At 39.8% G+C, this 72,089-nt stretch overlaps 3 protein-coding genes and 1 long non-coding RNA gene across 4 annotated transcripts; 1 reads left to right on the top strand and 3 right to left on the bottom strand.

Annotated features, from left to right (window-relative positions):
* The first annotated feature begins 28,054 nt into the window (after nt 1-28,054).
* Nucleotides 28,055-59,815, top strand: LOC128092462 (coiled-coil domain-containing protein 186-like). The gene is made up of 6 exons (XM_052706307.1): nt 28,055-28,334; nt 28,402-28,533; nt 28,584-28,726; nt 28,780-29,200; nt 41,373-41,516; nt 59,504-59,815. The coding sequence occupies exons 1-6, from the start codon at nt 28,242-28,244 to the stop codon at nt 59,660-59,662; spliced, it is 1,092 nt and encodes a 363-aa protein (XP_052562267.1). The 5' UTR covers nt 28,055-28,241; the 3' UTR covers nt 59,663-59,815.
* LOC120430620 (uncharacterized) lies at nt 44,185-46,259 on the bottom strand. The gene is made up of 2 exons (XM_052706308.1): nt 44,418-46,259; nt 44,185-44,358 (listed from the first exon to the last, which is right to left on the bottom strand). The coding sequence occupies exon 1, from the start codon at nt 46,049-46,051 to the stop codon at nt 45,374-45,376; it is 678 nt and encodes a 225-aa protein (XP_052562268.1). The 5' UTR covers nt 46,052-46,259; the 3' UTR covers nt 44,185-44,358; nt 44,418-45,373.
* On the bottom strand, nt 50,316-52,655 carry LOC120430614 (uncharacterized). The gene is made up of 9 exons (XM_039595711.2): nt 52,071-52,655; nt 51,973-52,011; nt 51,796-51,899; nt 51,539-51,655; nt 51,388-51,476; nt 51,207-51,326; nt 50,897-51,137; nt 50,726-50,800; nt 50,316-50,639 (listed from the first exon to the last, which is right to left on the bottom strand). The coding sequence occupies exons 1-6, from the start codon at nt 52,396-52,398 to the stop codon at nt 51,254-51,256; spliced, it is 750 nt and encodes a 249-aa protein (XP_039451645.1). The 5' UTR covers nt 52,399-52,655; the 3' UTR covers nt 50,316-50,639; nt 50,726-50,800; nt 50,897-51,137; nt 51,207-51,253.
* Nucleotides 59,816-60,149: 334 nt separating the features above from the next.
* On the bottom strand, nt 60,150-67,705 carry LOC120430613 (uncharacterized). Its single transcript, XR_005607690.2, has 6 exons — nt 66,961-67,705; nt 66,727-66,886; nt 66,533-66,672; nt 64,359-66,468; nt 61,072-64,029; nt 60,150-61,012 (listed from the first exon to the last, which is right to left on the bottom strand). It is a non-coding gene; the product is annotated as an uncharacterized LOC120430613 (long non-coding RNA).
* Between the last annotated feature and the right edge of the window lie 4,384 nt (nt 67,706-72,089).

The following is a 72,089-nucleotide window of genomic DNA, read 5'->3' as shown; positions in this document are numbered from 1 at the left end:
TTGAGCCCGATCCGAGCACTTTTGTTTTTTTCCATGCTGTTTTCGTGGGGAATTGCTGTATATATATATATATATATATATATATATATATATATATATATATATATATATATATATAATATATATATATATATATATATATATATATATATATATATATATACTCTGAGATACGATTTTTTGAAAATAAAAACTGGGGTTTTCGACGCGCCACGCGCAAAAATTGGATGTTATGGTACCAAAAGTTGCGTCTTTTAATTACGAAAATTTTAGTACCCTAACATGTATAGGTCATCGCTGAAATTTTAAAGTTATCGCAGTTTTAGTGAAAAAAGTCGATTTTTTCCCGTTTTCGTCATTTTCCATTTTTTGCGCGTGGCGCGTCGAAAAACCCAGTTTTTATTTTCAAAAAATCGTATCTCAGAGTATCGAAAACATAACTTCACCATTTTTTGATATGTTTTGTGAAATTTTCCGAGGAATCCGATAAAAATATTTTCAGACATAGGCTCTTTGGTCCCGAGACCTTCAAAACAGCATTTTAAGTTTTCATATGACCTTTTCAAATGTTAAGCTAGATTTTCGAAACTTCTTACTATTTTTCCCAAATAGCCAAACTAATCACCTTTCTTTTGCGTCTAGGACAGCTTAAATCGGATGAAATGGCGCGGAGATATGATTTTTTGAAAAAAGTGGTTTTTGCGAAAATCGACGAAAATTGCCATTTTTCGGACCACCCTAACACGGCGTAGGTCACCCTAATGGCCAAACCAAAAAATACGGGTCTAATTATTTCGGCCAAGGATCCCCCAGAAAAATTTTGAGCCCGATCGGAGAACTTTTTTTTCGAATCATGCTGTTTTCGTGGGGAATTGCTGTATATATATATATATATATATATATATATATATCTTTTTTGCTTCCTGATTTTTTTTGACTCTTTTTTTTAGATATTTTTCAATACTTTTAAATTTTCTGCAGCGATCTTTTTTTTTTGTATTCCCAATTTGCTTTTTGTAAAGTTGTACTTAATCATTGCATTTTTATGCCTACTCAGCTTATATTTTTTTTAGGCACTAAAAAAAAAAAAAAAAAAAATGGCTTCACGAACCGGGCGTTTTTTTTTTTCATGAAATTAATTTTTATTAGGTCCTTTTCGGTACTGGGACCTGGTTAGGACCGAGTCGGCTTTTGTAATTACATTTGACTTAATAATTACAGAGGATCTTGTGCACGAACCGGGCGTTGGGCAGGCTTGGTTTACACCGACGCGCTGTGACAGCCGTCGAGGAATTTACGGCGAGCAGGGACTGCAGCCGAGGTAATTGTTTTGATTGTGCCGGCATGCTGTGACAGCCACCGAAGTTTGTTTGAGAAGCATTTGATGTGTGTTTTGATGCATTTCCGATGTGCTTTGGCATCCGCATTGACATTGACATTGACTTCTGGAGTACTTCGACCTCTCGATTGTTTTGGTGGTCGAATGATCCGATTCTTTAAAGTGATTTTCCAGAATGACCGGAATTGTAACGATATTTGTTGTGATTGGAACCGCGTGTTTGAGAGACTTCTGTTTCCATAGGTTCGGCGAGTTGTGGCAACAGTCGGGTCTGTTTACTTTATTTTGACCCGTTTGGAAGGCCCTCGCGATCGCGATAGTTCTGGTGACCTGGTGCGTCAAGCAAGTATTTGTTGGCTTTGTCCAGGCAAGGACGGGAGTTGTTGTAATTGTTTGGATTGATCCACACGGGCGTGACAAGAGAATTTAGTGACAATTTGATATTAAAGCACACACTGCTCCTGGTAAGGATTCCTTACTAAGGAACCGGTCAATGAAAATTTCAAATGGGCAGCAGGTGCAGAGAAAGCAGCACCTTTTGCGTATGTTTGGATAAAATGATGATTGTTTAAAAAAAAAAAAAAAAAAAAAAAAAAAAAAAAAAAAAAAAAAAAAAAAAAAAAAAAAAAAAAAAAAAAAAAAAAAAAAAAAAAAAAAAAAAAAAAAAAAAAAAAAAAAAAACTAGCAAAGAAATCAAACGATAAAAATTATGGAAAGCTAGATGGCAGAATTCGATTGTCGGTAGTCTGTCTGTCTGGAGAGATAAGCGTACATGTAGTACATTTAAAAAAATATATATTTTTAATGTCATCACGGGACAGATTAAAATCAAACAGAGAAGCTACAAAAATAATGACCTGTGCAGTTCAGTCAACGCGCTCCGCTTCGGCGGATAAGAACATGCAAGATTGGGTGTTGCGAAGCGTTTGGAGCTGGACCGCTATGTCCAGTCCTCGAAGAACAGCTGGGCACTGCAATCTTGAGGTCAAAGCGTCGGAGATTGTTTAATTGTTTATTTACATTCATCTGACAATGTTTGTCTTAATGAATAAAAGTTTGAGTACGGTTGATTTTATCACGAAAACGGACAGACGATTCACCAAATTCAAACAAATCTTCTACTGCTGTGAAGGCTCGGATCATGCTGGAAACTGGTTCGTTGAAACCATAGGCTGTACGGTGGAATCTGCGGGCTAGTAGCGTTGAGTCACGAAGCGTTCTTTGCGGTGTGCGGAAGTTGATAAGAGAGAGCAGATTCGGAGAGTCAACTTCACCGTTCAACAACTTAGCAACAAAAGTTGCCTGCTGCGTTGTACGCCTGGACTGAAGGGGTTGGATGTTCAGCAGCCGACATCGAGCTGGATACGGAGGCAAATTAACTGGATCCCTCCAAGGCAAGCTTCTCAGGGCCCTCCGGATGAACCGCTTCTGCACACGTTCGATTCGCAAAATCCACGTTAGCTGGTAGGGCAACCACACAATGGCAGCGTACTCTAGGATGGGCCGAACGAGGGAGCAGTACAGTGATTTCAAGCAGTACGGATCTCGAAAATCCTTCGAAATTTTGGAAATGAATCCAAGCTGCCGATTGGCCTTGGAAATCACCGAAACTCGTTGGAGGTCAAATGTCAGCTTAGGATCCATCAAAACTCCAAGATCTCTCACTTGGTCAACCTTTTGCAGGACGACTCCATCGATGCTGTAGTCAAACGGGATCATCCGTTTGCTACGTGTGAATGACATGACCAAGCACTTGGAAATGTTTACGACGAGCTTGTTGCGCCGACACCAGGAGACGAACATGTCCAGAAGAGCTTGTAATCGACAGCAATCATCTGTTGTTTTGATCGGTAGGAATAGCTTTAGGTCATCAGCGTACACAAGGGCGCAACCAGGTCCTAGCAAAAACAGCACGTCGTTGAAAAACAGGATAAATAGAAGCGGTCCCAAATTGCTTCCTTGCGGTACTCCCGAATTGTTCACAAAAACAGCTGAAACACTCGTCCCTAGACGAACCCGAAGCGAACGACCCACCAAGTAAGACCGTAGCCAGTTTACCAGTTGTACAGACAAGCCGAGGCGAGAAAGCTTACGCAGCAGGACGTTGTGGTCGATGCGGTCAAATGCGGCCTTGAGATCGGTGTATATCACGTCGACTTGCGCTTTGTTCTCCAAGTGGCCGATGCATGTTGAGGTAAATTCCAAAAGATTCGTGGTCACCGAACGCTTCGGGATGAAACCATGCTGATCATCGGACAGGTAGCGCATAGCTTGACGCTGGATCACTTTGCTGACGATGATCTCGAACAATTTGGAGGCTGCGGACAGGTTCGTCACTCCTCGATAGTTTCTGACGTTTCTTTTGTCACCACTCTTGTGCACAGGCACGATGAATGACTGCTTCCAAGTTGACGGGAACGTTTGCTGGGAAAACGACTTGTTGAAAATGGCCAAAAGAGGAGCAACTAACGCATCAGCACACCGGCGGTAGACCACAGAAGGGATACCATCTGGCCCTGGGGAGAAAGACGACTTTAGCTTTGCTAGCGCTAGCTTTACCATATCAGCTGACACGTCGAATGTTGAAAGGTCAAGAAGGTTCTCGGGAACGTTGTTTGCAGCAACCGCAGCTTCCTCGTCAGTGGCGCAACCTGCAGCAAAAACACTTTTGAAATGCTGTGCAAACAGATCACAGGACAACTCTGGAGATCCAGACTCGTGTAGGTCAAGAAAAACACTGTCAGGGATGTCATTGCTCTTTCTTTTCGCGTTCACAAAGCTCCAAAACCCGCGGGGATTACGCCGAAGGTTCGTCTGGACACGCAACACGTACGACTTATACAGTGTAGAGTTGAGTTTCCTGTATGCATCGCTTGATCTCCTAAACTTCATCTTGTTGACAACAGAGCGACGACGGCGCAGCGCTCGCTGACATGCTTTCTTAAGTCGATCACGAGTGGACGACTGACGTCTCTTCGAACTGCTAAGGTGGCAAGGTTTATATCGGTTTTTCGTAGCTAGCAAACGAAATGGATTCCGCCAGGGGAGTCGACGGAGCGCGAACGGGATGAATCAATCAATCAATCCGCACCGCACTGTTCTTGTACTAGGAGCTTCATATGGAAGAACAGTACTCCAGCGTTGAACAGACCAAAGCGCAGTAGAGAGAGTCTTCAAGCAGTAGATATCCGTAAAACTTTTTGCTGCACGGAAGATAAAGCAGAGCTGTCGCGAAGCTTTGAAAACCATGAAGGAGATGTGCTGCTCGTATGTGAGTTCCATGTCAAGAGGCACGCTAAGGTTCTTGACACAGTTCTCCAAAGGGAAATGTGCCGCAGATCTGGGTTGCGTTTCTGGACAAAATAATGACAGAGCACTTGGTGGGGTTGACAACCATGCGGTTTGTTTTTCACTAATCCGCATAGATGTTCAATTCTTGTTGGAGGGCTTGAGCGTTGGCTGCATTTTTCACTTAACGGCGAATCCTCATGTCATCTGCGTAGGACAAACGCGGTAAAGAGAGGGAGTGGTTGTAGTATAGCAGGAAGACGAGTGGTCCGAGATGAGGTCACTGTGCGATACCCGAAAAGGCCCTGGCAGCTGACAAGCAGTCTCTAATCTTGACGTTGATTTCCCAGCCGGCCAGATAGGACTGGGACCTAGACTGGGACCAACAAAGAAGAGTCCCGCCGATTCCTATCTTTTCCAGTTTTTGCGATCGCAATGGAGTGGGTAGATCAAATGTGCGATATCATAGGGAACAATGAACTTCTTAATTCTTACATCCTAGACCCACCTTCACGGGTATATATATCCTCGTTATCAAATGTTGAGCAAATCTCTGTGTGTGAGTCTGTGCACTGAAAAGAAATGAACTCGATCACCTCCGGACTGGCTGGACCGATTTGAATCGTTCTGGTCTGATTCGATCCGTCTCGAAGTCCGAAAAGAACCTATTGAATAATATGAAGTTTAGTGAAGTAATTCAAAAGTCTTGATAAAACAACTTTGACTAAGTTCCGGAAGATTTGAAAAATGGTGGTTTTGTAAGAAAGCCCGTTTTGTTATATTTAGGTTCGATTGGTTTTATCGTTTTTAATAGCATGAGTTTTGTGGCATTGTTTTTGTCCTGTTTCAACCATGGTTGACCAGGAGAAATATCCGTTGACAGGCCGATAAGCAGCTGTGGCTGAATGGTTACGCTGTGTAAGCTGATGATCATGGATTCGACTCTCATCTGCTCCTGCCTTCCATCGGATGGGGAAGTAAAACGTCGGTCCCGGCTTTAGTTGTTATTAGGCCGTTAAGTCATTACAGGTGTACTGCCCACCATTGAAAAAACGGCTAAATTTCAATTTTTGGCAAAAACGAGATATTAGCACCAGGTGATAGAGGATGTTCCAACGCATCTTATGGAACTTGAATTGTACTGAAATAGTGTTTAGACTTGGCTGCCGATGAGAAAAACCAAACGGCTAATATGCCACTCTTACGGGAAATTGCCTTGACGGAGATTTTGTGACAAACACTAAAACGCGTTTTTCTCGGAATACTTGATTTGGCATTATAGCCGAATTGCCAATCATGGGCAGTGTTACTCTGTGGTGTAGGAGTCTGATATAAGTTCAAACAACACACCAAACCAAGCCTGCTTCGGTCGGAGTTTGGTCTCGCAATTCAAAGGTCGTCAGTTTGAATCCTAGAATGGTAGGTTCTTTCGAGTAAAAAGTGGATTAGGTACTCTATCCATTTTAGTTTTTCGGACTCCTAGGTTCGAGCAGAAACTTGCATTAGAGACCACAAAAGACCTGTGGGGGTTGAAAGTGGATGGTTTGTTATTGTTGTTTATGGCCGATAATTATCAACTATAAACAGTGGATCAACACTCTCGATTTTAGGATGGACTACAAAATTCAACTGGTGCTAAAGAATGAAAAAAAGTAGTTGCAAATCTTGAGCATCAAGATGCGGAATTATTGTTCAGTTGACTTAATAATTTATAATTGCCGGGCAGGTGGTGTCGGGGTAAGCGTGGTTTTCTCTCACCCAGTTGGCCTGGGTTCGATTCCAGAAGGTCCCGGTGGCATTTTTCGAGACGAGACTTGTCTGACGGGGAACGGAGAAGTAAAGGTTGGTCCCGGTTTAGAAGGAGATAAGTCAGTGGTTCGAACTAGAAACTATTGCTACGATATATGCGTCATTGCAAAATTTTACATTTTTTCTGTTGTGTCTGGAAGGTTTTGATGACAACCAGTCATGCATCGGCACTAAGAGCTCTTCTTAATGGCACTTAACTGGGCCTGAGGGAGAGGAGCTAATCAATCGAAATAGCAAATTTTGAGAAATGCATAATAGCACGGTCTTGGAAAATCTTGACAGACCTAAAACTGTGACTCAAAGAGTGACTCAAGTTTGATTGAATCTTCTTCTCACTCATAAGTTCCATTTTTTTGTGCGTTGCACAAGAATATACATAACCTCCACAGCTGTGAAAATTTTTTTTCTTTGTTTTTTTTCCCGAGGGAAGAAGGGAGATGTGGGGCACCGCATGGGCCTTCATGAATGCACCCTGAATAATCCCGCCTGTCAGTTGACGAACAGGCGGGTTTACACCAACTGTAGCCGAGAGCAATGACAGCTGTAAGGGAACACGAATGTGTGTGTCTACCGAGGTAGCTCGGCCTCTTTCGGTCGGCAGCCTTTGGACGAAACGGACGTAGGTAAGCGTTCGCTCTCTCGACGGCTCGGGGCAATTCCTGCTGACGGTGGCCAGTTTCCACACCGCCAGCCAAAACCATGGAAAGCAACTTCAGTTTTGTGACGAGTGAAGCTTAAAAATCACGATTATCGTAATATTTTCCATCGAACCGCCAGCCATGGAGAACAAAAATGGGTAAGTTGTAATATTTTACTATTTTTGTAATTAAATTGAAGTGGATAATTTTGTTCATGGGCATTATTATTTTTTTATTAAATGTTATTTTGAAAAGTGAAACTGTTAAATTCTTTCAACATGGAAAATTTAAAGAAACTAGATGCTTATTTTGCTACGGAAAGGAATTTTCTTTCCAATAATATTCCTAATGAACAGGAAGACATTGTTTTAAAAATGAAAGAAGCAAAAGTGGCAGTTAATTCTTACAAAGATAAATTGATTGAGTTACGAGAGAGTTCAATTCCCAAAGAATATGACAAGATTGTGAACAATTTTAATGAAACTGTCAAATCATTTCAGTTTACTCTTGAATGTTTCCAATGGATTCTGCGATTAAGTGTATTCCAGATTTTTATGGTACATCACAAGATTTAAATACTTTCCTTGATCAAATTAATTATTTTTATAATAAAATTCCAAAAGGAGTTTCTCTTACACCTTTGATTAATGTAATACAACTGAAATTAAAAGGTAAAGCTAAAACATTTACTAAAACTATTTTAAAACTTACTTGGGAAGAAATTGAAAAGAATTTGTTACATGAATTTGGTGATAAAAAGTCTTCTTTAAACATTTTCAAACGGATCGATAATCTTTCGCAGTACGAACATGAAACCTTTAAAGCATACAAGAATAGGGCACTAGAAATTCTATTCGATTTAGAAATCGATAAAAATGTTGATAACTTTGCAATGGAAAATCTAAGAATTCATTTCATTGCGGAACTGAAGAATACTTACTTGCAACAAACTGCAAGAAATTTAACAATACAAAACTTTAGAGATTTTTTGAGTATTCTTGAAGAAAAACGAATAAGTAATGAGGAATTCGAAAATTTGTACAAAGACAAACAAAGAATAAATTCACAAAACTTTAAAAATGAATATTCAAATAAAAACCAAGACGTGAATGATAAACGTAACTTTTCAACCCATCAAAATCGATTGAATAACTATCAAAATCAATATAACTACTCAAACAAAAGATATTATCAAAACCGATTCAGGAATAATTTTAAACAATTTTATACACAGCGAAAAAACTGAATGATAGGGTTTTCGATCATTTTGGCGTCCGAAACACCCGACAAAATGCGAATCAATATAACAGACGCTACTTGACCTGGCTGAAGTTATCCTGGACGGTTATCCTACGGCCGCTAACGGCGGCCATCTTTATGGCATCCAGGATAACTTCTGGTTATCCTACGGCCGATTATGACAAATAAAAATGATTAAAGGAAGTAAACATTATTTAAACAATTGCAAGGTTCAGTGTTAAAAAAATATAAAAATGAAAAACAAATAAAGATTAATGATGCAAAATTCAAATTTACAAAAAAAAAAATCTGAAAAACCTAAACGCTCCCAAAAAGAAAAATGAATGAATGAAAATAAAAATTCAAATCCTCGTTGGGCCAGCTATGAGAGGTTAATACAATTATTTTAATAATGCAGAACATTATTACCTAGTTCTACAAGCATGTTTTTTAATTCGGCATGCTGGCCAAGTAATTTTAAAAATGTTTTCTGAACATATTATAATAAAATTTGGAATAAATTCAAAGAAATTCTCAAAGAACCTCGTAGGGCCAGCTATGGGGAGTTGATAAAATTATTCTAAAAATGTAGAACATTATTTCCAAGTCCTACAAGCATGTTTTTCAATTCGGCATGCTTGCCAAGTAATTTTCAAAATGTTTTCAGAACATATTATAATAAAATTTGGAATAAATTCAAAGAAATTCTCAAAGAACCTCGTAGGGCCAGCTATGGGGAGTTGATAAAATTATTCTAAAAATGTAGAACATTATTTCCAAGTCCTACAAGCATGTTTTTCAATTCGGCATGCTTGTCAAGTAATTTTAAAAATGTTTCCTGAATATATTATAATAAAATTTGAAATAAATTCATAGAAATTCTCAAAGAACCTCGTAGGGCCAGCTATGGGGAGTTGATACAATTATTCTAAAAATGTAGAACATTATTTCCAAGTCCTACAAGCATGTTTTTCAATTCGGCATGCTTGCCAAGTAATTTTAAAAATGTTTTCAGAACATAATATAATAAAATTTGGAATAAATTCAAGCCTACAAGCACACCTAGTTCTACAAGCATGTTTTTTAATTCGGCATGCTGGCCAAGTAATTTTAAAAATGTTTTCTGAACATATTATAATAAAATTTGGAATAAATTCAAAGAAATTCTCAAAGAACCTCGTAGGGCCAGCTATGGGGAGTTGATAAAATTATTCTAAAAATGTAGAACATTATTTCCAAGTCCTACAAGCATGTTTTTCAATTCGGCATGCTTGCCAAGTAATTTTCAAAATGTTTTCAGAACATAATATAATAAAATTTGGAATAAATTCAAAGAAATTCTCAAAGAACCTCGTAAGGCCAGCTATGGGGAGTTGATAAAATTATTCTAAAAATGTAGAACATTATTTCCAAGTCCTACAAGCATGTTTTTCAATTCGGCATGCTTGCCAAGTAATTTTCAAAATGTTTTCTGAACATATTATAATAAAATTTGGAATAAATTCAAGCCTACAAGCACACCTAGTTCTACAAGCATGTTTTTTAATTCGGCATGCTGGCCAAGTAATTTTAAAAATGTTTTCTGAACATATTATAATAAAATTTGGAATAAATTCAAAGAAATTCTCAAAGAACCTCGTAGGGCCAGCTATGGGGAGTTGATAAAATTATTCTAAAAATGTAGAACATTATTTCCAAGTCCTACAAGCATGTTTTTCAATTCGGCATGCTTGTCAAGTAATTTTAAAAATGTTTCCTGAATATATTATAATAAAATTTGAAATAAATTCATAGAAATTCTCAAAGAACCTCGTAGGGCCAGCTATGGGGAGTTGATAAAATTATTCTAAAAATGTAGAACATGATTTCCAAGTCCTACAAGCATGTTTTTCAATTCGGCATGCTTGTCAAGTAATTTTAAAAATGTTTTCAGAACATAATATAATAAAATTTGGAATAAATTCAAGCCTACAAGCACACCTAGTTCTACAAGCATGTTTTTTAATTCGGCATGCTGGCCAAGTAATTTTAAAAATGTTTTCTGAACATATTATAATAAAATTTGGAATAAATTCAAAGAAATTCTCAAAGAACCTCGTAGGGCCAGCTATGGGGAGTTGATAAAATTATTCTAAAAATGTAGAACATTATTTCCAAGTCCTACAAGCATGTTTTTCAATTCGGCATGCTTGTCAAGTAATTTTAAAAATGTTTCCTGAATATATTATAATAAAATTTGAAATAAATTCATAGAAATTCTCAAAGAACCTCGTAGGGCCAGCTATGGGGAGTTGATAAAATTATTCTAAAAATGTAGAACATTATTTCCAAGTCCTACAAGAATGTTTTTCAATTCGGCATGCTTGCCAAGTAATTTTAAAAATGTTTTCAGAACATAATATAATAAAATTTGGAATAAATTCAAGCCTACAAGCACACCTAGTTCTACAAGCATGTTTTTTTAATTCGGCATGCTGGCCAAGTAATTTTAAAAATGTTTTCTGAACATATTATAATAAAATTTGGAATAAATTCAAAGAAATTCTCAAAGAACCTCGTAGGGCCAGCTATGGGGAGTTGATAAAATTATTCTAAAAATGTAGAACATTATTTCCAAGTCCTACAAGCATGTTTTTCAATTCGGCATGCTTGCCAAGTAATTTCAAAAATGTTTTCAGAACATAATATAATAAAATTTGGAATAAATTCAAGCCTACAAGCACACCTAGTTCTACAAGCATGTTTTTTAATTCGGCATGCTGGCCAAGTAATTTTAAAAATGTTTTCTGAAAATATTATAATAAAATTTGGAATAAATTCAAAGAAATTCTCAAAGAACCTCGTAGGGCCAGCTATGGGGAGTTGATAAAATTATTCTAAAAATGTAGAACATTATTTCCAAGTCCTACAAGCATGTTTTTCAATTCGGCATGCTTGTCAAGTAATTTTAAAAATGTTTCCTGAATATATTATAATAAAATTTGAAATAAATTCATAGAAATTCTCAAAGAACCTCGTAGGGCCAGCTATGGGGAGTTGATAAAATTATTCTAAAAATGTAGAACATTATTTCCAAGTCCTACAAGCATGTTTTTCAATTCGGCATGCTTGCCAAGTAATTTTAAAAATGTTTTCAGAACATAATATAATAAAATTTGGAATAAATTCAAGCCTACAAGCACACCTAGTTCTACAAGCATAATTTTTAATTCGGCATGCTGGCCAAGTAATTTTAAAAATGTTTTCTGAACATATTATAATAAAATTTGGAATAAATTCAAAGAAATTCTCAAAGAACCTCGTAGGGCCAGCTATGGGGAGTTGATAAAATTATTCTAAAAATGTAGAACATTATTTCCAAGTCCTACAAGCATGTTTTTCAATTCGGCATGCTTGCCAAGTAATTTTCAAAATGTTTTCAGAACATATTATAATAACATTTGGAATAAATTCAAAGAAATTCTCAAAGAACCTCGTAGGGCCAGCTATGGGGAGTTGATAAAATTATTCTAAAAATGTAGAACATTATTTCCAAGTCCTACAAGCATGTTTTTCAATTCGGCATGCTTGCCAAGTAATTTTAAAAATGTTTTCAGAACATAATATAATAAAATTTGGAATAAATTCAAGCCTACAAGCACACCTAGTTCTACAAGCATAATTTTTAATTCGGCATGCTGGCCAAGTAATTTTAAAAATGTTTTCTGAACATATTATAATAAAATTTGGAATAAATTCAAAGAAATTCTCAAAGAACCTCGTAGGGCCAGCTATGGGGAGTTGATAAAATGATTCTAAAAATGTAGAACATTATTTCCAAGTCCTACAAGCATGTTTTTCAATTCGGCATGCCTGCCAAGTAATTTTAAAAATGTTTTCAGAACATAATATAATAAAATTTGGAATAAATTCAAGCCTACAAGCACACCTAGTTCTACAAGCATGTTTTTTAATTCGGCATGCTGGCCAAGTAATTTTAAAAATGTTTTCTGAACATATTATAATAAAATTTGGAATAAATTCAAAGAAACTCTCAAAAAACCTCGTAGGGCCAGCAATAAGGAGTTGATAAAATTATTCTAAAAATGTAGAACATTATTTCCAAGTCCTACAAGCATGTTTTTCAATTCGGCATGCTTGCCAAGTAATTTTAAAAATGTTTTCAGAACATAATATAATAAAATTTGGAATAAATTCAAGCCTACAAGCACACCTAGTTCTACAAGCATGATTTTTAATTCGGCATGCTGGCCAAGTAATTTTAAAAATGTTTTCTGAACATATTATAATAAAATTTGGAATAAATTCAAAGAAACTCTCAAAAAACCTAGTAGCTGGCCCTACGAGGTTCTTTGAGAATTTCTTTGAATTTATTCCAAATTTTATTATATTATGTTCTGAAAACATTTTTAAAATTACTTGGCAAGCATGCCGAATTGAAAAACATGCTTGTAGGACTTGGAAATAATGTTCTACATTTTTAGAATAATTTTATCAACTCCCCATAGCTGGCCCTACGAGGTTCTTTGAGAATTTCTTTGAATTTATTCCAAATTTTATTATAATATGTTCTGAAAACATTTTTAAAATTACTTGGCAAGCATGCCGAATTGAAAAACATGCTTGTAGGACTTGGAAATAATGTTCTACATTTTTAGAATAATTTTATCAACTCCCCATAGCTGGCCCTACGAGGTTCTTTGAGAATTTCTTTGAATTTATTCCAAATTTTATTATATATAATATGTTCTGAAAACATTTTTAAAATTACTTGGCAAGCATGTCGAATTGAAAAACATGCTTGTAGGACTTGGAAATAATGTTCTACATTTTTAGAATAATTTTATCAACTCCCCATAGCTGGCCCTACGAGGTTCTTTGAGAATTTCTTTGAATTTATTCCAAATTTTATTATAATATGTTCTGAAAACATTTTTAAAATTACTTGGCAAGCATGTCAAATTGAAAAACATGCTTGTAGGACTTGGAAATAATGTTCTACATTTTTAGAATAATTTTATCAACTCCCCATAGCTGGCCCTACGAGGTTCTTTGAGAATTTCTTTGAATTTATTCCAAATTTTATTATAATATGTTCTGAAAACATTTTGAAAATTACTTGGCAAGCATGTCAAATTGAAAAACATGCTTGTAGGACTTGGAAATAATGTTCTACATTTTTAGAATAATTTTATCAACTCCCCATAGCTGGCCCTACGAGGTTCTTTGAGAATTTCTTTGAATTTATTCCAAATTTTATTATAATATGTTCTGAAAACATTTTTAAAATTACTTGGCAAGCATGTCAAATTGAAAAACATGCTTGTAGGACTTGGAAATAATGTTCTACATTTTTAGAATAATTTTATCAACTCCCCATAGCTGGCCCTACGAGGTTCTTTGAGAATTTCTTTGAATTTATTCCAAATTTTATTATAATATGTTCTGAAAACATTTTTAAAATTACTTGGCAAGCATGTCAAATTGAAAAACATGCTTGTAGGACTTGGAAATAATGTTCTACATTTTTAGAATAATTTTATCTACTCCCCATAGCTGGCCCTACGAGGTTCTTTGAGAATTTCTTTGAATTTATTCCAAATTTTATTATATTATGTTCTGAAAACATTTTTAAAATTACTTGGCAAGCATGCCGAATTGAAAAACATGCTTGTAGGACTTGGAAATAATGTTCTACATTTTTAGAATAATTTTATCAACTCCCCATAGCTGGCCCTACGAGGTTCTTTGAGAATTTCTTTGAATTTATTCCAAATTTTATTATAATATGTTCAGAAAACATTTTTAAAATTACTTGGCAAGCATGTCAAATTGAAAAACATGCTTGTAGGACTTGGAAATAATGTTCTACATTTTTAGAATAATTTTATCAACTCCCCATAGCTGGCCCTACGAGGTTCTTTGAGAATTTCTTTGAATTTATTCCAAATTTTATTATAATATGTTCTGAAAACATTTTCAAAATTACTTGGCAAGCATGTCAAATTGAAAAACATGCTTGTAGGACTTGGAAATAATGTTCTACATTTTTAAAATAATTTTATCTACTCCCCATAGCTGGCCCTACGAGGTTCTTTGAGAATTTCTTTGAATTTATTCCAAATTTTATTATATTATGTTCTGAAAACATTTTTAAAATTACTTGGCAAGCATGCCGAATTGAAAAACATGCTTGTAGGACTTGGAAATAATGTTCTACATTTTTAGAATAATTTTATCAACTCCCCATAGCTGGCCCTAAGAGGTTCTTTGAGAATTTCTTTGAATTTATTCCAAATTTTATTATAATATGTTCAGGAAACATTTTTAAAATTACTTGGCAAGCATGCCGAATTGAAAAACATGCTTGTAGGACTCGGAAATAATGTTCTACATTTTTAAAATAATTTTATCTACTCCTCATAGCTGGCCCTACGAGGTTCTTTGAGAATTTCTTTGAATTTATTCCAAATTTCATTATAATATGTTCTGAAAACATTTTTAAAATTACTTGGAAAGCATGCCGAATTGAAAAACATGCTTGTAGGACTTGGAAATAATGTTCTACATTTTTAGAATAATTTTATCAACTCCCCATAGCTGGCCCTACGAGGTTCTTTTGCCCTAGGAGGTTTTGACTGTTTAGTTACATCAGGGGTGACCAAAGTATGGCCCGCGGGCCAAACGTGGCCCGCGAGGTGATTTTTTGTGGCCCGCGGACCTTTTTTGAAAGATCATGTAAAATGGCCCTTTGACCCATCTGTTAGTCTATATATATATATATATATATATAAATTTTCGATGGTTTTGTTCGAACGCGAATCAATTCAATACGGAGCGTCGGATCGATGTGCTTTTTGTTGCGTTGGGTTCGTATAAGCGCAAGGAAGGTTCTTACGCCAAAAAGTGGCAACTTTGGCCACTCTGGAACCGATTCCGGAAAATCTGCAGATTGTATAGAAAAAGTTGCGTAAAATCTAATTTTGATCATAGGAGGCTGAACAAGGAAAAAGCTAAAAACGTCAACAAACGAAAAAGGGAAAAGACGAAGTTTTTCGGGTAAGGCTTGTTGATTTTATAATTCTTTAAAATTTAGTTTTAGTTTAAGCATTTCCATGCTTTTATCCGAAAGTTTGAATGTGATTGAAAATTGTTATTTCATCAAAATTTTCATTAAAGATTTTTGGAAATGAGTTATAAAACATTCAAATTTGACTAAAGTAGGAAACTGTAAAAATAGCAAAAACAGGTATTCCATAGTAATCTCTCAGGGGCTGGGTCAAAAACTTATTTTGCACTTAGAAAATTTTCACCTCGGGATACGAACTCATGAAATTAGGATTAATGGAAATGAAATGGACTAATTGATTAAAGTCTTATTCAGGCAGAAAATATTTATTTTTTATTGAAATCAGAGGAATACTTGTTGAAAAATCTTTTTGCAACGATTTATCATTATATTATACCTTGTTTAAAAATAAAATTATACATTTTATACAAACCCCTTCTTAAAATATTTTAATTCAGATTTCAATGTTTATTGAGGTACCGTCAGTGGGGGTGACATTGGGTCTGGGGGGTGAGATTGAGTTAAAGTGATTTTTACGGATTTTACCATTTCTAAGGTTATTCTCAATGAAACTGAATTCTGTTAAAGGGGTTGTGTGTCCCCTACACCCCCCTCTTAAGATGACTCCGCTGAAAAAATCTCGTTCCTAGAACAAATCCTGTTATTTTGGCAGATGTCTAAAGTTGGGGTACATTTTTGGCCAAAAATGACCTCTCGAAAAAATCATTTGTCTAATATTTTTGTTAGAATTGCTCGAAAACTACCCAAATGTTTGAAAATCTCCACTTCAAACATTGTAGCGTGTCAATGTTCTTCTCAGGGTGGCAGCCTTAGGTTTAAGTTCAGAGGTAGCAGCAACCGTATGAGTATAAAACGGTTGCTTCACGTGCTCTTCTAGCATGTGATCGATCTTGGGATATTCCTTTGCGCCTCTTCCCAAAATACTTTCCTCGTGTCGAAAACGAAACTATTGGCACTACGCCCCCCGGGGCATGGCCTTCCTCTAACGTGGGATTTCTGCTCCAGCGCCTCTGACGAGACAGGAGAAACCGGGACCGACGTTTTACTTCACCATCCGATAGAAGCTCAGTGGATAAGGCGGGAATCGAACCCGCGTCTCATAGCATCATCGGGATCGGCAGCCGAAGCCGCTACCCCTGCGCCACGAGACCCACGTTCCTCGTGTCTTCGCATGTAAATAATGCCCAGCCGATCGGTATTGCACTGCAGTCCAGTCGCATTGTCCAGATCAAAGCAAAGGGAACACCGCAAGAGTAGCACCGCAAAAAGACAATTGTCTTTACAAGACCCCGCGCGGCAAAATAATAGCTGCTGGGAAGAGCTTGAAAAATTACACGAAAAAATTGTCACCGCGGTTCTAGCGATACATAGCGCACAAGGCACAAGGAATGGAGTTTACAGCATCTGGATGAAACAGCACTTTTCCTCTCAATAGGAACTGTGTTATAGATCTGGAAATGCTTAACAACAGTAAAAATGGGTAACACGATACAATAGTCCTTGTAATCAGGATTCCGTGTCTTAATACTCAAACAGAAAAAAAAGCGTGTCAATACGATTCCCTCGAACAAGAAACGCTGTTGGATGACTTGTTTTTACTATATCGTTGTATTTGAGCATCATTTTATCTTCATTTCAGATTGGGTCAATTCTCAAACTATTGGCATTTAAGGTAGTGTTCATCAAAATCCACCATATTTTGGGAAAATAATAGTAAACTATCTAAAAACAAATCAACGTTGAAACATTTTTGATGTTATTTAAATTGTTTTTGTTATTAAGAAATTTCGAGAGGTGTATCGTTTTTTGACCCATAGTCACCCCCACTGACGGTATGCCAATTGCAATGCAAATCTTATGGATATTTTGTGTTGGCCATTTTTTGGTTTTATTGATTTTAATAAATTTAAACCAATTGATTCGAAGCTTTTTTGAACAAAACTTCTGTAAAAATATCATTTTTTTGTCCTCGAAAATATTGTAAAACAAATAAAATTAAAAAAATCTGCTGATGAATCACGGGTTAGTTTTCATAAGGTTCTAAGCGCGAAGTGTAAAGCCGTTTTCGATCGATTCTCGATCAATTTACGAATTATCAAATTCAATAATATTTTGAGTTGTTCATCTGCACGTCCTTTTAATGCTCTTTACTGAAAAATGTGAAATTTTGATTTGTTTTGAACAAAAAAAAAAACAATTAAGTGTCGGACGCCACGACGGTTGTTGAAACGTAATTTTTCACATTTGGCCCGCAAGCTCATGTGAGTTCTAAATTTGGCCCGCCATTCAAAAACTTTGAGCACCCCTGAGTTAAATCCTTTCATTTATTTCTGAGGAACCTTGGGATTTTTCAGAATGTTTGAATTTATTTAATTTTGAATCCGTTATCCAAATTATTCACCTTTTTTAAGATTTTGGAAAACCAAACTTTGTTATTGTTTAAACAGTGTTTAATTTCTTGAATCATATTTATTTTTCATAATCTGCCGTAGGATAACCTAAAGTTATCCTGGATGCCATAAAGATGGCCGCCGTTTTTAGCCGTAGGATAACCTCCTGTAGAGTCGCAACCGGGACTCCTTGAGACACGACGTTCCGGACGCAGCACCATCGCTGCCGATCATTAACCTCCCAACCACCCACTGACCTCATGTCCGCTTCCGTCGTGTCCTGCTCCGGATTCCGCCAACCGGTTCCTGCACAATTCAATCACACTCACACTTCCGCGCCAATCGTTCACTCTCCACTGTTCACAGCGTAAACATAAACACGCGCCTCTTTTCATGCGCTGTCAAAAACCAAGTACACGCTTCAGTAAGGGATAGTCTGTTTTAGGTTATTATTACCCGGTCAATATATTTATATTGTTTACATTATTTTGAAGGACGAAAACCCTACATCCCCATCTTCCTTTAAATAAAACATTTGTTGGATTTGAATTCACTCTCATTGACAATTTCAAATATTTAATCTCTTCATCACTTGCTTCAATAATTTATCATTAGTTAAACTTGAGTTAAACTAAACAAAACCACAGCAAAATACACATCCGTTTCAACCAGTTATCTAGCGATCCCAAACTTATTTACCGCTTAGTAAACAAGTTTGATAATTCAACATTCAAGGCAAAACAAATCAACGTCCTTATCAACTGCCACAATTACTTGCCGGAATGCAACTATTTATTTTCAAAACAAATTAGAATTCAAATCGTCTTCAGTTATTTCCTACACAAGTGAAAATAAACATATTTTTTTAAGTAACACTCAATCTCCCTCAACACATTTGAAACAGTGATGTTCATTAGTTCACCAGCTATGTTCTTCATCCGCTCTCCCACTTCACCTTTTGAATAATTTTGAAAACAGTTAGTATACTTCACTGATCCTCAAACCATTCGTATGACCAATATGCAATATTAATAAATACATTCTCACGATTTCTCTACACTTCAAGCTATCAAAACATTAAATCACGTTCTATCCCGATTTTTTTTAGTCAATGCTCCAATTTCTTCATGAGAATAATTCTGAGAATTTTGAACCCAATATAACATGTCACACAAGACACACAGATTTATCTGTTTAAGCTGCAATGGATTTAAGTCATCATATTACATATATAACATACCAATGGAATGTGCTAAACATCCTACTTTATTTGAATTGCTTTAAAATAAAATATCTATTTTTTTATCGATCCCGGAGTTAATTCAAAAATTTTACAAAAAAAAAATAAATCATTAATTTATTATCAACACAACAAACCCTGAAAACCATTTTTAAAATTTTACTAGCGCATTTACCAAAAATTGCATTAGTAGTTAGACTGTTCTTTTATTCTTTATCATTTCATAACTACATTGAATTCAACAACTCATATTTTATGTATATCTCATTTGGGCCATGTTTTCATCTTTTCTCTGTTTTGAAATTCTGGTCAATCACTTTGATATGAAATCTCAACATTTATTATCTGAATAAATTTCAAAATCGTACATATTCATACAGTTTGATTATTTTCAGTTCAAATAACTAGCTAGATCACTTTTGTTATCACTCATAAACTTACGACCATTGGATTGAAAATTTAGTCGATAACTCATTCCGTACCGAAGAAGAGAACTTTACTGTTCCGAGCTAAACAGCAATTACTTTGGTTATATCATTTTCGCTAAAATGCAATATCGAAAAAGATTTCATAATCATCATAATATCAGGAGTGATTAGCCTTTTAACAATTATTTTATAAAACTGAGATGATAACTAACTTTTGAACGGTTATTGAAGTTCACCAATCCTTCAATTACATCATAGAACAAATAACACTTTAATTTATTTACTACTATACAAGACCTCTCATCTCGACTTTCGATCTGAACCTGAATAAGTCCGATCTTTATAAACACGTTACTTTAGCCATTCAAAACAAATGCATCAGTACTCTCGTATTTCAACTGTTCTCAATCTTGTATATTTTACATGTAGTATTTTACTTATTCAAGAACACAATCAATGTTTTCGAACCTTATGCAGCCTTTCTGTATACTAGTATTTGAATCAGTAAATTGTCATGTCTATAAACATTATCATTTTTATAATGTTTAATAAGTATCAATAAAACAACACAATACTTTTTTTTCAATTACGTTTACATTTAAAGTTCATCATCTCGGTACGAGAATCGAACTCACGACCTCTGGATTAGAAACCCAGCACGCCGCTAGTCGAAACCCATCCCCTACCGGTCAGTATTCCCAGTGAGCATATTTACCCTCTTAAGGGATCTGACTGTCAGTGGCCATCAACTTAAAAATGTTTAAAAAAAAATGAAAACTCAAAGATCCATACAATTTTTTACTGTCATAATTCTACGTTTCTCAAAACATAATTCATTGTACTAATACACTATGCTTTCACATATCACAGAAAAAAAATACAAAACCAACAAGTAACAAAAACCACTTGAATAATTAAATATTGAAAACATCATTCATTCAAAGTTCTCTTTTTTTACGCCGAACATTTATTTTTAATCGACTCGTTCAGACAAACATTTAACAACTTCAATTGAAAAATTACAATCCATCGCGTGATCCATCGTTACCTACCATTTTAGCAATTCTGAATCTGGAAAACATTTTGATACTTTGATTCCTAGCTATATCTAAATGTTAATAAAACATTTAGATCAGTGACTTAGACTAGGCACAAAACATTAGGAATGTAAAAAACTCACTAAATCATCTGCATTACAACCTTCGGTGGTCTCTGCTGCAAACCTTTAACTCAAATCTGCTATGCACTTCGAACCCATCAACCTGTGGATCACCTTCGGTCTACCTTTGGACCGTTCGTCCAACACTTGCCAACCTCTCATCTCTTTCCTTTTCTTTCATCTGGCTTGCTTTCATATGTTGCGCCACAATGATAAGAAGAAAAACCTTACTATTGTTTTAAACACCAAACAAAACAAAAGGCACTTTGAAAACTTGAAACAATTATGTTTTGAATGGTTCACAAATATTTCCTGGTGGGAATTTTAACCATAACGATCTTTTTCAAAATATTTTACATATCCAAACAAGAAAGAGTAGAATCATTTTCATCATAGCCTTTTTCAAATTCAAACTCCTTTAACCAAATATCGTCTAATCAATATTGCAGTAAAGTGATTTAAACTGCAGCATGCGTTTTGTTCTTGTCATATTTCCAACCACATTCGACCACTAGTCTCAAATGTTTAGTCTTCAAGTCTTTGCACATTAAAATTTGATCATCGTTTGGCTCTCAAACCAAAGCAAACCTTTTCTGCCAAATATATGAAACACTGTCAATGAATTTGACTCGGAAATCTTTCAGTTACATTTTGTCCTCAAACTCCGTCCGTTGCCTCGATTATACACCTATCGAGAAATCACTTTTACTTTTGAATACTTCAGATTTGACTAGGAAACATCTCTTAAATACAACAACGTACTGGGAATCAATTCGTACAAATTCAATTCCTTTGACTCTTGTCAAACATTTAGCTCTTTTAAATAAATTAAGGTGCCTCTTAACTCGGACAATCAAAAGACATATGACATCTCTGCAATAGTTATATTACTGTAGAGCCTTCAAGTTTCTCCACGATATCAAAATTTAGCCCCCAAGCCAAATCACTGATATTTAGATCTCCCAGGATCTAGCAAATCTTTATAGATTGAAACCGCTAGCCAACATTGAGTAATTTAAGAGTCACATCATTGAACTCCAGAGCCCTCTAGCTCATGCAAACTTTCAATCGTTTGGCCCTAGCCAAATCACTCAAATCCAGAGGCCCCTAGCTCTTGCAAACTTATGATCATCTGCCCCCCTAGCACATCATTCTACTCCAGAGTCCCCTAGCTCTAGCAAACTTATGATCATTTGCCCCCCTAGCACATCATTCTACTCCAGAGTCCCCTAGCTCTAGCAAACTCTATATAATTTGGCCCCTAACCAAATCACTCAAATCCAGAGCCCCTTAGCTCTTGCAAACTTTTGATCATTTGGCCTCTCTAGCCATATCATATCATTCGACTCCAGAGCCCCCTATCTCTTGCAAACTTTAAATCATTTGGTCCCCTAGCCAAATCATTCAACTCCAGAGCCCCCTAGCTCTTGCAAACTTTAAATCATTTGGCCCCCTAGTCAAATCATTCAACTCCAGAGCCCCCTAGCTCTTGCAAACATTTGATCATTTGGCCCCCTAGCCAAATCATTCAACTCCAGAGCCCCCTAGCTCTTGCAAACTTTAAATCATTTGGCCCCCTAGCCAAATCATTCAACTCCAGAGCCCCCTAGCTCTTGCAAACATTAAATCATTTGGTCCCCTAGCCAAATCATTCAACTCCAGAGCCCCCTAGCTCTTGCAAACTTTAAATCATTTGGCCCCCAAGCCAAAATCATTCAACTCTAGAGCCCCCTAGCTCTTGCAAACATTTGATCATTTGGCTCCCTAGCCAAATTCAATTTTGAGCCCCCTAGCTTTTGCTAAGTTTTTTTTTTATCATTTGGCCCCCTAGCCAAATTCATCTCCAGAGCCCGACCAAAATATTAGATCCATGACCCTTCCAGCTCAGCACATCTTCTACTGCAGTAAGGCCCTCTAGCCAAACTGTCAAGAATCAAATCATAAACAACGACAAGCCCTCCGGGAAAACAATCAACCATTTTACTTTGACTTTCGCTTTCGCTTCCACTTTCAATAATTTCTACTATTTTCTTCTCATAAACAATCTTGCGAGAAATCACACTCGCTTCACCACTTCAATACCAGAATCAAATTATCAATTATACAATTACCACACAATCGCTCGTTTATAATTTGACGACACCCGGAACCTGGTCCATTGTCCTCTTCTTTTCCCTCTGATAAAAAACGGTCCATCCCATCCTCGTCGCCAGATGTAGAGTCGCAACCGGGACTCCTTGAGACACGACGTTCCGGACGCAGCACCATCGCTGCCGATCATTAACCTCCCAACCACTGACCTCATGTCCGCTTCCGTCGTGTCCTGCTCCGGATTCCGCCAACCGGTTCCTGCACAATTCAATCACACTCACACTTCCGCGCCAATCGTTCACTCTCCACTGTTCACAGCGTAAACATAAACACGCGCCTCTTTTCATGCGCTGTCAAAAACCAAGTACACGCTTCAGTAAGGGATAGTCTGTTTTGGGTTATTATTACCCGGTCAATATATTTATATTGTTTACATTATTTTGAAGGACGAAAACCCTACACCTCCCAGGATAACTTCCCATCTAAGAGGAAGATGGGAAGTTATCCTTTGACAGTTATCCTACGGCCTGCGGCCGCCATCTTTATGGCGTCCAGGATAACTTCCCCGGGATAACTTCCACGATCTCGCAAAGGAATATCCCAAGATCGATCACATGCTAGAAGAGCACGTGAAGCAACCGTTTTATACTCATACGGTTGCTGCTACCTCTGAACTTAAACCTAAGGCTGCCACCCTGAGAAGAACATTGACACGCTACAATGTTTGAAGTGGAGATTTTCAAACATTTGGGTAGTTTTCGAGCAATTCTAACAAAAATATTAGACAAATGATTTTTTCGAGAGGTCATTTTTGGCCAAAAATGTACCCCAACTTTAGACATCTGCCAAAATAACAGGATTTGTTCTAGGAACGAGATTTTTTCAGCGGAGTCATCTTAAGAGGGGGGTGTAGGGGACACACAACCCCTTTAACAGAATTCAGTTTCATTGAGAATAACCTTAGAAATGGTAAAATCCGTAAAAATCACTTTAACTCAATCTCACCCCCCAGACCCAATGTCACCCCCACTGACGGTACCTCAATAAACATTGAAATCTGAATTAAAATATTTTAAGAAGGGGTTTGTATAAAATGTATAATTTTATTTTTAAACAAGGTATAATATAATGATAAATCGTTGCAAAAAGATTTTTCAACAAGTATTCCTCTGATTTCAATAAAAAATAAATATTTTCTGCCTGAATAAGACTTTAATCAATTAGTCCATTTCATTTCCATTAATCCTAATTTCATGAGTTCGTATCCCGAGGTGAAAATTTTCTAAGTGCAAAATAAGTTTTTGACCCAGCCCCTGAGAGATTACTATGGAATACCTGTTTTTGCTATTTTTACAGTTTCCTACTTTAGTCAAATTTGAATGTTTTATAACTCATTTCCAAAAATCTTTAATGAAAATTTTGATGAAATAACAATTTTCAATCACATTCAAACTTTCGGATAAAAGCATGGAAATGCTTAAACTAAAACTAAATTTTAAAGAATTATAAAATCAACAAGCCTTACCCGAAAAACTTCGTCTTTTCCCTTTTTCGTTTGTTGACGTTTTTAGCTTTTTCCTTGTTCAGCCTCCTATGATCAAAATTAGATTTTACGCAACTTTTTCTATACAATCTGCAGATTTTCCGGAATCGGTTCCAGAGTGGCCAAAGTTGCCACTTTTTGGCGTAAGAACCTTCCTTGCGCTTATACGAACCCAACGCAACAAAAAGCACATCGATCCGACGCTCCGTATTGAATTGATTCGCGTTCGAACAAAACCATCGAAAATTTTTATATATATATATATAGACTAACAGATGGGTCAAAGGGCCATTTTACATGATCTTTCAAAAAAGGTCCGCGGGCCACAAAAAATCACCTCGCGGGCCACGTTTGGCCCGCGGGCCATACTTTGGTCACCCCTGGTCAAGGTGAATCGATAGAGCGTCGAAAATCGACAGTGTGATTTTTTGACGATTTTTCCGATGAAAATTCATGCTGAATCGTAATATTTACGAAGATGAAAATGACGTCCAGCCATAAAGTAAAACCTATACCTTTCTTTAGTAAGAAAGGCAATTAGTAAGAAAGGCAAAAAGTAAATCGCTCTAAAAATTGATCCGGATTGCCGATAGATGTCAAATTTGTTTCAGATGCTCACTAATGGTCTGTACTATGAATGTAGAAAGAAATTTCGGATAAAATCGGAAATGAAAAGTGTTGGCGAAGGTCACCAGGCAAAAAGTAAATCGCTCTAAAAATTGATCCGGATTGCCGATAGATGTCAAATTTGTTTCAGATGCTCACTAATGGTCTGTACTATGAATGTAGAAAGAAATTTCGGATAAAATCGGAAATGAAAAGTGTTGGCGAAGGTCACCAGGTGGGCTTTTACCTTTTTTTAGGGATTTTTTTTCTTTTGGTAGGTTAATCAAACGGCTCTAACTCCAGAACCAGATTATGGATCTGGATGAAAATTTGGGAGGTTGTAGAGCTCGAAAAATGCAATTTTTGAGATAAATAAAAGATATGAAAATGGAAAATTTTGACCATATTTTCATTTGAAAACTGTGTATTTTGTCGAAAAGTCTGGCCGCATCCGAAAACAAATGGATATTTCGAAATTCGGACTCAAAATGACCCTTGTTCAGCACACCAGCTTTCAAATCCTCTTGGAACAATCAAAATCGAAAATAGGGGAGCCGAGGATTACGCGACACAAAATTTGGCAAAAATTTTACCACACACGGACATCACTCGAACTCCACGGAATTTATTTTCTCAAAATTCGAGGGTTGGAGATAGACGAGTTCTGTCAAGGTGAATCGATAGAGATTTTTTGACGATTTTTCCGAAGAAAATTCATGCTGAATCGTAATATTTACGAAGATGAAAATGACGTCCAGCCATAAAGTAAAACCTATACCTTTCTTTTGTAAGAAAGGCAAAAAGTAAATCGCTCTAAAAATTGATCCGGATTGCCGATAGATGTCAAATTTGTTTCAGATGCTCAATAATGGTCTGTACTATGAATGTTGAAAGAAATTTCGGATAAAATCGGAAATGAAAAGTGTTGGCGAAGGTCACCAGGTGGGCTTTTACCTTTTTCAAGGATTTTTTTTCTTTTGGTAGGTTAATCAAACGGCTCTAACTCCAGAACCAGATTATGGATCTGGATGAAAATTTGGGAGGTTGTAGAGCTCGAAAAATGCAATTTTTGAGATAAATAAAAGATATGAAAATGGAAAATTTTGACCATATTTTCATTTGAAAACTGTGTATTTTGTCGAAAAGTCTGGCCGCATCCGAAAACAAATGGATATTTCGAAATTCGGACTCAAAATGACCCTTGTTCAGCACACCAGCTTTCAAATCCTCTTGGAACAATCAAAATCGAAAATAGGGGAGCCGAGGATTACGCGACACAAAATTTGGCAAAAATTTGTTTCAGATGCTCACTAATGGTCTGTACTATGAATGTAGAAAGAAATTTCGGATAAAATCGGAAATGAAAAGTGTTGGCGAAGGTCACCAGGTGGGCTTTTACCTTTTTTTAGGGATTTTTTTTCTTTTGGTAGGTTAATCAAACGGCTCTAACTCCAGAACCAGATTATGGATCTGGATGAAAATTTGGGAGGTTGTAGAGCTCGAAAAATGCAATTTTTGAGATAAATAAAAGATATGAAAATGGAAAATATGACCATATTTTCATTTGAAAACTGTGTATTTTGTTGAAAAGTCTGGCCGCATCCGAAAACAGATGGATATTTCGAAATTCGGACTCAAAATGACCCTTGTTCAGCACACCAGCTTTCAAATGCACTTGGAATAATCAAAATCGAAAATAGGGGAGCCGAGGACTACGCGACACAAAATTTGGCAAAAATTTTACCACACACGGACATCACTCGAACTCCACGGAATTTATTTTCTCAAAATTCGAGGGTTGGAGATAGACGAGTTCTGTCAAGGTGAATCGATAGAGCGTCGAAAATCGATGCAGTGTGATTTTTGACGATTTTTCCGATGAAAATTCATGCTGAATCGTAATATTTACGAAGATGAAAATGACGTCCAGCCATAAAGTAAAACCTATACCTTTCTTTAGTAAGAAAGGCAAAAAGGTGTCTAGAGTGTTGATTAGATATGTAAATCATCATTTCATCAAATTCAATATGTAAATAACTTGTAACGACATTATTATATTTTGCTAACTCACGGTCTTCAAAAGACATTTCTGTGGCTAAGGAATTTACAACCAGGTTCTATCATAACAGCTCGGGAAACGGCATATTTGATTAAAACATTGACAAAAAAGCTGTATATTTTATATATTTTCAAAACATTCTTAACCACAAATGTACATCAGTACACATAAATACACCCACATAAGTCGACGACTTGGCTGCGGTAGCCGCAGGTTGAGCCGTCCCCTGGCGGATGCGGTTCTTCTCGGTGGCAGGGTCTACGTTGGGAGGGAAGCCTTCTTCTTCCTTGAGGAACGGTAACGGCACTCTTCAGCCTAGTCATTTCGCGCCTTCCCTCGAGCATTTCTTCTTGCTTTTCCAACTGAAGTTCCTTCAACTTGTTTTGGTGGTCAATCAAATCAAACCATCCACATTAACGACCCCCGGGTCTTTCGTGGTCTCTATTGCAAGTTTCTGCTCGAACCTAGGAGTCCGAAGGCTTGAATGGGGAGAGCACCCAAACCTCTTTCTACTCCAAGGAACCTTCCACCCCAGTGTTTGAACTGACGACCTTTGGATTGCGAGTCCAACCGCCGCCAGCGATTCCACCGGAGTAGGCTTGGTTTGGTGTGTTGTTTGTACTTATGGCATGAAAACGACTCCTACACCTGGAATGACTTAACGGCCTAACAACCAAGGCCGGGACCGACATTTTACTTCCTCATCCGATGGAAGGTTGTTTTGGTGGTAGTGGCCACATAATGACCCCGCTCCATTTATCTGGGAGACCGGTGCATGGGCGTGGTTTAGTGCTCTCCGATAATTTTCCAACTTGGTCAAGAACATGACAGCAAGCGAATTCCCTGGAAAGAGGCAAATGATTTTTCGTTTAAGATAGGAAAATCTGGTTAATATGTTCAAATCCTCATATTGCAAGATGATTTTTAACTACTTAACTGATTTGTGCTATTTAAAACACTTAAATCTTACCATTTTGTTTGAATAATAATCGAAGAAGTTCTGCATCAACAAAAAAAATCCACCGTCCAGCTGATGCGAAAACAAAAACAAACACGATGCGCGCCTCGATGCGATGCGCGCTCAAAATATATAGCACATAATATATATATATAGCACAAAGCAAAATCGAAAAAAGGCAGTGCGGCCAAGGAAATCTGTCATACGGGGAGTAAGCCGATGCGGTTCACGCGGTTCACAGCATATAGGTCATATTTTTTTGAAAAAAAATGTTCGGAGTGTTTACCATCATTGACAGGCATTGATCCAAGAGTGAACACCATCTACGACCCATAATTAATTACTCAATTATTTATTCTACTACATGCAGTCTTTGGAGAGGGAATTGCAAGAAATAAAAACAACAAATACATGTCACACAAATGAAAATTATCAGGAGAAAATCGACGAACTTAAGGTTTACTTGCCACATTTCTAATTTTTATTTAGTTTATCGTTCATACTTGGTTTCATATTAATTTTAGGCCAACCAGATAACATTGAAGCACATAAATTCGGAGCAAGTTGACAAAATTTGTTGCCTAGAAAAACAGCTTGAAGATGCTTGTAATGAAATAGCATCCGTGAAAGCACAATTGGCAGTTTTCCAAGAAAAAGTAAGTCAAGTAAAACCTTCGTTAGTGCTTATTTAATAAAAATATTTCAGGTAACTTGCATAGAAAGCGAAAATAAAAAATTAAAAGAAACTATATTTGAGCTACAAATATTGCTTGATGACCACATGTTAAAAGTAGCAGACCTGCAGTCAAAATCAAGCGAATTAGAAGCGTGTCGAGCAGCATTTTCTATGTACATACTGTTTTTGCTGAAAGCATACAATTTTCTAACAACATATTTTTTAGCGAACAATCTACTAACAAGGAGTATGCCTTCACAATTGAAAGGCTTAACAAACTAGCTGACGGACATTCAAAGGACATTGAAATACTTCGTCAAAACGAATCAGAGCTTTTGGCGCTCAATGAAAAACTTAGTTTTTCCAACGTTATTCTACAAAATGAGATTTCACTGCATCAATCGAAATCCTTGGCGATAGCTATCGAAAATGATTCTGTAAAAAAGTCTCAGGTAGAATACGAAGGCAATGTTCAAAGACTAGTTGACAAAATAAATTTGGATAGAAAAAATCTCGCTGAAGAGCGTTTGACTGTGGCTACTCATGTAACAGAAAAAAACAGAGAATGCGAAATGCTCAAAAAGCAACTTGAACAAGCACTTGGAGATTTGGATGCTGTCAGGAAGAAAAACTCATTAATTGTTAAGGTAAGATACAATGGAGCACCGGATTCGAGTAGAGAGCCTGGAGCTTATTAGAGAACGGACATCTCAAACCAAAAGTACCGTAAAACGGGGTGACTTTGATAGCCGGGGTGACTTTGATAGGTTTGCGATTTTTCCGCAAAATGAAGAGTACATTTAAAATACAGAAACATACTGACCGTGGTAGAGAAGTGTTCAAAGTACCTCAAGAAGAACTTTTCATAAATTTTTGAAAGGTTTATAAAGTTAGTTAAGAGACCACCGGAGCGGGGAACTTGATGATTTTCTCTCTTTTAGGAACCACTGCTAGGGAGCAGAAATTCCATTGCTACTCTGATGAATTTGAAAATATTCCAGTACGCAACAGCAGGACGCTCATTTAGCAAGACGCATTTGTCCTAAATCATAGCCTACCTGAAAACAACTTGCGCGCACATGGCACATCACACGTGGTGATTACACACTTGTCAAGGAAAACAGTTTGGCAAATGTTTGACGGATCCAAATGCGTTGGACACCAATCACTTTGAGCCAGCAAAATGCAGGTTTTGCAGCGGCAAAACAAACGATGCAGTGAGATTTATTATGCATCGAGCAAAATTCTGTTTCTTGAATCTGAAGTTGTAATTGGTTTTTGAGAGAGGCTTTGTTTGTGTTTGAATATGATTTTTTTTTGAATCTTAAATTGAATTTGACAACATAAGTAAATTATATGAATGTAAGCGGGAGCTCCATAAAATTGAAAAGGGGGGGAAGGGGGGGGGCGGGGGGGGGGTGGGAAGAAAAGATTATGCAATCCTTGTAACATTATCTCAGTTATTCAATCGGATTAGGTGATTGACACGGGGAATCTCGTAACCAAAATATGTAAGTCAAAATCTTTTCTAGAGTCCTTGTCAAAACCTGCTAAGGGATTAACATAGGACATTTTGAAAAAAAAATGGCGTGATATAATGGTAAAACCAAAAATATAGTTTCCATATAAATTTGCCAGCCTCTCGTTATCGAAATTGAAGGGACCGTCGAGAATGGGGGATATCAAATCATAGAATTTTTTGAAGGGACTGAAAAAAATATTGAAGTGGACATTTGATAATCGAGAAGATGCCAGCCGCGATTACACTGTAGTTTTTTTGATGAATATAGTGTTTGAATTGAAGGATTGTAAACCAATTTGACCCTCAAACAAATATAAGTTAGTGGCCCCGTATGCTTTTCCAAGTGCAATAAGAATGAGAGGAACCATGCGACGGTAATATTCACATTTTTTTCTGAGAAGGTGGAACTCGATGGAGGTGAAACGTGAAAAAACACTCAAACCCCCCTTTTTTCAATAAAACCAGAAGTCTGGGATGCGAATTTTTTTTTTTAGAAAGCGATAAAAAGGAACAGTTACTATGCATGAAAAACAGATTGGATTTTATGAAGACAACAACCAACTGTAACAATTATAGTATCCTGCTAACTCGTTATTTAAACGTTCCTTGGTGTGAGCAGGATTCTATGATTGTTTACTGTTTGTATTTGGGTCTTTGTGTATTTATATTTTATTTTTTTTTCAAGGTCCAACTTTTTTTCAATTTGAAACCGCCTAGAGTGGTGTGTACGTGGGTCCATGTTTGAAAATTAGAAAGGAAGAAGCAAAATGTATATTTAACCGATGTTCCCCCACATGTAGGTCCACCTACGAGAGAAAAAAGAACACGATCTGGTAGTTCAGGTACTGTGAACGGTCAAGAGGATAATATACCAGTGATTTCAGAGCGTATTCTCTGGATTCATTTTCGCGCCATCAAGAGTTCACCTACATTACAGGAAAAAAAAAGTATCAAAATCTGTTTGTTGAATTTGCTACAAACAAATTTACTTTTTTTAACAGAATTTAATCAAGGCTCGATACAAGTAGTAGACAGTATGAGAAGGTGCGAAAACAAACTCAGCAAAGTTGCGATTTTCAGTTACGTGATGTATCAGTGACTGCAGTTTACTATATGATATAGAGAAGAATATATTAGTGATCGTCATTTAATTATATCAGCGCCCATGGTTGTAAAAGTGTATTATTACAACAAGAAGTTTTTGGTTGATCTCATTTCAAGAATTTTTTTGTTCATTACAATAGAAGCGTCGGTAATGACGATATAATTTTACAGGTAACATGACAAAAATTGTTCATAACTATATCGCAAAAAGATGATGTGAAAAAGATTTCAAGAGATTCTGAATATTTCATGCAGATTTGCAGCAAAATGATGCGAACGTTTGGTGTTTATCAAAATAATAGTCGATCGAGAAACTAAATACGATTTTGAAATGAAATCGTCTTTGCGTATCGGCCACTTCAGTTTTGATGAGTATGAAATGGTCTTAGATCTAGCGCTCAATGGAATGAATTGTAACAATGAAACTACTACCCACAATAACGCGGAGACGCAAGTATCTTGTGGAGCTAATTTTCCACCCACCCAAAAACAAAAATAACAAACAACCACCACACCCCCCCCCCCACCCAACCCCCCACCCCCACCCACCAAACCCACCCCCCCCCCCCCCCCCAAACCACCCACCACCCCCAACAACCCCACCCCCCCCACCAAACAAAAACCACACCCCCCCCCACACCCACCACCCACCCACAACCAACACCACACCACCACCCACACCCCACCCCAACCCCACCCCAAAACCCACAAAACACCAAACCAAAAACCCCACCCCAAAAAAAAAACAAACCCACCCCACACATCAAAAACAAAAACAAAAACAAAAACAAAAACAAAAACAAAAACAAAAACAAAAACAAAAACAAAAACAAAAACAAAAACAAAAACAAAAACAAAAACACAAACAAAAACAAAAACAAAAACAAAAACAAAAACAAAAACAAAAACAAAAACAAAAACAAAAACAAAAACAAAAACAAAAACAAAAACAAAAACAAAAACAAAAACAAAAACAAAAACAAAAACAAAAACAAAAACAAAAACAAACACAAAAACAAAAACAAAAACAAAAACAAAAACAAAAACAAAAAAAAAATTATATTTTTGTATTTTTGTATTTTTGTATTTTTGTATTTTTGTATTTTTGTATTTTTGTATTTTTGTATTTTTGTATTTTTGTATTTTTGTATTTTTGGATTTTTGTATTTTTGTATTTTTGTATTTTTGTATTTTTGTATTTTTGTATTTTTGTATTTTTGTATTTTTGTATTTTTGTATTTTTGTCTTTTTGTTTTTTTGTATTTTTGTATTTTTGTATTTTTGTATTTTTGTATTTTTGTATTTTTGTATTTTTGTATTTTTGTATTTTTGTATTTTTGTATTTTTGTATTTTTGTATTTTTGTATTTTTGTATTTTTGTATTTTTGTATTTTTGTATTTTTGTATTTTTGTATTTTTGTATTTTTGTATTTTTGTATTTTTGTATTTTTGTATTTTTGTATTTTTGTATTTTTGTATTTTTGTATTTTTGTATTTTTGTATTTTTGTATTTTTGTATTTTTGTATTTTTGTATTTTTGTATTTTTGGATTTTTGTATTTTTGTATTTTTGTATTTTTGTATTTTTGTATTTTTGTATTTTTGTATTTTTGTATTTTTGTATTTTTGTATTTTTGTATTTTTGTATTTTTGTATTTTTGTATTTTTGTATTTTTGTATTTTTGTATTTTTGTATTTTTGTATTTTTGTATTTTTGTATTTTTGTATTTTTGTATTTTTGTATTTTTGTATTTTTGTATTTTTGTATTTTTGTATTTTTGTATTTTTGTATTTTTGTATTTTTGTATTTTTGTATTTTTGTATTTTTGTATTTTTGTATTTTTGTATTTTTGTATTTTTGTATTTTTGTCTTTTTGTATTTTTGTATTTTTGTATTTTTGTATTTTTGTATTTGTTAACATTAGTTGGGTAAAAATTGCCATTGAAACCGCTTTGTAATGCCGGCCCCAATACACTTCAAGGTTTTACCCATAGGGTTGGTTTTGGTTTTTCGATAACTTTCTAGTTGCTGAATTCATTGAGTATTTTTTTTTGATTGTTCACATTTTATTAAAACAAGAAAAAAATACTTTTGTGTTTTTGGTGTTTGATGCTCCTTTCTTGAATATTCATATTTGCAGATTTTTGTTTTAGCGAATTCCAAAATAGTAGATCGTACCAGGTGGTCACGAGTATTATGAATAAGTATGATTTCGAAAATGCCAAACTTGGATACTCGTATTGCGAAGCTGTAAAAAATATTTCAGAAACAACATATTTCGTTATATTTTGATCTACAGCAGGAAACCTGTAACCGGTCACGAAATCGCCAGATCGGTCCAAAAATGACAATAATTACACCGACCAACTAAATTTATGCACAGGCTCAACTCGAGATGGAGAAATATTTCATATCATCAATTGCAAGAAGAGCTATAATTCAATGTGTTGCATACCACCCATTTAAATAATTACAGTAAACTAAAACAAAATGCCGTGGTTCGTTTTATCGTAACTTTTTTCTTTTTGTTTTGGGAAAATATAAATTATAACATTCGCGAAATTACAAACAATGGTTACATTCTGTATTTTTTATTGATCATCGTTTCTCTTTATAATTTTGTATGGGGTTCTTCTTCCGGCTCTGGTAAAAAAAAGGACTCTCTGTATGGTTTAGATTCGATGCCAAACGGCATCACTCGCACAAGTGGGAATTATGAGAACCCTTGCTTGTCAATGATACGCTCGACGGCAACCGTGCATCACGCTGTTCCGTCAAGATCTAGAGAAATTTGGAGCACATGTCGCAAGGAGGCATCCCACACTAACTGCATGAGTCGCCCCGAGGTACATGAATTTAGGGACACCCAGCTTGCGGCTTCGCGTTTGAGGAGATGGGGCTCACTGGAGGACATATCACCCGTTCTGTTTTAGGTTTTGTAATGATTTTTCTCCGCATCTGAATTGAGAAGCAATGTCACCAGCCACAAGGCGCCAAGAAATGTCAATATATATTCATGTGTTAGTGGCCATCACGTGTCATGTCAATACTACGAGAATATGTGATACTCACGCGTAACATCGTCCAAGGATCGCCCGCTTGCGACCTGAAAGCACGCACGAACATGACTCAAAAAAAAAAACACTGAGCTCGAGAAGCAATTACCTTGTAGAATCATTTCCTGCATGTACTCTTGTATTCCCAAGAACTTCCAGGGTTTGGAACTTCATTTTAATTTTTTTTTGGAGGGGCGGGACATAATCTGGAACTTCCAAAAATCATTTCCAACACTTTGTAGGTAAACATTTGATCATAAACACACGAGAATAAAACAAAAGTGGTTGCATCCATCGGTTACTTGCGTCGCGACGCCAGTTGCCAGAGGGAAATAAAACAATCAGTGGTTCTAAAATGGTGGAGTCAATGTATGAAAATATGAAATCTTCCTTCGTTTGAACAGCTTTTTCTGCAACGCAGTTGAATGAATCAACATTTTTATTTCGTCTGTACCTCCGTAAGATTTTGACGATTCTAATAAGCCTGAACATGCCTAAGAAAAATGAACCGATTTGTAGACACCTACATTCTACTCCAATTTCAACCAAAAATAGCGCAATTTTTCCAATTTCAACAACAGGTTTCAAACAGAAAGAATGCTCAAATCTCTTCATGTAACCATTCTACATGTTCAAAATTGATCAATTTAGGAGACCTGACGTTTTCAAAGCATTTCATTCAGCCATTTTTGAGTTCTGGGGTCAAACGTGGAAGAAAAGCCCGTATCAGATTTTCCGCCTCCGGTGGTCTCTTAACTATAGTTAAGAAAATGTTGATGGAAGTCATTATTTTAAACTTCTAAAAGTGTCATGATTTTCTCAATGATCATGATTTTTAATCGGAAAACGGAATGCATTGTCGGATTCTTTGGACAATTTTCCACTAGGAGATGGTTAAATAAGTTTGTAAATAATAAATAATTTGTGTTTTTGAAACACAATTGAAAAAAATCTCCAAATTTATAGGCAATTCAGTATAAAATGCAATATAAATCGATAATTTTATGAACAAAACTAGTTTTAACAAATTTCAGGCAAAATTTCGACTTTTGAACAATTTTACCTAAAATTTATATGTATTTTGTTAAAAAGCTTATAAACTTAGTTAACTTAACATAAACATTGATTTTTTTTCTTACAAACTATATCAGATACTTTAGTGATGGTACATTTAACGTACAAATAAAGTTTGAACATCATAAATATGATTTTATCAAGAAAAACTATGACTATCAAAGTCACCCCGGAATTAAAAATAAGAATTTTTAACGTAACTATTTTTCTAAACACTATTGAAAAAACTTTTTTTTCCAAAATAGTCATGGACTTTGTGTGGCCTACCCCAGTACATGTTTTAAAAATAATAATCTTGAGAAAAACCTTACCTGTTGGAAAATATTCTAAAAACAAATTGAAATCCTATCAAAGTCACCCCGGTTTACGGTACCAATCGAAGCACGAGAACTGTCAAACGGAGGTACCAATCGAGCAAAATCCTTTGTCTTCTGCTCGATTGGTACCTCCGTTTGACAGTGGTAGAAATGACAGTTCTTCCCGGGTAGCGAAGAAGACGCCATCTTGGATGTTCAGAAAGCAAACACTGGGAATCAGTATTATACATTAGGGTGGGTACGTTTTTCAAAAAGTTCTCGGATCAAGTTTTAGTATGGTTCCCCTTGTAGGGCATGCCCATAGGGACTTTCATGCCAAATATCAGCTCATTTGGTTGTAAACTGGCTGCGCGCATCAGGGTTAAAGTTTACATGGGAATTACTATGGTAAATTGGAACTTTTTGTTCAAACGCTCCTACAGGCCTGGGAAAATCACGCGCTAACTTCTGGTATGGTCAGGCCTATGGGGAATGGTCTGGAGAACACTTTTCCCGAAGAGAGCATATGGATTCGTTGTCCCTAGACCTGGAGCATCGGCAAACAATCCGATGTCTCCGGAATCAACGGTTTTCCCTCAAAAAGCATCAATTTTTCCTTAGCATGCTATGAAAGCTTGATGAACACCGCGACGCCATACGTCAGGTAGCTACCACGTGGGTGAGAAACGGCTGGAATATTCAATTGCAAACCTTCTTTTAACTAGAAAATGATCATTTCGAGTAATCCTGATATTATTTAGACGAATTCAGAATCTTTGCATAGCAAATTTGTATTTTTTTTGCAAATATTTCAACCACGTGGTAGCTGCCTGACGTATGGCGTCGCGGTGTTCATCAAGCTTTCATAGCATGCTAAGGAAAATTTGATGCTTTTTGAGGGAAAACCGTTGATTTCGGAGACATCGGATTGTTTGCCGATGCGCCAGGTCTAGGGACAACGAATCCTTGTACTCTCTTCGGGAAAAGTGTTCTCCAGACCATTCCCCATAGGCCTGACCATACCAGAAGTTAGCGCGTGATTTTCCCAGACCTGTAGGAGCGTTTGAACAAAAAGTTCAATTTTTCCATAGTAATTCCCATGTAAACTTTAACCCTGATGCGCGCAGCCAGTTTACAACCAAATGAGCTGATATTTGGCATGAAAGTCCCTATGGGCATGCCCTACAAGGGGAACCATACTAAAACTTGATCCGAGAACTTTTTGAAAAACGTACCCACCCTATTATACATATTACTATGACGAAGTGTGTTATCTTGGTTGAACTCAAAAGTCCCAAGCAAATGTGTAAAAGCAAACTGGCAAATGTGTAATGCCGATTCTCAGTGTACGGGCGCACTCCCAGTCACCTCAATCGGAATTCTGAAACGGAATTCAATTCAAATCGTTTACGTATTCCGTTTAAAACGCAATAACCGGTACGTACACGGAATCGGTTGTTGCGTTCGAAACGGAAAACGTAAACGATTCGAATCGAATTCCGTTTCAGAATTCCGATTGAGTCAACTTTGTTAAGTTTTGTCGACCAAAAGAAAAAAATCAAAAAAAGGAAAACAGAAAAATCACTTTTTTCGATATGAGTTTTCAGCCAGTATTGGGATGGAATCTACAAGAATATGATAGAATTCGCCATCAGCAACATAATTCACGTGTTTTTTCAGGAATTTATCGTTGCGGAAAATTTGAAAATCAAAAACCCAAACAATGAATTGTTATGGGCTACCATTTGACAGCTAGTGCTTTTGTTGTGGGCTCTCATTTGACAATCGTGCCGACTGTTGTCAGTTTGCTTTGGTCGGAATAAGGTTGACATCCCCCCGGTTCTTCCATAAGAAATACATTGTGAAAAAAAGCAAACACATTGTTTGAATCTCTTCATCTAACAAGCGACCGTCCGTTGTGCGGTGGACCACTTCGCTCGATTCTGGCGTTGGTCGGTGTACTCCAGAAATGGCCAGGCTTCGTCTGGGGTATCTTCTGCGACGGTTTGTGGCTGGTTCATCTTCACTCGGCTTGGAACGTAAGCTGGTCCGCTCTTATGCGTGACTTCTCGTACGATGGATCCTCTGTTGATCGGCCAGAACCGCTGGCGTGCGGCCGCGAGCAACCCGGACGGGGCCGCGTGGAATACTCGACTGGGGCTTGTCACGTTGTAGTGCTTGTGAGGTAAGATCACCGGATGCTTCTTCTCGAACTCTAAACTTGATATTTGTTTTCTCCCACCAACTCGATAAACGCTGTCCTCGGTGTATGAATTGAGCGAATGAACCTGATTGCAAGGCTCACCTCGCTCCTCTCGGTTGATGTCGTTTCAAATTGTTTCGGGCTGCCGAAACCTTCCTGCCGTCAGATGGTCCGACACGACACGGCTGTCCTTGCGGCGAATGTTGTTCTTGATCCGTGCGCTGGTCAGCGCTGCTCGATACGACGACTCGGTGAACGCACCAAATACCACACGCACTTTGGTTCCAGGTTTGTCTTTGTTCTTGTCCACTAGCTCACAGTGAACAAACTCTTCGGTTTCCAGCAGGAACTGACTCTCACCCAACTCAACCACACCCTTGAACGGAAGGCCAACGCCGTGACCACCAGTAGCGTCCAGCTTGTGGGAACGCTGGTTGAACTCCTCACTCGATTCCTCTTCGGTAGGCAGGGGAGGGCCGCCAGAGACCTGATCCACCTCCTTGATCTGTTGGACAGCACTGCTGGGACCATCGAGAAAGAGGACGTTGCAGCTCAATGTTTGGACAGCGGGGAAGACTTTCGAGCGAGCCCCCACTATCACCCAGCCAAAGTTTGTCTCCCGCAGCTCCGGAAATCCAACACCAAGTTTGCGTTTGCCATTCTTCATGGCACTCCAGAAGTGTTTGGTCCCCTTGAAGGATGTCCACCTCCCCAGGGATGTAGAACGAGGGATCCGCCAGTTGAATCCCGGAAGGAAGTTCCCAGCTGGAAACGTCCTCCAACACGGTTGGTAGATTGCTGATTACCTCTTCCATGACCAGGCAATCCACAGAGGCTCGGAAATCACCATACAGAGAATGCAAAGGTACGCTTACCTCGTGAGTGATGTTGCTGCGTTTACCATTTACACCGACAACTACAGTGTTTATCGATCTTGCAGGTAGTGCCAGCTTCGATGCAAGACCAGCGCGGATGGTGCTAACCTGCGAGGCGCAGTCCAGGAGGATGCGACACTGATGCTTTGCGCCGCTGATATCCACCACCTGCGCGATGGCTGTCATCAGAAACACCTGGGAGTCGACTCGAGGCTGGTTGCACACACACGACGTTGCGGACGAGCCACTTGCTGGCTGCTCCACTGCTACTGACTCGGGCTCCGGTAACTCGTTCGGCTTCGACTCCTCGGGCTTGGACTCAGACTGGACGTGCGACGACCTGGCTGGCTGGGCGCTTTCGAAGTGCAACAACGTGTGATGGCGCTTCTCACACTTTCTGCAGGAGTTCTTCGACCTGCATTCCTTGGCGCTGTGTCCCTTTTGCACGCAGTTGAAGCACAGCCTGTGCGACTTTACCTGCTCGGTTCTCTCGTTGGTGCTTAGCTTGATGAAGTCTGGGCAGCTGAAGTTGATGTGTTCGCCAGCACAGAAGTCGCATTGTGTCGAAGGATTCTCTGCCGCCGTTGCCGCATGAGACTTGTACGCCGTGATCTTTGGTGACACGGCAGGTTGTACACTCTTTGACGATCCTCTTGCGGCCTCGCACCGCTCCAAAACGTTGCACTGCGCCTTGAGGTAGGCCACGGTGTCCTCGTAGTTTGGCAACTCACCGTGAGCCAGCGTTGACTCCCAGTTCTTGCGCGTATCCTTGTCCAGTGCCGCCGACAGCAGATTTACCACTACCAACTCGGACACTCCGGTCAGCTCCTGACCGTGGAACTCAAGGTTCGCGACGTGCCGGGTGCACTCGCCCAAAAGCACTCGCAGCTCCTTGTGCGACTCCTGCGACATCTGCTTCAGGTTGAGGAGGCCACGAATGTGAGTGTCCACGATGATCCGCTTGTTTCCGAATTGCTCCTCAAGCAGATTCCAAGCGTGCTCGTAGTTGTTGTCGTTGATCGTCTTCGCGTCGATGAAACCTGCGGCCGAACCAACGAGAGCTTTGTCCAGGTGATACAATTTGATTGCATCGGAATCTCGCGACCGGCTCATCAGATCGAGGAACATTGACTTGAATTTGGGCCAATTTTCATACTTGCCGTCGAAGCTCGGCAACGGGACCTTCAGCGGCTGCTGATGGATGACGACTCTCTCTTGTTGCTGCTCTGCCCGTGGTGCTTGTGCCAGGGACACAGTTTCCAGGGTGGTCAGCACCAGCGCGTACTGCTCCTCGAACGTGTTGCATTTGTCCATGTGATCCTGCCCAGTCACGAGATATTCTAGCAGAGCTGGTTCTGTCAGAATCCTGCTAGAACGATGGAACATTTCTGCTAGAATGTTCTAAGAATATCCAGCTCTTTAAGAATCCTGCTAGAACGTCGAGACTGGGTGCACCTGCTCATCATCAACAAGATCCAATATTTGTTCGTGATAGAAGTGCCACTCCGAGTAGTACTGGTTGAGCTGCTTCTGGAACACGATCAACTGCGCTTGGGTGAGCCCGTTTCCAATCGTGTCGACCGGTTTCTTTGTGTTGGTTACCTTGGCCATCGATTGGCCACGCTTCCGGACGAGCAGCTTCATCTTCTTTGCCTCATCCTCTTCCTCACCTTTGCCCTTGGCGCTTTTTGCGCTCTTCGTGCTTTTCACGCTTGCTACACTTGAAACCACCGACATTGCTCAATTTGAAGAAAAACCACCAAAAGAAGAAGAACGCAAACTGGTTGCCGTTCACCACCACACTTTGAGGAATGTCGAGACCACTTTTCACTTGCCGGGCTCTTCCTTTTGCAGGAACCACTTTTTCACTTCTGCTTGTTGTTTTCTCACTTTTTCACAAGACGCTTCCAGCAGCCATATTGTTTTTCACTTCTCGAAAGCCCTTCAGGCCGCCATCTTGGCTTGCACTTTGTTTCCACACTTTTCCACCACGGCTTCCACGGATTCCGGAAGATTTCCGTCCAACCCGTGCTCGCGGAACTTATCCGGTTCGGAACGGACCAAATGTTTGTGATTGGGCTTGGGCGAAAAGGTTCCGGAATGAAAACACACTCGCGATTTTCTTAACAAACTTTAATACGTCTTTCTCGCACAAACTCGTGGACTGTAATGCTGCTCGTCGTTGTTGCTGCGCGCTGAGCACGCGCTTTTCTCTCTCGTTCTCTCGTCGTTTCTTGCTATCCCCAACTCTCCGCTAACGGCGCGCGTTTCTCGAGGGGTTCGTCGATGCGTTTGGCTGGGCGATCGTAGTAGGCTTGGGGTTGGACACTGCGCAAACTTTTCACTTTTCTTTCAAACGTCAACTTCTTCGGTTCAGGATCGAACACAGTCTAAAAAAGTGGTAATATTCAACCTCAAATATTCAACCTCAACCTTCTAAAATTACACCTTCCAAATGTACACAATTTTTTGCTGTGTATTTCTCAAAAAATACTCTCGCCAGGGACAAACAGAGCTAAATTACATTTATTTGTGAATCACATTTAGGCTGGTAGAAATTGGCAATGGAGCACTTTTTGCTTTTTTCTAAAATGTATTCCTTAATGGGAGAACTGTCAATCCGGTACGCCATTGGTCTATTCAATTTGAGATGTAAGTTTAAAGTATAATTTTTAATTTTATTTTTTAGGATCTTCAGAGAGAAATATCCACGCTCAAAAAAAAATTTAAAACGGAAGCTGACAGTTCTGAAATTGAAAGATCACCATCTAAAGATAACCTTGAGCCGATCTATGATTCACAGACAGAACAGGAAAAGCAATGTTTTGAAGCGGTAATAATTTTGGTCGTTAACTATGTTCCGTAATTTTTTCATCAAGTCACTGTTCCAAATTTTTACATTTTCTGGATACTTTAGAAAAACATCCATACTAAGAGTTATCTAAGCTCGAGTTCACGCACCATTTGTTTCGCTCGGTCCTTCCCAAGTGACCACGCCCCAAGTAACCACAAGCACATAAGCGGAATGTCATGGGTTCTTCTCAGGGTGGCAGCCTTAGGTTTAAGTTCAGAGGTACCCAGTCACGGCGTTCTCGCAGGATTCTTACAGAATTCCAACAGAGCGAAAATATTCTTACTAGAACTGTGCCAGCATCCTGCTAGATCTTTGCTAGAATTCTTAGAGAATTCTGGCTCAAATGCAATAACCGATTCTAGCAGGAGCCGGCGAAATCAACCGGTTCTGTAAGAATCCTGCTAGAATGTTGCTAGAACGATTCTGACAGGCCTCCTGCTAGAATTCTGTTAGAATTTTGCTAGAATGAAGCGGAGAGAATTTTTGCTAGAATCCTGCTAGAATTTTGCTAGAAAATTCAAGCTGAAAATTTCTGTAGAATGAAATGAATTATATTTTTAACTATTTTCATTATAAAAAAGACAACATTTCTTTTGTTTTATTATACACAAAATCACTCACTACACATCACATCGTCTTTGTTGTTTTTCCTTCTTCCGGATATTTTTTCGGAGCAGCATACACTGAGCCAGCTTTTCCATGTGGTTGAACAGGACGAACTAGTTGAAGCGGCGCCATCCGTCTGTTCCAGGAGCCGGTTAAGATTATGTCCGTTGGGCGGCTGTCGGAATCCAAGTTCCTGCGGGGGTTCCGCCGTGAGCACATGTTATTGTTGCTGACTTTCATAAATTTGAACAAGCCTTCCGGAAGATGCACCTATGGAGGTTAAATCAAGGAATTTTAAAAACTTCAGTTCAATCTATCTATCAAGAACATGCTTACCAAACTCCGAATGGCCAGGTGACTAACTAAACGGCTCTGATGCAAAATTTCTTTAAAATCATTGAAAGTTTGCAACTTTCATGACAAGATGGCGGTCACAATGCGGTTTGGCGAAATTTACGTCATTTTCGACAGCTTTCGCAAATTTAGCTCTGTCAGAAAATTCTAGCAAAATTCTTACAGAATTCTGGCAGGCCTGCTAGAACCATTCTAGCAGGATTCTAGCAAAACCAACTCTGCTAGAAATTTCCGTGACCGGGTAGCAGCAACCGCATGAGTATAAAACGGTTGCTTCGCGTGCTCTTCAAGCATGTGATCGATCTTGGGATACTCCTATGCGCCTCTTTCCCAAAATACTTTCCTCATGTCTTCGCATGTAAATAATGCCTAGTCGATCGGTATTGCACTGCAGTCCAGTCGCATTGTCCAGATCAAAGCAAAGGGAACACCGCAAATATAGCACCACAAAAAGACAATTGTCTTTACAAGACCCCACGCGGCAAATAATAGCTGCTGGGAAGAGCTTGAAAAATGACACGAAAAAATTGTCACCGCGGTCCTAGCGATACATAGCGCACAAGGCACAAGGAAAGGAGTTTACAGCATCTGGATGGAACAGCACTTTCCCTCTCAATAGGGACTGTGTTACACACAAAGAAAAAATACTCTAAATTTAAAAAGATCGTTCGTTGGATTAAAAGTTCGCGTTGATGAATATTTGTAGAAAGTTCAAACTTTTTAATTTAAAAGTTGGAAAGTTATTGATTCTACCATGCATTTCTGGAACAAAATCGTTGTATTGGTAAAAGTTTTTTTGCTTTTAATTTAGGAAGAAACTTTTTATGGCATGAATAAATAACATTTAACATTACAGTGATGATTTTCGAAAAATGTGATGGATTTTATTTCAATATTTTAATATTAAAACAGTTGCTTCCGTTTTTTTGTATTCAACGCATCTGCTTATGGTAGGCTAACTTCCGCGTTCAAGCTGAACCGATCCTTACGGTACGCTACCGGTCACGTCCGAAGGCCCCATGCTGAGCAGGTTACGGATGGACGTTTCGTTGGGCAGCAACATCGCGGCCTTCATTTTGGAGCGCGACAGCGTTGTAGAGAACAGGGTGGTCTTGTTTCCGGCCATCATCAGGACAGGCTTGGAAGTGTTGGCCATTGGTTGTTGATTCGGGAAGGGAAGTCGACGTTTTCCGGCTGAGAAGTAAAGCGCCTGAACCGATAGTTCCCGATCACTTCGTCCTCCTTCGAGAATGACACAGATGTTCCAACTCGCCGTCAAAGTTCAGGTAGTTGCTGAAAGAGTTTGAAAGTAGATGAAATTGGTGAGACACTGAACACATCCTCAATACTCACCGGTGACTTCTTCGGTATTCCAGGTAGATGTTATTGATCAGGTTCGTCGGATCTCGCTCCAACCTCTGGAAGTAATCCGAGTACGTCAATTCCAGGACTTGCGGCTTTCGTACAGACGGTCCATCCAGAACTGGTGCAAACTGTTTTTCTGGATGTTTAGATAATAATCGTCAAGCATGTCCCGCAACGAGAAATGGACTGCGGACCCTCAGGACATCCCACACTGTCCCGTCATCACTTCCGGCACATAATGCTGCTGATGGTCGTAAACCGCCGGCATCGAGTGCAACATCCGCGCTGACCACTTTGATTATGGCGCTTCTCGTCGTTTCCCTCTTCCGTCGGATCCTTCTCCTCACCGTTAAAATGTACTTTATCGTACTTGTTCGAAAAGCGGATGTAAATCTGCTTCAACTTCAATTTCGTCCACCTGGCCACCACCACCGAATACAACCGGTGCAAATCCACATCCCGACCTCCGATCTTCGGCAACCGCATAAACTGCGTCCTACAAAAACAAACAAAATTAATCACAAACGCTACCAAACACCCAAGCTTCCTTTTTACCAACTCCGGTCGTGAAACAGCTGCAGGTCCTGCAGGAAGCTGGCCTTGTCTTTTTTCGAAAACCAACTTTCCCCCCGACCTCGTCCCGCACCGGCACCACCCACCTTCCGCTGCTGCTGTTTTGGCTCACAAAGGTGTCCGCGTCCGACTCCTGGCTGTGGCCGCGTCCGGATTTGATTTGCTTCGTGGACAACTCACTCACCACCGGCACTACCAAAATGTTTGTTTACATTTTGTACTTAGGCGTACACGGTTATTTTTTTTTTTCATAACTTTTTTTTATTAGGTCCTTTTAGGTGCTGTGACCAGGTTATTACCGAGGATCAATAGTACAAAAAATAATGAAAAAAAACTAAATAAAAAAACGGACCTGATTTAGATTATCATTTTCTCGTGCCATGTGTCAGCAAGTGTGCGATCACGTCAATCTGTTCCTCGGGTGTCTTGCACTGCCTCAAGCGAACTCTGTACTCTCGGTAAATGGACCACAGCTCCGACTCGCTGTACAGCTTCGGTTCGCCTTGATCCTCCTTCGGGGTTGCACCGGCGCCGGCGCCAGTATTATCTGGACTTCTTCCTGCGGGACGAGGATGCTTTTCTTCCGTCCCGATGGACGGCACCGCTCCAGGTAGCGGAGGAAAATCCGCCGCGGTGAACGCGGCTCCAGCCGGAGTCTGTTTGTCCTTCTTCCATACTGGCGGCTTCGGCTTGGACGCCTGCTGCCTCAACTGGATGAACTGCGCACGTTTGGGACAGCTGCGGTCCAGACCCTCGTGGGATCCAGAGCAGTTGACACACTTCTTGGCTTGATTTTCTTCTGCTTTGCACTTATCTGTGCTGTGGGCACCCCCACAGCTGCTGCACCTGGGCTTGAGATGGCAGTTACTGGTTCCGTGACCGAACTGCAAGCAGTTCTTGCACTGGGTCACGTGCGGTTCCTTGTTCCGGTAGGCCACTCACCGGATGACGACTGGTCCCACCTTCTTCACCTTCATACTCAACTCCTTGAGACTGGTGTGTCCCTTGGGGAAGAGCACGATGAAAGGCGTCTCATCGATGGCGGGAAGTTGCTGCTTCCGCTTGATGGCGTGTACTGCCAAGGCGTCCAGTTGATGTTCCGTCTTGAGCAGCTCCTTGATTTTATCCGGGTCCACGTTCGGGAGACCTCGCATCACTACCCGGTGCGGTCTCGCACTGCGCTTTCCGTGCGTGTAGAACTGCACCTTGTTCTTCATCAGGTGGGCTTGCACCGTGTCAAAGTCGTCGCTCGAGAAGCACGTAATGGTGCCGTACCGCGTCAATTTGTGTTCCGGCTGGACATCACATGACGACATCACCTTCGCAAGGCGGGCGAAGCTCGTGTCTTTCACCACCAGCGGCGGCTGCTTCTTCTCCCCGGCCGACTTACCGGGTGCTGGTACCACGGGGGTGGTTTTTTCTGCTGCTGGGTTCGCATTGTTGTTGTTGTTGCTCTTCTCCGCTAGCGGGCTGAACTTGTTGTTGCTGAGCAGTTTCTCCACTTCCTGACCATCACCGACGTTGATCTCCTCCTTAGCCTTCTTGCGCCGAACCTTGACCACGGGACGAAATTCGCTCCCGTCCTCTCCTCCTCCTTCGGAGTCTTCCACCTCCATGCCCGTCGCCGCCTGCGTTTTGGTTGGAACCCGTCCGGTTTCTCCCACACACTTTTCTTCATGGCCGCGTTCCAGTAGAACGGCCTTCCATCCTCAGTTTCATGCTCCGTCCACTCACACTCCGCCGTCGCGGCCGCCGCCATGGCCGTCGGCGAAAGTTAAAAAAAAACACCGTCAAAAACGCGCTAAGCTCCAATCAAAGGACACACGTCTGCTCTGGGCGAGCTGTCAAACTGAGGCGTACACGGTTACACGAGAACGACGAAATGAAAGAAATTATGTAGTCGAATTAAAAGTAAAAACTTTTAAATCAGTTAGCAATGAGATTTTCAAAAACTATAGCAGTAAAAGTTTTAATATTCAAAGCGAGAAAAAAACTTTTAATGGAAAAAATGTTGACCACTTTTTATTTCAACAGTAGGTTACTTTTTGCCATTACAGTAATATTTTTGTGTGTGTATAGATCTGGAAATGCTTAATAACAGTAAAAATGGGTAACACGCTACAATAGTTCTCGTAATCAGGATTAAGTGGCTTAATACTCAAACAGAAAAAAAACCACAAGCTGTCAATCTGCGAAGGGGGACGTCGATATAATCCTTTACGCCGACGAGCTGTAGCGTGTAGTCTACACGCTCAATAGGTTGCGTTCAAGTTCCATCCAAATATGCATGCCACACATCCTCCCTCTACTCAAGAAAAATTTAAAAAAAATGTCAAAACATCAAATGAAACACATTGTGGTTTAAGAACTCGTTGCGGTTTATGTTGCTGTTTATTTACTGTGCGGCCATCTTTCGAATATCATGACTCGAAAAATGCCTCCGGGCTCGACTGGGATCCAACCTAAGCCAACTGGGTTGAGCGGCAATCACGCTTACCACCGGACCCGGACTTTAAATCATCTAGTTCTGATTTTTTTTTATTTTTTTTTTACCACATACCACGACTTCATCCCGTGGCCTTTAAGTGTCAAAGAGTAAAGTATGTACCTTTTACATACTGCGCTTTAGATTGCAGTGTTGGAAGAATCGTTGTGATATCGTTTTTCCCATCACTCATCCTGGTGGAAAATCATTTTTTTGCCAACAGTGTCCATTCCGAAACAGTATTTACTAATACTTGCCGATCTACGACGGACAACGCATCGATCCCCGTTTTTTGATCAACTGAGACGAAAGGGCTCGAGGCACGATCGATACGGTCAAGCTAGTTGCTCTTCAACCGTATGCGGGTACTAACCGTTGAGCAAGGCCAACTCCAAACCAAGCCTAGTGCGTGTAGAAAAGTGCTTAATTAGAAAGTCCTCCGAAATTGTAAAGATCCTCCAATCAACCACCAAGACGGCCTTGTAACCCAATATCGCCCACGGGCGTCGAATGCGCCTGTTTGTTTGCCACTCAGCAAAAAAAGAAGTAAAATGCCTGCATGTAATGGCGTGTCGTGTAATTATTTTTCTGTAATATGACACAAATATCTTTTTGTCTAACACTGTTTACACTCGAAATTTGTAATTTCACGAAAATTTATGTTTAATATCACTAGTGTGGTTAGCGCCTCAATTCTAGCTTTCAAAAATGGTTAGTTTTCAGATGTTTACCTCTTCCGACAGTTGAAAAAGAAACTTTCACGCAAATAACAGTTGTGCAAAGTGATCAAAACCGGACCAGGTTAAACAACAACCAGCAACTGTAAGCTTCCAGCAATTCGTCATGTCGAAAATACCAAAATACTGGCAATGGAACCACCGTCGCTTGAAACTTGAACATAAAACAAGCGAATGCAAAGGAACCTCCGCCATGTACGGTGACCGATCCGGTTGACTTCGAGTGGATACGTTGGTCAACGTGCTCGAGGGTGTCCTCTCGCAAATTCTCATGGTGTCCGAGGGGTCATCCGTCGCAGCCGAACTTTACTTGATCGAGGAATTGCTCAAATACCTCTCCAACTCCAATGACCCGCTGATCCTGTCCGTGCTGCTGTCCTGAATTTCTTCACTTTTCGTGTTCCTCAACATGTCATCCTGCCAGATCACAGCAGCCGTGTCAGGCGTCCAGCTACTACCACTCATCCTGGACAATGTATCCCAAGCGTTCGTGTTCCAACTCCCGGACGAAACCCGCTATGTTTCCGTGAAGAATCTGCGCCGATACGCGACCTCCTTCCATGGTTGAAATATCCCACACAAAAAAAAACCCCTGTTGCTGCTACCCATCTTTGACCAGATCAATACTATTGTAATGATGCTGATCCGCCAACTGGACCAGTGAGCAACTTAGAGAAATTCCAGAGTCTCTGGATGCACCTAACTCCGATCATCAAAAACGCACACAGACCGCCCATCGCAGCAACCTCGGGCGTTGCAAACTCAACTGCGGTCAGATCGTCAACGCGCTCAACCTCATCCCGGGTGTCATCAAGCTATCCGGACCGCAGCACGCGCGCTGGCTGTTTACTTCCCTTCGCTTTTCAACGCACCACGAGTTCAAGGAAAAGCTGCTGTCGTCATGCAAGTGGCCGGCTTCAAGACAGCGGCCCAGCAGATCGGGAACTTAATCGCCAACCTCGTGGCAGCATTTGTTCACGGGCGATGTAGACCACCGTCCCGATCCAGACGTCTAGTTTAACAAGCTGGGCGAGGCGGAAAACGTCAAGAGTAAGGACGGCAAGTAGAACGAGAGCATGAACAACACGACGACGCTGGGTGCGCTGAATCGGCCGAGACGACGACGACGACAAAGTCCGCCGCCAAGAAAAAAGTACGTCTGTCCATCAAGTTGAACCCAGATTAGGTTTTGATTGTTTTTTTATTTCAATTTTAATTTAATTATAACCTTGATATTGTTCTAGGTCGCTTCAACGCTCAAGGCGCGCGTCATCGACAAGGCCAAGGTCGCGATAGCCGCCTTTAAGGACATTGCGAGCACGCCATCGCCGAAGCGCAAGCGAAAAATAAACGGTTCCGGCGACGTGTCAACGCTATATCTGGATATCTTTTCACCGGTGCGTCGTAAAATCACACCTGCTGAACCGCCCCGTAACGGTGGCGCGTCCTGCCACACCCAAAATCGACATGTCGAGCGTGTCGAACGCAGTCGCGCAACTTTCAAGACCCAAATTTCGAAGTTTGGCTTCCTCGACATCATGGTCTGCTGTATCTTCAAGAACCTGCTCAACTCGGGACACTTCCAGGAGGCGGCTGCAAAGGTTCTGACATGCCTTCGACATGCCTTGTTCGGCAATTGTGGCGTCATTTCGGTCAACCTCGTCGGCAAGGGCTACGTGGAGATGACCGGCGTTGCCCCGGAAACGTCGCAGGACATCGCCGAAGAGATCATATTCAAAGGAGGCCGGTACCTCGTCTTGCGAACCTTCGAGGTGAACGGACACTAGAGCTGCGGTATTTTTTACTACCTAAGCTCAGAGTTATTAAAAAAAAAAATCACAGTCTTTTTAAAGACTACCTGAGTTATTTTCCCAAATTCTAAACAGTCTTTTCAAGACTAACCCCACCTGATATTTTGTTGTATTTTACAAACGAAGCCATCTTTTTAAGAGAACTTTGCTTGCAAAATGCGTCAAAACAAAGGTAAACGCAAATCTTCTGAAGATTTGGTCGTTACGTCGGTGAAGCGTTTGAACGCTAAACCGGCTAACGCAAACAGAAAAAGAAAACAGCCTCATCCGAGGTCTGATTCTGATTCTGAATGTGAGGTCAATCCTCCAATTCCATTGGCAAACAGTTTCGGTGTTTTATCCGAAACTGTTGACAAGGATCCTTCTCCTCGTACTGAGCCTTCTGCCGTCGAGAAACGAGTAAAGGCTCCGCCAATTGTAGTGACTTCCGTCTCCGATTTGGCCAGCTTTCGAACGCAACTGAAGAATTGCAAGCAAACTTGCAATTTGAAGGTTTCGTTCCAGCTTGGTCGAAGAGGAGAATGTCGCTTGTTGACGGAATCTTTACAAGATCACCAAACTTTTGTTGGTTATTTGAAAAACCACAAACACAATTTCTACACGTATGAGACCAAGAATGCTCGTCCATTCAAGGCGGTCCTGAAAGGTCTCTCCAACGACTTGTCGGTGGATGAGATCAAAAACGAACTTAAGGTGTTGCTTGGCTTTGCCCCATCCCAAGTACACGGAAAGGAGTTCCATCTGAAATTTAACAATTCTAATTAGCTGGCTTCAAATTGGTGAAACAGTGATTTTTTTGGTTGATATACTTCGACAGCTACCGACGCCACGACGCTATTTCACACCACTGGTTTTTCTTTCGCAAATTTTTGAAAGTATCTACCTTGAATCCCCCCCGCTTTGAGTTGGGGAATTCGGTCCACTTGAGTTGCATACGGAAGCGTTGGAGGTTTTTTCGTTTTCGTTCGGAGAGGCTTGATTTTTTTCGTTTGAAATTAAGTTCAGAAAACAGTCTCGGCCCAGTTGGCCGTAGCAAATATTTTTTATTTGTTCTCAACACACACGTAGTTAACACCACTACTGCCGCCGTAACAGTGTTCCCAGCTACCAACTGTGGGTGGCCGGAGCGTGCAAGCGATGGCGGTGTGTGTGTATTCAACATGTCCAGATCCTGAAAAGCAAGCAAGAGTTATCAAATGTAGTGGTCCCTGCAAAGGCACATATCACATTGCATGTGTTCGTGTGTCAGGCCCTCACCTCAAAGCTTGCCAGGAGAACGACGGCATTTCATGGGTGTGTATTGGTTGTCGTGATCATCGTGAAGATGCCATCCTGGAAAAGGTGAAGAAGAATAAGTTGGCTGTTTACGACCTGGCCACCTATGTTGAAAAAGTCTTCGAAGTCTTGGTGTCCAAAATGGATACTAACTCGTCAATGATTACGGAGCTGGCCGCCACGATAACCACGTCTAACGCCATCAATGCCGAAATGCTGTCCACTCGCCCTTCACTCGGTTTGGCCCATCTTTCCCCAGACGAGTCCCTTTCGGCGGTCCATGAACGTGTCCGCGAATCCTTGAGCGCCTCGCTGGACCGTCTTTTCAGCAGAGATGCGAACGGCGAATCCGCTTTATCGCGGAAAAGAAGAGGAGTTGATTCGGAATCCGACCCTACAAACAAACGTGTGAAACCAAGCGCACTAGATAAGCAGACGCCGTCCGTCCCCGACCGGATCTCACCTGGCAATGTAGATGCTCAAGCCCAGGATGCTCCTCTGCCTTTAACGTCAACCCCTGGCAACACCAGTTCCCAGGTCCACGAGATACAACTCCCATCGACATCGACGCAGAATCCGCCCGCTGTAAATACGACGGAGTTAGTGGATCGGAGTGTTCCCATGGACATCAGCAACACTCTTACCGGATCCTATGATGCAACGGCCCCTCAGCAGAATTCCAATCCAAGCACTGGTAGTACTCCACAGACAACATCGGCTGCAAACACTCTTCCTGGAAACGACAACACGAATAAGTCCCAAAACCAGCAGTTCATACCAGCGGCGAACACATACCCTGGTTATTACTTCGCTCCGTGGCAATATCCAAACCCGATCGTTCCTTGGTATCCTCCTGGACAGCAGATGTACCAACCAGACACCCTGACGTGGCCTCCAGTTCAGCCACAGTTGCTGCAAGGACAAAATGTTGCAGTCAATCGACACACGCATCCATTGTCGGCTAAACAAAACAGTCGTTCAGCTCGCGGTGTGAGTCTACATGGTGCTGCACAGAACGCTGCAAGCACCAGAAGACTAGATGATTGCCTTACCTTTTGTGTACGGAACCTGGCTCCGGAGACGACGGAGGATGACGTCGGCAGGTACATAGCGTCCAAAAACATACCGCCTAATGCCGTAATCTGCACCAGCCTCACTAAGCCCCGGAAAAAAATCTCCTTCAAGACCTTCAAAGTTGAGATTGAGCGCCAATTTGCAGATAAACTTACCTCTATGAACTTCTGGCCCGCTGGTGTTACTATAGCACCCTACGAAAGATTTAATGCGGTTGCTTTACCAGCTATCAAATAGCAATCAGCTATCTTACCTGCAATTACAACGTTTTCCGCGGCCCGCGATGTCTGGCTGACCGGTCCTTCTCGTGATGTAAACAATCCCATAGAACCCAGTACCAGTAATACGTCTGGACTGCATCCCACAAATACAAGCACGCTACAGCATCGCGTTAGTGCCAGTGATAGAAGGAGCCTGTTTTGTAGAAGTACGCGGGCCACCGGTGCCCCTTGTGCTCCTAGTGTGCGTGTCATCCACCCTGAGGCTAGTGTGCGTATCCTCCCGTCAGCTGGACCTTCATCCACCAGCACCATCAACGAAGGATCACAGGGTGTCAACTTACACCACAGTGGGATTGACATTGGTCAACACAACAACAAAAATGTCAGGTCAATTTATTACCAAAACGTTCGCGGACTGCGAACCAAGGTCAGTGAATTGTTCCTATCGTTGGCAGAATGTGATTACGATGTCGTAATATTGACCGAGACGTGGCTCCCAGACAATATCTTAAGCTCTGAATTTGCTGGGAACTACGTAGTATACCGTGGTGACAGGACTCCTACTACTAGTCATCTGAGCCGAGGAGGTGGAGTTTTAATTGCAGTCAAACCTGACCTTCACCCTTCCGAGATCACCCTTAATAATGCCACGCGTGGTTCTCGATGCAGTTGCTGATGCCGGGTTGCAACAAATCAACCATGTGTTGAACGAGGACAACAAGCGTTTGGACCTCGCGTTTGTTAGTGAAGCCGCAAGTTGGGATGTCCTTGAACCTCCAATTCCATTGCTGAACGTGGACGCCTATCACCCTCCTTTGCTACTGTCCTACACATTTGATGAAGCGAGTTCTCATGTTTCCCTTGACCCCGATGACCAATTTGACTTCGGACGGTGTGATTTTGACCGGATCAACTATTTGCTTACACAAATTGACTGGAACACAGAACTTTCTTGTAGCGATCCCAACGAAGCGGTCTCTATTTTCTACCATCGCTTATACCAGGTTCTACAAGCGGAAGTACCAAGACGCCGGGCTCCCGTCCCTAAGAAATTTGCGTGGTGGAACAGTGAACTCTCTTATCTCAAAAACCGGCAGCGTAAGGCTAGGAAATATTTCAGCAAATCACCTACACCTGCTGCTGAAAGGAGACTTGCCATCGCTGAAGCAAAATACAAAGATGCCCACAGGACCAGCTACCAGAGCTACTTGGAATCCGTTCAACAACGCTTCAAGCAGGACCCGTCGTCCTTCTGGAATTACGTTCGCAACAAAAAAGGAACAAAAACACTTCCAGTCGAGCTTATTTACAAATCGGACAAGTCTTCTACGGCGGCGGAGGCTGCCGAGCTCTGTGCTCGCTTCTTCAAGTCAACATTTGCACGGCACGACAATCCCCAAGATGACCAACACCTCCGTCACGTGAAGGTGCATGATCTGGATATCCAGCAGTTAACCCTTTCACAACAGGATGTCCGGAAAGCCCTGCTGCAGGTTAATGTGAAGAAAGGACCGGGCCCGGATAAATTATCCCCTTTGTTCCTGAGGTCTTGTGCATACTCTCTTGCTCTTCCTGTCAGCATGCTCTTTAACCAGTCGCTTCATTCCGGTGTTTTCCCGTCTATTTGGAAAATGGCTGCCATGGTTCCCATTCATAAGAGCGGAAGCATCCACAACATGGAAAACTATCGTGGAGTGTCTATTTTGTGCAGCCTGGCAAAAATGTTGGAGCTATTTGTGTTAAATGCGATGAAGGATGTTACAAATCAGACCATTTCTGACCACCAACATGGCTTTCGCAAAACTAGATCCACAGTATCCAACCTGATGGTTTATATACCTTTCATAAGCCAATGCCTTGGTAACCGGAAGCAGGTAGACTCTATTTACATAGATTTCGCCAAAGCATTTGACAGAATTTCCCACAAGATCATCATCAGCAAGCTTGGCAAAGTTGGTCTACCGCGGTGGTTGCTGACATGGCTAACATCGTACCTGGAGAATCGCAAAGCATACGTCAAGCACGGTCGCGCTCGCTCTGAACCGTTCCCTGTTATATCCGGTGTTCCACAGGGAAGCCATCTTGGCCCATTGCTTTTCAACCTGTTCATCAACGATATCTGCGAAATCATCAGGTCTGAAAAGGTGATGTTCGCAGACGACCTCAAGTTTTACCGTGTTATCCACAACACAAATGACTGTGCGGCGCTACAAGAGGATATGAATGCGGTGTTAAACTGGTGCCGGGTCAACGGAATGCTGATCAACGCAAGCAAGTGCAAGATTATGTCTTTCTACCGAGGAAACGCACCAACAAACTACCGCTATAAGGCCGAAGGAACGGACTTGGAGCTCGTCGACTCGATCAAGGATCTCGGCATCATAGTCGACAAAACGCTGTCTTTTAAGGAACACCTGCAAGCAACGATTGCCAAAGCACGAACCACTCTGGGATTCATTTCACGGAACACGCAGGAGTTTACAGACACGTCAACCTTGAAATGTCTTTATTTTTCTCTGGTTCGCAGCACTCTTGAGTACGGGTTACAAATTTGGGCTCCCCGACAAATTGGAGACACTAACCTGTTTGAAAGAGTCCAAAAAACTGCCACTAGGATTATTCTGGGCCGGCTTCCAATAGAACATCCGGCAAGGTTGCTTCACTACGAAGAAAGGCTACATTTTCTGCGAATGGACAAGCTCTCGCGGCGCATCTCTTTCTTGAGGAGGCTATTTATGTTCGACGTTGTCAACGGGGTCACCGATTGTGAAGCATTGAAAGCATTACTTCCAGCCAACACACTGTCTAGGACCCTAAGGGACGTGGAGTTTATTCGTCTCCCAAACGATGGCTGGAGAAGCTTCTACAATCCATTTTATGAATGTTGTAAATGTTTCAATGTTGTATCCGACAAATATTTCCATGGAATGACAAAGTTAAATTTTAAGCATAGGATTAAGCGTTTAATTTAAATTCAGTCTGTAAAGACGGTGCTTCATAAATAAATAAATAAATAAATAAATAAATAAATAAATTAGCTAAAATTTCGGGTAAATTCACCAACTTGGGATTGGTGAAATAGCTAACCCTGATTGCTAATTTGCTATCCAAAACTGACAGCCCAAATCAAAATGACAGGAGAGATTTTACCAAAAATGATGGTGTTTCAGCCAAACTTTTCGTGCATTTACCAAAAAAACTAGCTGGAACCTGCAGCATGAATATTTGACAGATCATTAGTTCGAGACCAAAACAAAGCCAGAGAACGTCTCGAGTCGTGTTTGATCCTGTTTGAGCCGCGGAGTTTTGTGATGTTTATGTGTGTGATTGAGTGCATTGTGAGTGCATGTGAATGCATGTGCGTGAGTGGATTAAAAGGCAGGAAGACTTTTTGCCGGTCAGCATCTGAAGGAATGTTGCAGTTGAGTAGGTGAGAAGTTTTTTGTGCTGTGGGAAAGTCCCCATAGAAATTTGAGTCGATGTTCTCAACGATTTTGTCGGTTTCAGTCTGTTGAATCGATCGACTAAATCGGTCGTTTGTTTCACCGACTCTTATTGTAGCTAAACATAAGGATCGACCGACTAATCGGCAAACTAAATCGGCCGACTGCAACTGACGAAATCGATTGATTGATCGATGGATTTAAACAGCCTTGTGGATTAACCCGGTTAGCCGGATTAAGCCAGACGTCAAGTACACAAGAGCAGACTCTTCCAGCACATTTACACCCTGTGCAGCCCCCAATTGGAAGTTGATCAGGTTTCTGAATTAAATCTATAAAACTAACCTCAATTCTTTTCGCTGTCTTTAATAATGTTAGATGTTCCGGAAACCTGCAGCAGAAACAAGAGCGTATAGGCCGACTCTGTAGGGACCGATTTAGTCAGGCATTTCGTCAATTTTGAGAACTGTAAAATTTTTATGGGGAGGCTTTGTCAGATTTTTTCGCGCATCAACTGCAGTCAGACTGCAAAATTTTCAGCCGGTGAATCCGTGCTCGCCGCACGGTCATGAGTTCCTAAAAGTGGTTCCCGGTGGTTGCCAAAGTGTTTTCCGGTTCCCAGCAGGAAGAAGTATGCAAAAGGTAGGTTTAGTTAACGACGCAAACGAAAAAACGTAAGAAACGTTTTGTTGACAGTAAATTTAGTTTTCCTTGTTTCCCCACTAATCGAAAATTGCCCCCGCAGAAATAATGGAACCAGAGGAGGTCACATCCCGGTTGGCCCAGCTGGAGCTAAACTATGACACGAAGCGGACTCCTCTGCCACGGAACCACTTTCGGTGCCGGACGCAGCAAGCTGGATGCAATTTGGCGTCCACTCGCAGGACATTAGCCTCGAGACCCGCGATGAGCAGCTGGTGCGGGAAGTTTTGCGTTACGCAGCTCGCTCGAAAGGTTCAAACGGCGGGGAATCGGAGCAACTTCGTCGAGTTTGACGCCGGGCAGTTTATGAATCGAGCTGCGTTCAAGATTGCGCTTCCGGAATTTGGACCATAAATCTGCGTTAGCTCCGACCGCGGACGCCAAGACCAAGCCGGCCGCGCAAATTGTTCCGCTCGTCCAGAAACATCCTAAACGGCAGTCGTCCCCTGCGGCAGACCTTCGGGTAACCCAACGGCTGGAGATTCGTGGCGCTGGACGTGTCCGTCGAAAAGGGCAAACGCATCCGCACCATGTTCGTGAGCAAGGGCTACGGAGTCCGAGTGGTGCCAAACAAAGAGTTTCAGCTCATTCTGTCGCCGCAAACGATGCTGTACGAAATCGTTGAGGAGTTTCAAGTCAAGGTCAACCGGAAAATTCGAGTGTACGCCCTCTACATCATCGAAGCAATCATCCTCGGCGGCGTAGACGTCCACGCCTTTTCGCTGGCCAAGCGCAGCGCCCTCTGCACCAAGGGATGCCATCGCACTGAACGGGCCGCTGTGCCACCTCAGCACCAACCCGGTCCGCCCGGTTCCGGTTCGCGGCAAGCAGCTACGCGCTCTCTGAAATGACCACTTTTTCGCGAACGTGACCATCTACACGCTCGAGACCGGCACCAAGGATACGGATGTTCCGTAGAGCGGTTCGAGCCGCGCAAATCTCAGCGCTTTCACATTACGCTGTTGGAGAAGGGCAAGATTTTTGGACGGGAGGAGCACGGTTTTTTAAGAGGTGAGTTTAAACAGGTTGTAGAGGTTGAATCAATACGTTTTGACAATGGTTTTCTTTTCTAGGTGGGGCTTATCATGAAGTGTATTGCGAAAAAGCTCGAGTCAAGCATGATTATTATTAGTTCCGATAGAAGCGCGGTTGTGGTCAGCAGGATCGTTATATCAACATTCAACTCACGGAAGGAGAAGAAAACCAACACATTTGCCATTCGTTCAAGCACGAGCGTACGTACGATTCTCGCCCATAGTTCGATCTACGAGATCTTCTTCGACGCCATCGTTCCGGCCACTCAACTCAACGCCACTCAACGGATGCTCACCCCTAAGCGGCAATCTACTCCCTGGCCATGCACCTGATTAAGCTGAAGTACGAGTTGAATCCTTCGACCAAACCGAACGAAGTCGCTGGTGGATACAGCACGGTTTACCGATCAAGGAGCGATCGGCGCCGAGCCGTACCAACTGGTCAAAACTCTCGCTGCTCAGGGGCCAACCCAATTGATAATTAAACTGTAAGCCCCAGGAGGCCGAAGACAAGTTCATTTGATTTTTGATCATGACGATGACCAAGTTACGTTTAAAACTAGTTAGGATTATACAAAATTGTTATTTGATGTAACTGCAAAAATAATTACAGATTGTTCGTTTTCCTTACTTCGTTCTCTCGTCAGAATACTAATCAAGCCCAGCTACTGCGATATACGGTGTCGCCACAAGCGGTGAATAGAGAAAACAACAAAAAAGCTACTCGTGACGACACGCACACACTGAAACGAGCTTTCAAACTTCCAAAAAAGGACAGTGATATAAAATATTTTTTTTGAAAATGATTTCAAAATTACAAGTTGAACCAGTCGTTAATTATATGGACTTACCAAAAACGTAGCAAGAACAAAAAAGAAACGAGCTAAATCAGCCAAAAGGCTGGCTGAATAGAGCAAGCTTTGCTGGTAGCAATGGAGGCTATTGAAAAAAAAACTTGTAAAAATAGTAGAAAAAGTAGCTATTCTAACCAAAACACCTACCAAGAATAGTGGCAAAGTTAGCTAAACCAGCTAAAAGGATTTGTGAAAATATCTGGCTCCGTAGCCATCAATGGAAAATTTTGAAAAAAATTCCAAAAAATATGGTTGAAATAGTCTAAAAACTAGCTGGACTAACCATAAAATTTCCTAGAATACCATAAAATCTAGCTAAAATAGCTAACAGACCTCCTCAAAACATACAGTTTTTGAGACTGACAGCATTTTTCCAGCTTGCAAATTAGTAAAATTTACTAAAAATTTTGCTGGATTTATCATTTGTAGGACCTGGATCCAGCTGTCAAATCCAGGATTTTTTTTTAGGATTTCCAGCTAAAAAAAATGGTGGTTGAAAAAACAGCCAATTTTTTTAGGATTTTTAACCGAAATTTAGCAAGATTCACGATAAACCTTCTTTCCGTGTAATACCAACGAAGAAAAAATCAAACGGGAATATTTCTCGCTTTGGTTTGACTTCACAATTCTATCTGATTCATTTCAATAGAAATGAAATCAACAATTTGAAACTTTTGGACAAAGTTCAGTTTTTGTTCCATGTACGGGTAAAGTGGGAGCATTTTAAGAAACATGGCGGTAATGGCCAGAATCTGACCCAGTGCCGGCGTTGCCAGGCATTCGGTCACGGCACTGATCATTGCGCCATGGTTCCAAAATGCATGGTTTGCGGGGATTCTTCTCACGACAAGGACAATTGTCCCGTGAAAGAAGTCACCCAATTTAAATGTGCAAATTGTGGTGGAAATCACAAATCAAATTTCTGGGATTGCCCCATCAGAAAAAAGGTTTTGGATTCTCGTGCTAAGCATCAGCCGAAATCCAAACCGAAATTTTCTCAAAGTCAGGTTGTACCTGCATCTTTAAATCAAACGTTCGTGCTGTCTCACTCGAACAATGCTAGAAATACCCCTACCGTGGAAAAGTTAGGTAACAGCAATGGCATTTCTTATGCCAACGTCGTTTCGGGTTCGAGTTTGTCGTGACTTTCGCCCGATTTCCCTCGAATTTCAATAATTTCGGACACAAATAACAACACACGTCATTTCATGCCCAAGCAAAACACACGACTGATTTATTTCTCGTTTTCTCACGCACACATTCTCAACATCTCTCTCGGCTGACCTGCTCTCTCATTGCGCTACATGAACGCTCTCTCTTCTCACTCTCTCTCTTCTCTGCCACACTTATTCACTACATCCTCGTTCTTTCCTACTCTAAAAATTCAATCATATATTCAGATTAACATTAGCTTGGTGATCCTTTTATTCAGGAAACTCAGCTCATCTCAGAATTCGGCTTCAGCAGATGCTTCTCCGGTATCCTTGATCGTGACACATATCAGCCAGAACCCCAACGTCAACGTGGTTACCTGCAATTAAAGAATGAAAAAAAAAACGACAACTTGGAAAGCTATCGTGTAATTAATTGATTGAATAATACACCTGGAAATATACCCTGCAATCTTCCCAGAAATTCTATTAGGAGCTCTAATACAAGTCGTATAGGTTACAAGCCTATCGTTTCTTAAATCATCACTTCAAAAAGATTGAAAATCTAAACAATTCCTAAAATTCTTTTGCTTCATCTTCCCTGAATCCAATCATAACCTTAAATTTAAGTTTTGCAAGTGATGCCTATCGATTCTTAAACCATCACTTTAACAATATTGAAATCTGTAAACAATTTTCCAACTTCCCAAACATCGATAAAAAATTACCTCCTATTAAATCTTCCCTGAATTCCAATCATGAGCACGAATTTAAACCTGTCTATTCATAAATCATTTCTCAAAGATATCTGAAAAAAAAGTCTTTTCAAACTTTTCCAACAATCGATAATATTTATCTATTCATATATCTTCTCTGAATCCAATTATAAACTCAAATTTTAGTCGTGTAGTCGTGTAGGTTACAAGCCTATCGTCTGTTAAATCATCACTTCAGCTTGTTCAACAATCGATAATATAATAATATACGAATTCCAATCATTGTCGTGACTTTCACCCAATTTTCCATGAATTTTGAATATTTCGGACACAACAATAAGCTCTAAATTAGGTCGTGTACACAGAAAAAAAAAATCGGGTAAATTTACATCATTTATGATGTACCAAAAGTGCACGTCATTAAAGATGCGAATTTACATCAAATTCATTTGAAATTTAAGTGCCATCCATCGTAAACTTCTAGAACAAAAAGTGTCTCAAAACATGTAAATTTCCGATGAAACTAACGTAAAATTACCAAAGTCCAAAATTTTTTTATTCCGTTGAAACTAGAATCTGATGTAAATTTGAAAAGCTTTTGTAAATCATAGTTAAGAAAAATTAATTTAACCTTATCAAAAAAGGTTGTCTAGATTGATTTGCAGTACAATAATCTTTCTGACTATGATCCAAACACAAAGATTGTTCAAAATCACACCAAATTGTAGATTCAACGGAACAGCGTACAAAAGGGGATTGGTTGACCCTTAATGTTTTTTTTTTCTAAGGATGGAGTGATAATTACAATGCGGAATGTACTCACCTGAACATTTTCACACAAAAAAAACTCCATAAGCGGCGGGAGGTCAGCATAAGGACTTCAGATTTGTTGTTGGTTGGTGACGTTCTTGTTGAGCTGCTTCTTGGTGAACTTTATCAGCTGGTAATCCAGGAAGTTTTGGGGGGCTTCGTTAACACTGGCGGCTGCGCCACGGTGAGCATCTGCATCATGGACTTGTCCAGCTTGGCCGGTAAGTTTGAACTGACCAACAGCGATCTGCCCAGCCAGGCGTTCTGTTAAGAACAAAACATTAGAGCAAAACGTTACAATCATGAACAAAAATTATCTTTACCTTGCTCCGGACAGCAGCACTTGTCGGGTTCCAATGAGTAACGTTCCCGGCTTTGCTTTTGCGTCGAAAAGCTTGTCCCCAACTCGACCGTTTCTATCTCGCCAGCACGTTAGGCACTTTAATTTTGTGGCTCGATTAATACACTTAAACGCCGCCAGCACCGATTCCGTATCCGTCACCGTTCTCTACAAAATCGACTGGTTCGAACCAAATCTGCTTCTCAAATTTTTCGATTGATGTGTGACATTCTTGGTGACGTTTTAAGTTAACGTATCAATGACGTTGCCAATTACATAGACCGGTATTAGAAAATATTTTGGTTTTTGTCGGAGTTCGATTATCCAATTTAGGGTATTGTTTAGAGTATGCAATGCATCTGATAAGTCTGCTGCAGTAGTAAAAAGGGAAAACCAGTTCTATTCGAATTCTAAAACGGATTTAATTTGAATCATATACGAATTCCGTTTCAAATGCAACATCCGGTTCCGTGTACGTTCCGGTTGTTGCTTTGAAACGGGTTTCGTATACGATTCGAATTTAATTTCGGAATTCGAATTGAGTTAACTGGTAAGAGGTGATATTTTTTTTACGTCGCCTTCACTAAACGTAAAAATTCAATGTATCCCGCACGTATCTGGTTGTTGATACAAACTGTGAGCAGACTACTGGGGTAAAATTCATAGCCGGGGTGACATTTTTATATTGAAGTTTTTTTTTTTTTTGGCAAAATGAAAAATACGAATAAAATACAAACAGAACGTTATGGAATCATACTAAGCTTGGTAGAGATGTGGTCAAATCACCCCAACAAGAACTTTTCACTACATTTTGAATAGTTTCAAAAGTTGGTTAACTTTAATTATGACAACACTGAACATCAGTTTAACCTGCTCACGACGGATGATGTTCATCGAGAACGAGCAAGATACGTTCATGCTTCGACATTTCCCAATTACTATGTTTTGCTACAGTACAGTACAGTACTTTGTTAAACAATCATTCAATTGGGTCCTAAAATGAAGCTTAGATTGCTGATATTATTGTTTATAGCGATCAAGCTTATTTTTCTGAGTACAATGACCCTATGTAGGACCACAAAGAGTTTAAAATGGGTTTTTAAATCAATTTTGAAAAATTAACCTCGCGGTCCTTCTTGACAGAAAAGTTCCTACTTGACAGCTCGTTCCAAGGGGACCATAGTTGATCCATCGAAAAAATGTTGTCTTGTCATTATTTTTTTATGCATTAAAATGAAAAAAAGTGATCAGAAATGGTTTTTGATCGTGTTTTTTACCGTTGTACATAAAAAATGACATAGGGCTTTAGTACCCAATTGTATTTTTTTCAGATGTAACATTAAAAGAGGCCTTAAAAATCAATTTGACGTAATTAATATAAAAAAAAATAAAATAAAATCTCATCAATGTAACCCGGTTTAAGGTACCATGTCCTAAGAAAAGAAATCTCCATGAAGAATTCTTAAAATTATAAGTTTAATATTATTGAAACGATATCCTGCTTGTTAACACTGTTTTCGTGGAAAGAATCTATTGGTGATTGCAAATCTATTTCTTGACCAAACTTTTAGTGATGTCGTTTTGGCCTTAAGGTCCAACTCTCAAGTGTCATTGTGTTCAAATAAATAAGTTTAATCTTTTAAATAAGTAGTTACGTAATCTTAGAACTTGAATCTTGCTCAAAATCGTCAAATTCATCTGAGTCAAATTAAAATATTTCACGTGTTAACAAAACACAGTTTGCTTTAATATATTTATATTGAGTGAAAATTAAAAAGAGATCAGAAATAGACAAACCCAGCGAAAGCTCAACCCCGCTGGTTGATGATGAGAGATATGATAGCTCCCATTGTAAATGTCTCGGTTTTCATACTTTTTGTTAATTTTCTTTAAAAAAAGCAGAGATAGGAAAACAATTTATTATTGCTGAACTTCCTGCGGAATCGAATGGTGTTCTTATCTCAATTGCAAATTATTCGAACTATTTTTGTTGTAAAAAACACATATTTTTTCATCTAATCAATCAATACTTCTATCCTAAATAATCATTTTATTGCTTAAAATGTAAGTTTTCCCAAGTTTCCCAATTCAAATACATGAAAACTGTCATTTCTAACACCATTTGCGACCTAGCGGCCATTTCAAACTGGATTATCTATTGTAATAAGAAATGATAAATAGAAAAATCATTTTAACTAAAAAATTGGGCTCCAAATAAACTTGATATCACTCCGACAACTAACTCCGACATATTTTCCTATGCACCTTGCTATGATAAAAACCTTGGATTTTGAAAAATCACCAATGTTTTGACAGTTGACAGCCGGTTGACGAGAAGCAGTAAAAATTATTTGTTAACATTAATTAAATTGCGGCTCGGTATTTTAAAAGTTTAAGAGTTTATTCCGTTTGTTGCCATCACCTGAGGATGTGCTAAAAGTAATAGATTAATTTGTTTACCTCAAGAAGCTTGACGTGATCTTGGTCCGCAGACAAACTGGAAGTTCTACCGAGGGTAAATGATTTGAGCTAGCTCTGCAATAAAAAGTTAGATTATGCAAATGATTGATTTTGCCAGAAAAGTTAACTGACTGTTCCGGAGCCATCAGGCCATCAGCATTTCGTGCTGGACCAGCGGAGAAGAAAGAGCAGATGCAGCACATTCCAATGGACCAGCAGTGTACGGAACCGGAACATAAAATCCTAAAGCTTCTCTACGAGAGTATCACGAATCGATCGCCCGAATCGATCGGCCGGATCGATCAGCTCAAATCTGCTCCACAAGCTGACGGAAACGATTAAAAACAGCAAAAACATCGAAAGCAACAAGGCCGCCGCTGCGGCATCCTCCCTGCCGAAATGCTTTACCACGCCGGTCCCGAACCAGATCATGTCCCCGGCGAACAAAATCCTCGACGAAATCCGCAACACGCCGTCCTACCTAATTGGGTCCTAAAATGAAGCTTAGATTGCTGATATTATTGTTTATAGCGATCAAGCTTATTTTTCTGAGTACAATGACCCTATGTAGGACCACAAAGAGTTTAAAATGGGTTTTTAAATCAATTTTGAAAAATTAACCTCGCGGTCCTTCTTGACAGAAAAGTTCCTACTTGACAGCTCGTTCCAAGGGGACCATAGTTGATCCATCGAAAAAATGTTGTCTTGTCATTATTTTTTTATGCATTAAAATGAAAAAAAGTGATCAGAAATGGTTTTTGATCGTGTTTTTTACCGTTGTACATAAAAAATGACATAGGGCTTTAGTACCCAATTCATTCGTCCCTGTCGTGCGTCTCCGTGCTGGGATCCTCCGATGGAACGGGTGGAACCGGAACGTCCAAGCAGGAAACGCCCTACCGGATCAGTCGGCCACCGGTCAGCGTGCAGAGTCCGTCGGCGATTGGGAACGGAAATTGCTTCGATCGGCTGGACAGCTGCGAGGAGCTGGTGGCCTTTCAACAGTAAATATGTGCATAAATATAAGCTAAACACTTCCGCTCCTCACGCCAAACACGATCATAATAATGAGCTGTCATTGACAACATCAATCACATCTGTTATGTTGAAATTTACGTGCCAGAATGGAATTTATTTTACATCGTACCAAAATTACATGGCTTTCATACTTTCAAATTTGAGTGATGTCAACAAAACAATGATCATTTACATTAGATTCAAAGTTTACATGCAATTTCAATTTACACAAACACTCTTTAAATTAAATACAACGATTTACATCGGTTTTCAAATTTACATCGAGCATGTTTACGTTTAAAACATGAATTCAGTGTCGTGTAAATTCACACTTTTTTTTCTGTGTAGGCTATGAGCCTATCGATTCTTAAACCATAACTTTAACAATATTAAAAATCTCAAAATTCCATTCCCAACTTCTCCAATAATCGATAAAAAATATCTTTTAAAATCCAAACATGAGCTCAAATTTAAGCCGTATAGGTTATAAGCCTATTGATTCTTAAATCATCACTTCAAAAGATTGAAACTTCGTCAAAAATGACCTACTTTTCCAACAATCGATTATATTTATCTTTTAATATATCTCCCCGAATCAAATCATTAACTCAAGTTTAAGTTTTAGCCTATCGCAATCATCACTTCAATAGATTGGAAATCTTAAAAATTTCTTACCCAGCTTGTTCAACAACCGATAATATACCAATACACGATTTCCAATCATTGTCGTGACTTTCGCCCGATTTTCTATTTATTTTGAATATTTTGGCCAAAAAATTAGCTCAAATTTAGGTCGTAAAGGTAATGAGCCTATTGATTTTAATTTATTTCTCAAACAATATTAAAAATCAGATTGCCAACCTCCCGTGGTCGAGTGGTTACGGGATCCGCCTAACAAGCGGAAGGTCAGAGGTTCAATCCTCGGGTGGCAGCTTTGGAGCTTTGGTCATCCCGCAAAATCAGTACAGGGTTTTCTTTCCCTGCTGTCTGCGCTTTGGAGAAACCTCGAGTTAGTCAAAAATGGACTACTCGGCGAAGAGCTCCAATGCCAACTGACGACAGTCGGGTCAATACGAGAGAGCCGAAAAAACTGATGACAAAGGGAGAGATCTAAAAAAAATAGCCAACAGGGACCGCTCCAGTCCCCGTCCGTCCTCATCATTTGAAGTTGGACATCAACAGCCTGCGAGCCATAACAGTTCTTCAAAAGTTGCTCATTTCTCCTTCGCTAGGTCAACTACACAGAAAAAAATAATTCGGTAAATTTACATCATTAATGATGTACCAAAAGTGCACGTCATTAATGATGCTAATTTACATGAACTTCATTGTAAAATTAAGTGCCATTCGACGTAATCATGTGGAACAAACTTTGCTTTGGAAACTTGTAAATTTCCGATGAAATCGATGTAATTTTACCAAAGTCGAAATTTTTTTTGCTCCGTTGAATTTAGAACCTGATGTAAATTTCAAATGCTTTATAGTCTTGCATGGTTTGGAACGGCTTACTTTTGTTCTTATCGAATCAAGCAAAACCGATAACTGGGTCAATGTGAGTTTCACGTTGGCTCTTTGCCATTGTTTTGCTTGAAATGATGTACATAAGTTTATCATTCCTAACTGCGTAAACAAATAAAGAAAACGAAATTTTATCAAATGCTAAATTCAACGGAGTAATTTAATTTTATTCTGATACTTGAACACTAGATTAGTGATTTCTAAGACAATTGATGTACTTTAAAACTGAAACTTACTCGTTTGAAGTCCACTAAGCCTGTGATCATGTGACCCGCCTCGTAAAGCATCTCGAAAGCCACAATGTTTACGCCAGAGGACCGGCAATCCCTTGCCATGGATTTTCGTCGACTGAATTGTAGATTGTCTAACATCGAAAGAGTGAATCCTAAAATAGAAAGTTCTAACATTAAAAACTTCACTCTTTAACGTCACCCTAAATAACAACTCACATTTGTTAGAAATCAGGTCAAGTCAACGCAAGGCTTTCGGAGCTATCGCTCAAGCTTACCGGAAGTTGCTTTTGCTAAGGAAATGCAGATGTCCAGCTGCATCGTCGGAAACGTTATGGTCAGTTTGATTTTTGGATTAGCTACGATGATAAGATGATCAAAACAAATCCATTATTTTGAGAAATGTAACATACCATATTCTACAATAAGGTCAGCTCTGGGAAGAATTAGACTTGGCGTCGTTACCGCTGGCTGGTCAGTCTGGATCATATCGGAGTACATCTCTCAGCGCCTGAATCGAGGCCTTTCCGTGTACATCATTAATCCGTTTGGAATAGAAGAGGGAGGAAGTAGCTGAAACGGAACACAACAAAAAGTCAAATTGAATTTTTAATAAAAAGCATGAAATGAGAGATGATCTCACTTACCATTACAAAACGAAGGAAATCACCGCCACATGATCTCCCACAAGCTTGGGCTGAAACCACTTCCGGCCTCTAAATCGTATTGAGCCGGTCGAGATTCTCGACGAGTCGTTCGGGCTCATGAGAACCGTCACCGGAAAGTTAACCTCTGCGTGCTTAAAGAACACCGTCCAACTGTGCTCTTTCTAAACCGCTGCTGGACCATGTCAGTCCAGGATCATCAATATTTCCAGGAAATTCGTAGATTGAGACTTAGGAAGATAATGTCGAGTTTTGCTTAAAAGAAAAATAAAGTGTAAAATTTTTATTTCACCTTACAAACTTGCTCCGTTATACGTACAAATACGTACCATTAAAATCTTACTTTCAAATTTGCTGCTATGCCGGTTCTTTGTTTCTTCCGGTCGGTCCCTCTGGTCCAGTAATAGATGGTGGTCACTCGATTTCACAAAATTTGAATAATTTAAACGTTCGAGCCGACATTTTTTTAATCAATTTTTATTTTGTTTGTTTTGATTCAACTTTGACGTTTTCCGCCAAATTCTAATCGACGTCGACATACAGCTGAATGTCGACTGTCGGAGTTGAGCGAGTTTAGGGAGCGTTCTTTTATTACGTAACGCAGTTAGGGGGTGTCGGCGTCTGTTACGAAATGTTACGAAAATTGGGGGGCGGAGGGGGGTGTAATGGAAAATTTGATTACATAACGATAAATTTTCATATAAGCACTCATAAAAATTTGCTAAAAGACCTTGTGGATCGCTCATCTGTTACGATATGTTACGAAAAGGAGGGGGAGGGGGGGGGGGTGAGGGGGAGTAAAAAATCCCAAATTTTACGTAACGTAATAAAAGAACGCTCCCAACAGATGTACTTTTGCAAGGTTATTATAGATACCAGGTCTGTTTGATACTTGACATGGATGTCTTTGTAAGCACAAGAGTAAAATTTGAACAAAAATTTTAGGAATTAAAATTTTTCAACTTTTCGGGTGATTTTTTCAGATTCTTTTTTTTTTTTTTGAGGTCATGTATGACTAACGAGAATGCATCGTTGGGTGGTTGACTCTATGTTTTTTCTGCTGTTTTCTATTTGAAAAAAATATACACAGGGAGGGGTAGGAAATAATAAATCATCACAAAATCAAGCTAAACAGTCGACTGTGATTTTGTAACGAAGCCGTTTAACCGGCTCTTGTTAAATGTAGACATTCACCATGTAAGCAAGATGGACTGTTTTTTTTTAATCTATATTGGTCTATTTAGATTGTTTTGATTGAAATGCTACGTTATTTTAAAATTCGTCAACAGTACGGTAATCGAACTCTCGATATCAGAATTGGAAATCCAGTACGCCGCTAGCCAAAATCCACACCCTACCAGTCAGAGTTCACACTGAGCATTATTTTTACTCTTTGACGATATCGAAGGATCTAACTTTTCACATTCTACTTACAAGGCGATACTCATGACCATACGAGTGACCATACGACCACATGAGCTCGGTGGATGGCGCCAAAGTAAAAGAAAAGTACATTTCGAAAAAAAACTGTTTATCTGTAAATTATTAAAGGCTTTAGCATTGACTCTATAAAACTGAAGCAACATTTGAAAGGTGTGATACGACATTGCTCTTACGGCCTTTTATTACACGCGTTCAAATGAGACGAAAGGCCGTAAGATCAATGTCATACCGCCCCTTTCAAATGTTTCTCCAGAAATTATCATAATCTATTTTTTGCTAAAAAAGCAAAACAGATATTTAAAAAAAATTGAGAAGCGATAATTAATTTGTTATTCGTTATACAATTTGAAATGCATCTCATAAGTAGAAGACTGATTATGCCAAAAGTTCGTCCCATCACAGCCCCTATAAACAAAATCATTCTTATTCAACCCTAAAAGAGCACTTATTGTCGTGTACCCACTTTTGGATAAAACAGTCGTATTCTTTTTGTCGGAGTTTAGACTTATGAAAATTCTTGGTTAACATAATTGACCGTGTAAACTCCGACATTTCTACCGTTTCAGAGCCTTCAGAGTTAAGGTCTGTCAAACGAATTCTTTCCAAACCTTTCAAACAGTTGATTGCATTCAATTTAAGTTTGAAATCTGTTGCTCCTGCTAAAATAAATAAAAAATTATGAGAAAAAGTTGATAACAGTCGACAAGTGCTAACATACCAGCGACGAAGATCCGTATGCGGCCAGACCATCCCTGGAAAGATCATGCAAACGGCCACGACAATCCCAACTCGCGGCCAAAGAGTCGCAAACCGAGAACGTCCGCAAACCGGCATCAGATGGTCAGAATGGATCGGGTCAGAGTCGATGCTGCTAGCACTCTGGATACATCCTAAGGAATGCAATTTGAGGAGCCGGAATTTCCAAAGGATTTTATGTGTGGCCCCGTCAAAATAGACAACAACAGTGGCCGGAAGAGTACAGTTCCAGCATATTTCCTTCTGCGATGTGGTAAGTGTCAGTAAAACTCATGCTAAAACCAGCATAGTAATAGAACTCTGGAACTACCTCCTTCTGATGAGTCCAAAGATCTTCCTAGTTAGATTTTGCGATTAAATAATCAGATGATCTGTAATGTAAACAATAATTCTCTACAACAAATCTGTAGCAACATTTCAAAGGGGCGGTAAGGGCAATGTCGTACCGCCCCTTTCAAATGTTGCTCCAGAAATGCACACCATTTGAACGGAACATCGCCATTCAATCAAATTATGGTTTGTTCTTTACATTAAATGAATTCTGAATTCATTTGCAAGCACAACTTATTACCCGGCATCTGATATCATGAACCATGATTTTCACACACTTTTTACATGTTGTTTACCTCTCCACACTAAAATTTCACTTAAATATAAGCTCAAAACATCCGCTCCTCGCGCGCAACTCAATAATAATAATGATCTGTCATTGACAACAACAAGCATAATTGCAAAGATGAAATTTACGTGGCGGAATGAGAATTATTTTACATCGTTTCAAAATTACATGTTTTTTATACTTTCAAATCCGAGTGTTGTCAACAAACAATGACCATTTACATGAGATTTAAGGGTTACGTGCAATTTCAGTTTACATGAACACTCTTTAAATGAAATACAACGATTTACATTGGATTTCAAATTTACAACGAGCATGTTTACGTTTAAAACATGATTTCAGTGTCGTGTAAATTCACACTTTTTTTTCTGTGTACTACTACTTAGCTTCGGCTGATTTGTGCACCTCGGAAGATGCTTGACTGGTCAACTTGCCGAAGATGCGCTAACAGATACGATGAGTGTTCAGACTCAAAAAACACGAGAGGAGAATTCTTCCTTTCGCACAACTACGCTTCAACGCACTGCGTTCAGGCGCACTCTACCAGTGTATATGTGCATTGGAAAAAAGACTGTAAACAGATAGCTTGATTCTTCTCAATAAGATTCGAGCAAAATTGCAGTCTTAAGAGTATAACAGGGAATCACAAAAGATAGTCGCTAGGACGGTCGAGGTGAACTAATCCCAATATCTGCCCACAAGGCGGACAAAAAAAAATCAGATTTTCTTTATTTCCAACTTCTCCAACAATCGATAAAATTTAAGTTACGGAAATTGCTTTCCGCATAATTGATCGACGCCACCAACATCGTCAGCACAGCCGACAACAGTAACCCAAACTGCGAACAAAGCTAAACTTCGTTTACCTCGCCGCGATTAAAGCAAGTAGCTCGATTAATGATCAGTAAGCAAAACCTCAGTACCTCGTGTGTGAGGCTCTGGGGGACTTTTCGATCACAATAAAACAGAACGTTTTGGACCGTCAAACTCAACACTTTGGAGTAATTAATTAAAAGAAACCACCCTTTCATAATGGACGTTTTATAACTTTTATATTTTACTAAATCTTCTCTGAAATCCAATCATGAACTCAATTTTAATCGTGCAGGTCATGAGCCTATCTATTCTTAAACCATCACTTCAACAATATTGAAAATTTGAAAGAAAAAAACTTTTCCAACTATCGATTTTTTTTTATTTTTACTATACCTTCCTTGAATCCAATCATGAGCTCAAATTTCTAAAACAATCACGTTAAAAGATTGAAAATGTGAAAATTCTTTTACCAACTTTAATAAATCGATATCATTTATGTTATACTAAATCTTCCCGGAAATCCAATCATGAGCTCTAAAAAAACTCCAGAAATCACGCTTTACCCACTCAGGGGACTCAAGCTCACAAACTCCAATAATCACGCTCTACCCTCGCAGGGGACTCAAGCTAAAAACTCCAGTATTTACGTTCTACCCTCACAGGGGACTCAAGCTAAAAAAAAATCATCTTCCAGGCTCTACCCTCACAGCAGACTCAAGCTCAAAGATTCATCTACCAGGCTCTGACTTCGCAGGGGTCTCAAGCTGAAATATTCAATATCCACGCTCTACCCTCGCAGGAAACTCATGCTAAAGAAAAATCATTTTCCACGCTCTACCCTCTCAGGGGACTCAAGCTCAAAAACTCCAGCAATCACTATTTACCCTCTCAGGGGACTAAAGCACTAAACTCCAGCAATCACGCTCTACCCTCACAGGGGACTCAAGCTAAAAAAAAATCATTTTCCATGTTCTACCCTCGCAGGGGCTCAAGCTCAAATATTTATCATCCACGCTCTACCTTCACAGGGAACTCAAGCTCAAAAATTCCAAAAATCACGCTCTACCCTCACAGGGGATTCAAGCCCAAAAAGGCCAACAATCACGCTCTACCCTCTCAGGGGACTCAAGCTCAAAACTCCAACAATCACGCTCTACCCTCTCAGGGGACTCAAGCGCAAAACTCCAACAATCACAGTCTACCCTCACAGGGGATTCAAGCTCAAAAGGCCAACAATCACGCTCTACCCTCACAGGGGACTCGAGCTCAAAACATCAAAAATCACGCTCTACCCTCTCAGGGGACTTAAGCTCAAAAACTCCAACGACCACGCTCTACCCTCACAGGGGATTCAAGCCCAAAAAGGCCAACAATCACGCTCTACCCTCTCAGGGGACTCAAGCTCAAAACTCCAACAATCACGCTCTACCCTCTCAGGGGACTCAAGCTCAAAACTCCAACAATCACAGTCTACCCT

Source organism: Culex pipiens, chromosome 1, assembly GCF_016801865.2.
Source record: "Culex pipiens pallens isolate TS chromosome 1, TS_CPP_V2, whole genome shotgun sequence".
NCBI classification, from domain to species: domain Eukaryota; kingdom Metazoa; phylum Arthropoda; class Insecta; order Diptera; family Culicidae; genus Culex; species Culex pipiens.
Note: the sequence above shows the minus strand (reverse complement) of the source record. Positions and strands in the feature narration are given on the sequence as shown.

Excerpts from the sequence above, each read along its gene's own strand:
- LOC128092462 (XM_052706307.1), top strand. The coding sequence starts at position 28,242 with ATGCAGTCTTTGGAGAGGGAATTGCAAGAAATAAAAACAACAAATACA. Across the intron at positions 28,335-28,401 it reads AGAAAATCGACGAACTTAAG|GCCAACCAGATAACATTGAA; the intron begins GTTTACTTGCCA and ends TATTAATTTTAG. Across the intron at positions 28,727-28,779 it reads TGTCGAGCAGCATTTTCTAT|CGAACAATCTACTAACAAGG; the intron begins GTACATACTGTT and ends CATATTTTTTAG.
- LOC120430620 (XM_052706308.1), bottom strand. The coding sequence starts at position 46,051 with ATGGAGGTGGAAGACTCCGAAGGAGGAGGAGAGGACGGGAGCGAATTT.
- LOC120430614 (XM_039595711.2), bottom strand. The coding sequence starts at position 52,398 with ATGTCAATCCCACTGTGGTGTAAGTTGACACCCTGTGATCCTTCGTTG. Across the intron at positions 52,012-52,070 it reads GGAAAACGTTGTAATTGCAG|GGTGCTATAGTAACACCAGC; the intron begins GTAAGATAGCTG and ends AATCTTTCGTAG. Across the intron at positions 51,327-51,387 it reads CCGTTGCATCATAGGATCCG|CGGGCGGATTCTGCGTCGAT; the intron begins GTAAGAGTGTTG and ends TCGTATTTACAG.